The sequence below is a fragment of the Propithecus coquereli genome, unplaced genomic scaffold (genome assembly GCF_000956105.1).
Source record: "Propithecus coquereli isolate 6110/MARCELLA unplaced genomic scaffold, Pcoq_1.0 Scaffold131, whole genome shotgun sequence".
Classification (NCBI taxonomy): Eukaryota; Metazoa; Chordata; class Mammalia; order Primates; family Indriidae; genus Propithecus; species Propithecus coquereli.
In genome coordinates this window covers 939905-1011279 of record NW_012137303.1, presented here as the reverse complement: position 1 = coordinate 1011279, position 71375 = coordinate 939905, and the positions used below count along the sequence as shown (strand labels likewise).

Genomic DNA, 71375 nt, shown 5'->3' with positions numbered 1-71375 from the left:
TCGCCTGGCCTAATAAATTGGGTTTTAAATGTCATGATCTACCATGTAAACAATTCTCAATGATTTATAGTACAGCTATGCCCCAAGAGTTGCCCAACTCCAGTAAAATAGTTGTATTCTTAATGTTTTGCTCAAATAATTCTTTTTTCTGTATTATAAAATTTTAAAAATTAAATTATATAAAATACATAAATTTAAAAAATGAAAATGTTCTCTAGCATTCATAAAAACATTATCAACATATTGGCTTAATATCCTCCTAGAATATTTTTCTATGCATATACAAACATACAATTTTTTACCACAAGGTACTAATAATGTACATACAATTTTGTAACAGTACTGTTATATGCAATATCTTATATATTACAATGAATACATTTGGGCATTTTATCAAATGGATTCACCCTAGTTTATTTAGTTTCTTTAACTTGGCATTTAAATCATTTCCAGTTTTTTGCTATATCACAAGCTGGTTACAAGAAATATCCATGTAAGTATATAGATTTGTGTGAGTATATTTATAGAAACATTCTTAGAGTGAAATTACCAGATTAAAGAATATACACTTTAAATGTGAAAGCTACTGCTCTCCTATTTTCAAACCATTTCATGCATAAACTTTGTCTCTCCAACAATATTAAATATAAAATATTTACACTCTTACTAATATAGTAAGTCCTCACTTAATGCTGTCAATAGGTTCTTGGAAACAGTGACTTTAGTGAAATAACATATAACAAAACCAATTTTTTTTTTTCTCACCAACGAAAAGATGTCATTTGAGGACCTGTAGTGTATAAAAGCGTCTATTCTTCCAAACTGTCACCAACATGGCTATTATAATTTATTAAATCTTTGCTAATATAAAGCCTTTCCAAAATAGTTTGATTATGCAAAATAATCAAAATATTTTGCATTACTCTGAATACTAATGTGATTGAGTCTCTTCTCAAGTGTATATTGGCCAGATATATTTCCTCAGTGAACTCTCCATTCACACCTTTTCCCATTCTCTTTTAATTATTGAGTTGTAGAAGCTCTTTTATATCATGATTAGGAACTCTTATCTATATCGTATGACAAGTACACCTCTTTATTTGGTTTATGGTGTCATTAGATAACAGAAATTTTTAGTTTTTATATTTCAAGTCTGATAAATCTTGATTTTATAATTTCTAACATTGGTATCATGTGAAGAAAAGTCTTCACAACTAAGGATTATTATTTGTTTAATTATCCTAAGTTTTCTTCTACCACAGCCATGATCTTACATTTTAAGATCACATTAAGAAAACATTTAACTCTTTTAGTTTCTGTTTTTAGATTTGGTATGGTAGGTATTTAATGCTATCTCCCCTACCCTTACTGNTTTTTTTTTTTTTTTTTTTTTTTGAGACAGAGTCTTACTCTGTTGCCCTGGCTAGAGTGCCGTGGCGTCATCCTCGCTCACAGCAACCTCAAACTCCTGGGCTCAAGCGATCCTCCTGCCTCAGCCTCCCGAGTAGCTGGGACTACAGGCATGCGCCATCATGCCCAGCTAATTTTTTCTACATATTTTTAGTTGTCCAATTAATTTTTTTCTATTTTTGGTAGAGACGGGGTCTCGCTCTTGCTCAGGCTGGTTTCGAACATTCTGAGCTCAAACGATCCGCCCGCCTCAGCCTCCCAGAGAGCTAGGATTACAGGCGTGAGCCACCGCGCCCGGCCTTACCCTTACTGTTTTAAGAGGGTTTTCAAGTTAATAATCCTTTCTTCAACATTTAAATACTAATTTAAAGATAAATAAATCCCAATATAAATCAATGATCTGTGTCTTGACTTTCTATTTTGTTCTATCTACAGCCTTTAGAGTAAAATTAACCCTTGATTTTTTTTTATAAGCAAATGAACTTTATAATAACAAATTATAGCCCTAATCTCAATCCCTGTGAAGCCTGGGCTCTGATAACCTAGGATGGACATTATCTAAGTCTGGAAGGTGCCTCCTATCAGTTTGGGGACCCCATGACATTCCCCAGCATATCCTGGCCCCTGAAGAGGTCACATGCATTTGTGGCAGATACTGTATTACAACAAAGAAGTTTACTCCCAAATCAGCAAATACATGTACCTAGAACTCATCCCAATTCTAGGTTGCTCATCAACCAGGTTACATGATGTGCTCAGTTACCATGACAGAAAAGTTACATTTCTGGAAAAAAGAGAAAAAGAAAAACAGCTCTCCTTTGATCTGGACTGCAGAGGTCCCACAATTCATATACCACATCTGTTGACGCCCAGATGATGTCCTCTGGGCTTTCTCAATCTTATTCAAAGTAGTTACATCCACAAGTTGATTGGTGTTTGGGTTCTTGCTTTGGCAGCTGTAGCCGAGTAGCGTCTTCTCACTTGCAGGACTCTATCTAACCTCAAGTGTCCTCATGAGTCCCCAAATTCCAGGAAGCATAAAAAAATAGCAAAGCACAAGGGTATACTTCCAAACTTTAAAAGTACCATAATATCACAGTAACGAATATGACCATGTAGCAGCTTACATTCTAGGCCGTATTACTTTATGTAAGAGCATTTAATTAAAACCTGTCATTGCCCAACTGAATGCACCTATTAATCAACGCATCTGACTATCTAAGAATAAGTCATGCACCAGGATGGTACTGGAAATTTACTACTTAATGTGAAAATACAGACAGAAAAATAGGGGAAACAAAACGAAAGACACTCTTGGTTTCAGCCTGTCCAAGCAGCCAGGCCTCCTCATTAGCCGAACCGAGTCTGCCAGTCAGCAACCTGAAGTACATGTGGGGGAAATTTATCATCACAACATAAATTCTGAGTCTAAGATTCTCATATTCTCATCCGCTCGTGCACAATGCTACCCCCTGCGGTAAGGTCATCTGAAGTGCCCCGATCTCTTAACAATATTCACACGTTTCTAATATGTACTTCTGTTTCACACTTTATCCCTTCCCCTAGTGAACGAGCAGGTCTACACCCTGCCAATACTTTATTATGAGTGGTCTTTACTTTTCCCAACAACATAAATTATTTTCTTCTTGGCTTGGCCGAGTTCTGCGCTTCCTTCTGCCCAGATCTCCCCCCGCACGCTCAGCGCTGATGCCTTCTGCTCTCAGCCATCAAGCCCCGGGGAGGCCAGCGGGCTCCCGCGCTCTCAGTAACACTCGCAGCCGTCGATCTGCCGGTGCAGCTCCACGATCCTCCTGCCCATGCGCGCCGCCTCCATGGCTTTCTTCTCCACCTTGGCGCACAGCTTCACCACTCTCCTCCGCCCGCGCAGCGCGCGCGGGATGCACAGCGCTTTCCTCCGAGGCCTCCACCTCGCCCTTGATCTCGTCCTGCAGGCTCTCGATCTCCATCAGCTTCCTGCGGGCCCTGCTGCGCGCCCGCATGTGCTCGCGCTCGAGGGCGGCGAAGTTTTCGCCGCCCTCGCCGAGCGTGGGGCTCAGGAGACCTCAGGTCCTCCTCGGGCTGCCGCGCCTCGCCCGCGTCCACGGGCCGCATCGCGCCGGCCCTCCTGCCCTGGGTGCCCGCGTCGGGGCGGCGACCAGCAGCGCGTACCTGGGCGGGCCTGAGCTCGGCAGCGACCTGGCTGCCACTAGCGACACTACCATCAACAGGTCCCTCGAACTTTTCGCAGCGAAGACGGTATCCAAAATCAACCCTTGATTTCTTATTCAGTATGGCAGTGAAATTTTTCCAAATGGAGAGAGAAGCAAGTTAGAAACCTATATGGGGCAGGCCCAAATGCTTGTTTCTTTAGCCACATAGATCTCTTTCAAGATTAATTTTTGTTACATACAGTAGGATATTGCTTCTTTACCTGCTCTCTAATTCTTGTAGAAGCTTAAGATTTACATCTAAAGACGCAAGCTCCCATCAGCTTTAACACTGAAGCTCATCTATACCCCCCAGGAGGGAGGCAAGTAACAAGATACAAGGGAGCCCTCCCCACCACCACACTACCAGTGACTTGGTCCTTTTATGACTTCTGAAGCACAAGTTCATGGACATGCAAATAACCTCTAAGTGGGCACCAAGTTCCATGTGCTGCCTCTGTCTGATACTCAGTGAAACCTGTCAGAATCCAGCCTGGGAACACAGCAGAGTGAAATGAGCGTGCTGACTCCACCACATGGCCCTTGAAACTGTAACCTAGAGTTTTAGTTTCCTCACCATCTGTGAAATGGGGATAACAATTTTCACCCTTCCTGAAGCCACATAACTCCTGAGAATATTAAATATTATAAAACAGCCCTAGGAGATGTAACACATGATATAAGTATAAGGAATCACTGTATGAAAGTTGGTTATACAAATTGGATCTTTCTTGTCATACCCAACTGAGTCTAGAAACCAGGGGAAAAAACACTCGGGGCACGTAACACTGTTCCAAATATATAATTCTCTGTGAGCTTGGCTACTGAAACTGCTGCTTGTAACCTGAGACCAGTTTTATCTATAGCTGCTGATAAATAATTTAATAACTTGCTACAATTTTAGGAGTAATTTTGCGCATGCCCATCACCTACCAATTAGAACTTGCCAGCTCCCCAAACATTTACTGGTGCCAATGAACTTTCTCAGAGAGCAATATGTAACGTTTCTCCTTTTTATAAAACCTCTAATCTTTTCTTTACCACCTAGTCTGTGTGTATGGCCCAAATTGCAATTCTTTCTTCCTAAATAAAACATTAGAGATTTGTCTCTACATTTCTATTTTGACTTCAACAACTGCAAAATACTAACCATAGGCTCTTAATACTTGGTATAGCCTTAAATACTATATAGCAGTGCTGTTCAACAGAAATATAATGCAAGCCATGTATGTATTTTTACATTTTTCAGTAGCCACATGAAACAAAAAGAGGTGAAATTTGGGTAATATATTTTATTTAACACAATATATCCAAAATATTATCATTGCAACATGCAATCAATATAAAATATTGAGATACATTATATTCTGTTTCTGTACTAAGCCTTCCAAATTCAGTGTGTATTTTATGGGTACAACACATCTCAATTTGGACTAAAATTTCACATGCTCAATAGCCACACGTGGCTAGTTGACACTTTAATAGTCAGTGCAAATATGTAGTTTTAATGCTTATTTTATAGAGTAGAAAATTGAAGTCCAGAGATGTTATGGGACTTTCTTCAAGGTCATCTGGCCTTATTATGGTGGAGCTGGGTTTAGTGTTCCAATCTTTCAATCTATCTATATTTTATTTTTGCATTTAGTGTGGTAGAGATTTAACATTCTCCCCCATCCCCGTAAACTTTTACCCTACTAATTTAATACCATTTACTGAGTGAATCATCCTTTCTGCACTGATTTAAAATAACATCTTTTAAATATAGCAAATTCCTGTATAAAATGCCGATCAGCCTCTGGACTTTTTATCCTGTTCTGTCTACTATCTTTGGAGAAAAAATAACCTTGATTTCCTGGTTGTATGGCTGTGAACACTTTTCAGTGCTTTTACATTTAACTTAATATTGTTAGACCAAAAAGTAGATTTGTGTGTGTGGTGGAGGCGAGGGGGGTGTTAACAATATACCTGAAGAAAATTTTACAACTACAGCCCAAAGAGTCAGATCCCAAGCAGGGCATAGTGGTCCCACTGAACTGAGATGGCAGAGATGATGGTTTGAAGTGGCAGTGCCAGTTGTAATCAGTGGGGCAAAGCATTAGAAAGGAGTGATCTGCACAGAGAGGGTCCCCAGATGTCTGTGTGTAAGTGTTCCCCACATCTCCTTGGCTGAGGGCTGGGCTCCTCATGAATAAGTGACTGCTATGATGTTGAAAGAAGATCAGAAATACTAGAGGTCAAAAAGTATCCAGAGATGTTGGAGATCATGTCCAACCATAATGGAGAAACCTTTTTATATTCTGTGCATCTAGCCAATACAAAAGAAAGGCTAAACATTGGAAGTAATGATCACTACTCAGAGTAAGCCCTTCTTGAGATCTGCTTTAACACACCCTAAAAAAAAAAAAATCCACAGAAGACACAGAGTTTGGAGGTTGAATTCTACCAAGTAAAAGGAGTGGGCTTTTCTTCAGATCCTCCCTAACAGAGAGTAAAACTAAGCTTACATCAATTCCAGGTGATAGTCAGTAACTAAATTGCTAAAATAAAAATAGGAAAATTAAAAAACCCAGTGTCTTTATGACATATTGCTCAACAAAGTCCAGTATAAAATCTTGTGCACTTGACACACAAAGGGATCTGATTCATTATCAAGGGGGAAAAAGCAATCAATAGAAACAGCCTCAAGATGCCAAAGAGATTGGAACTAGAGGACAGAAACTTAAAGGTAGTTATTATAACTATGTTCAATGACAAAGTAAAATGGTTTTAATAAGTAGACAGGAATCTCATCAGAGAAGCAAAAAAATTTTAAAACAAGACAAATTGAGATTCCAGATCTGAAAATAATTAAAAATTTAAAAGTTAATAATGTGCTTAACAGAAGATTAAAGATGGCAGAGGAAAAGATAAGTAAACTTTGAAGATAGATCAATAGGAAATAATCAGAAAGACAGAAAAAAAGAAATTGAAGTAAAAAATTACAGAACTTCAGATATATGTAGGACAATATCAAATGCTTTAATTTATGTGTAATTGGAGTCCCAGAAGGAGAAGAGAGAGATAATTTGGCAGAAAAATATTTGAAGAAATAGTGGCTGCATGTTTCCAAATTTGATAAAGAACAGTGCTTTACAAATCCAAGAAATCCAGCAAATTCTAATCAAGATAAATATAAAGAAAACTACAGCTAGGCACACATCATGAAAAACTAGTGAAAACCAAAGTTAAAGAGGAAATTTTGAAAGCAAAAGTGACGAGAAAAAAATTACACTAAATACACAGGAAACAATGATAGGACTGATGGCTGACTTCTTGTTCGAAACAATGGAAACAAGAATACAACGCAACAACATCTTTGAAACAGTGAAAGAAAAAGCTGTCAATCTAGCAAAAAATATTCAAAATGAGGGTGAAATAAAGATGTTTTGAGATAATTAAAAGCTGAGATAACTCACTGCCAGTACATGGCACAAAAACAAATGCAAAAAGATATTTGTTAGGCTGAAGAGAAATGATACTAGATGAAAATTCAGGTCTACAGAAAGGAATGAAGAGTTGGGCAATGATAAATAAATTGATAACATAAAATATTTTGTTATTATCCCTTTCATTTTTCTTAAAAAGCACTTGACTTTACAGAAAAAAATAATATTGTAAAATAAGTTTATAAAATTGGGGGTGAAAGGACAACAGTAGTACAAAGAAAAGAGGGAGCAGATGGAATTACATACTTGCAATGTATTACATGTATGAAGTGGGAATGTGAAATGTGAAAGGTGGTATAATACTATCTCTGTGTATACTTTGAAGATGCGTATTGTCAGCCTTAGAGTAATCACTAAAGAATAATTAAAATAGGTATGGCTAGAATAGAGGAAAAAAGCATAATTTTTTTTTATTAATGCAAAAGATAGCAGGGAAGAAGGAAAAACTGGAGAAAAAACCAGAAGGAACATATGAAAAACAAATATGATGGTAAACCTATTTATTTATTTATTTTTATTTATTTATTTTTTTGAGACAGAGTCTCACTGCGTTGCCCGGGCTAGAGTGCTGTGGCATCAGCCTAGCTCACAGCAACCTCAAACTCCTTGGCTCAAGCAATCCTTCCGCCTGAGCCTCCCAAGTAGCTGGGACTACAGGCATGTGCCACCATGCCCGGCTAGTTTTTTCTATATATTTTTAGTTGTCTGATTAATTTCTTTCTATTTTTAGTAGAGACGGGGTCTCGCTCTTGCTCAGGCTGGTTTCGAACTCCTGAGCTCAAACGATCCACCCGCCTGGCCTCCCAGAGTGCTAGGATTACAGGCGTGAGCCACCACGCCCGGCCTAACCTAGTTATTTAAATAATTGCATTAAATGTAAATTACCTATACACTCCAAATAGAAGGCAGAGATTGTCAATGGATAATCAGTGTTGCTGCTAAAGAATGAGAAAGAAGATAGGGTTTTAAAGAGAAGGTAAAAGGAAGGGGATTCATGATAAAGCCACGGGAATACACTAGGCTTCAGGTAATTAAAAATCCCAACTCAACTGATAGAACAGTAAGAAAATGTATTAGTTCACAAAACCAGAATCCCCAAAGTAGGACAGATTTCAGGTTTGGATGATTCAGCAGCCCAGTGATGTTATCAAGACTTATGGTTCCTTGGATCACTCTGCTCTGCCATCCTTAGTGAATCGGCTTTGGCCTAAAGCTGGCCCCAGATCTAAACATCACATCCAAACACAGCGACATTCAGTAGCCAAAGGAAAATAAAAAGAAGAATGCTCTATAAGAACTAAACACAACTCCCATCCCCCAGATACTCTGTCAAACTTCCTGATTAGGATTATAGCCAATGTCCACTCCTAAACAAAATAAATGACAAAATAATGGGGTTGTCAGATTGCATAGGCTAGTCACAGAGAGTGGAATAGACATTGTGAAGTTGATATGCATGATAACCAAACACAGACACAGAGGAAAAGTATCTTAAATAAATGTTGGTAAACAGGGAGTAATTCCATCAGGCTTGTGGGTAGATGACAGTGAAGTCAGTCCGGCCCAAAAGAAAAGGGAATTGGGTCCATTTCTAGGTAGAAAGACAAAATGAGAAAATAACTTTTACGGAACATCTAGGCATAGAACCATGATGTGATGAGTTGAATGGTGACCTTAAGAAAGCTATGTCCAAGTCCTAACTGCTAGAACCTGTGACTGTGACCTTATTTGGAAAGGGGTCTTTGCAGATGTAATTAAGTGAAGGATCTCAAGATGAGATCATCCTGGATTAACACAGGGTGGGACGTGAATCCAATGACAAAGTGTCCCTATGAGAAGAGGAGAAGTGGGCACAAAATAGGTTATGTGAAGACAGAAGCAGAGACTGGGGTTATGCTGCCACAAGCCAGGGAATACCAGAAACCACCAGAATCTGAAAGAAACAAGAAAGGATTTTTCCCTAGTTTTCATTGGGAACATTACCCTGCTGACACCTTGATTTTAGACTTCTTGCCTCCAGAACTGTTAATTTTATGTTGTTTTAAGCCACCAAGTTGTGGTAATTTGTGATGGCAGTCAGAGGAAACTAATACATATTGATGACTCTGCAAAATACTCCTGTGCTACCAGTGTAGCAATAAAACTGGAAATAGCTGCCATGTTCAAGTTCCCAGAGCTTTGTGACAAACACCTTACCCTCAGACAAATCAAAATCACCCATGTCCTATACTCAGAGACCATGTTAGCTATCCCTATTGTCAGTGTCAAAGAAGGATTTTACTCAATCAGCAGCAGAACCCAAATAACTCAGAAAGGGACATCTTATGTCTGGAGACTTTGCCAAGTACCTATGTGACTTGACTGATACATGTCCCACACCCATCCCCCTCTTCCCCCCCTCCCCCCCACAACACCCCTGAACACTTATGAGTCCAGGAAATGGAGAGTGTCTTAGTCTGTTTGTGTTGCTATAAAGGAATATATGAGGAAGAGCAATTTATAAAGATAAGAGGTTTATTTGGCTCACAGTTCTGCAGGCTGTGCAAGAAGCATGATACTCACATCTTCTCAGCTTCTGGTGAGGTCCTCAGGCTGCTTCCACTCATAGTGAAAGGCAAAGGGGAGCTGGTGTGTGTAACCATCACATGGCAAGAGAAAGGAAGTGAGGTGGGGGTGGGGGTATGGGGGGGAAGATGCCAGGCTCTTTTTAACAACCAGCTCTTTCTGGCACTTTTGGGAGAACTAATAAAGTGAGAACTCACTCATTACTTTGAGGACAGCACCAAGAGATTCATGAGGGATCCACCTCTATGACCCAAACACCTCCCATTAGGCTCCACATCCAACACTGGGGACAAAATTTCATCATGAGGTCTAGAAGATAAAATATCCAAACTATAGCAGGGTAAAGAAGCACCTGTACCTGTTGTAGGATGGTAAGGGGAGTGGAAATGAACTGAACCAACCCAGTACAAAATGAGAGGAGCTAGAAAGACAATGAAGAGACAGGGAATGAAATGGATAGTAGAATTCCCACTTCCCTTTTCCTAAAAGAACACTGATTTTGTTTAGGTATTCATGCTTTCCCCACAGAGCGCATATGTCCCAAAGAGAGCTTAATTTACCCACAGCACCAGTGGTCAGCCTTATTTGTCTAAGAATAATTTTGTTTGCATGGATAATAATTAGTGCATGAACACAGCTCTAAACAGATCAGCCCATGGCATTCTCTAGTCCATAGAGATTGGATCAATAATGAACTTGAAACCCAGGGGGACGGCTTCTAGGAATTTTTCTTGCTCTTTTAGAAATGGCTATGTCTAAAAAATAAAAGTGAACCACTGCAGAAAAACACATGAATGAATACAACCAAAGTGTAGGGAAAGCCTTTCTAATAATGTCTTAAAATCTAGATGCAATAAAAGGAAAGATTAACATTATCAACTATATTTTTTTATAAAAACATTTTGCATAGTGACACATACTACAAGCAAAGAACACTGAGAGAACACACAGTCAGCCTTCCATATCCATGGGCTCCATATCCATGGATACAACCAAACGTAGATTTGAAAATATTTTTTTAGAAAAAAAAATATATATATGCACTTACATTTAACCCACATCTAGGAATTTACCCTTAAGTTATATCCCTACAAACATGGAAAAAAGTTCACTGTGACATTATTGTTAATAGCCACATTATTGTTAAATGCCCATCCACAAGAGATTAGTTGAATAAATCTTGAGGCAGTCAAACAATAGATTATACAATAATTTTAAAAAATGAGGACATTCTCTATGAACTAATATTAAGAGACTTCCAGGATATATAAAATGAAGAAAGGAAAGTACAGACAAGTATATGTAGTGTGCACCCTGTAAGAAAAGGAGTAGGATGAATGTATACGTACACACATACACCAAATTGCATATGCATATTAATACATACGTGCATGTATTTGCCTATATTTGCAAAAACAAATGAAGGATGTACCTACCACCTTTGGGGATGGTAGGAATAGGGTGGATGAGACAGGGATGGGATGAAATTTCTTTGAGTAAAACTTTTTCTATTGCTTCGGCTTTTGAATCATGAAAATATTTTATATATTCACAAAAAGAGTAAAAAAACCAAATCTTTATATTTAATAAAATGAAACAAAGGAACTTAACCGCGTATCAAAGCAATAATAAACAGAAAAAAGAATTGATTCAGGTAGCTTTTGAACACAGTACTCTGGCTCTATTCCTGTATTGGGATATAGTCTAAGGACCAAAAGAATTATAAAGAAATCTTAATTTTACTTAATACATTGATTGTTGATTTTTTGGTATAGTAATTCTGAAACTATTTTATTGTAACATTAATATATTAACGTTGTTGTGAATCAGGTCCTTACTATGGAGAAGGAAGATACAAACATGGAAAAGAGGAAAGTGAGGGAGAACTCTGAGAGGTTGGATTCAAATGAGATTATCTGTTGAACTCACAAAAAGTGTCTAGAAATGATGTCTCCCAGTAATGCTGAGTAAACCCAGCAGCCAGATTTTGGTTTCTAAGTACTATTTCCCACTAAAAGGAACCAGGGATACTTGGAGAAATGGCTAATTGCAAGGCTGGAGCAGGGAAAGTACAAGTGAACTTGGAATATTATGTTGTGTTAGAAAGCAAAAAAGTGCTCAATGCTTTGTAGGGACACATCATGACAACACAGGAGCTGGCTTGAAAAAATTTCTACTGGTCATATTTGGCATAATTTTAACATCAAGAATAATGATGGTAATGGACTATAACACATCAAAATAAAAATCCATAAATCCATCGTGATACTCAAATCAAAATAGGGAGGGGTTACAAAGAATCTCCTTTTAAAGAAGACTATCTAATAAATATAGAAGAAAGTATAGAAATGGGAAATACCCATTTTGTAACTACCAAAATAATAATAAATTCAGGCAAGGATCATCATGGATGTTAAAGCCATACACATGTTCTTAAAGTATCATACCACATCTCACTTATTAATTACAAAAGGGACAAGGTATCTTTACCATGGAAATATCTGGTATATTCCCCTTAATCAAGTGCTTAAACTTAGCATTATCAATAATGGGATAGACATCATTTGCCTCTTGATATGAACCAAAGTGCACATTACCTACCTCAGAGGTAGTAATGTGCAACAAACGTCCCAGTTCTTGGGAGATACATGTTGAAACATTTATAAGTGAAGGGTCATGATCACTGCAAATTACTTTTTGTTTTATGTTTTTGAGGCAGGGTCTCGCTCTGTCGCCCAGGCTGGAGTGTAGTGGTGCAATCCTAGCTCACTACAACCTCGACCTCCTCGGCTCAACCCTCCAGGCTCAGCCTCCGGAGTAGCTGGGACTACAGGTGTGTGCTACCATGGCCGGTTGATTTTTAAAAATTTTCTGTAGAGACGAGGTCTTACTATGTTGCCCAGGCTGGTCTCGAACTTCTGGCCTCAAGTGATCCCCTGCCTTGGCATCTCAAAGTGCTGGGATTACAGGAGTGAGCCACTGAACTCAGACTTTTTTTTTTTTTAATACAGGGAATGAAAGGGCATCTATACTTTTGTGAAGACAGGAAAAATCCCAGCGAAGGAAATGAATGACAAAATCAACAGAAGAGATAAAAGAAGGTTCCAAAGGTTATTGACGAGAATGTGACTGGAAGAAAGGCAGAAAGTTTTGGCATGTTAATGGAGTCAAGACACTTATTCCCTTGGGAAAAGGCATGCTGGATAAAGAGATTCGTTTTGAAGTGGTCAGAAGGGCTCTGACTGCCAGAGATCTTTCTTGGTGGAGTAGATGACCCTATTGGGGGTGGGGGGCTTACAGAGGGTTGGAGAATGAGGGCTGAGTGTGGGCTTAAGACATCAGCAGAAGAGATAAGAGAGAGACCAGGTTACTGCACCAGTGGCTGTTCTATACAACTCTCTTATCAGTCTCCTGCCCAGTTAGAAATAACTGGTGTGATTTAAACTGCCCAATGGTAAACCATGAGAAAGCCTTACTGCCCTTGAACTGACTGCCCCCATCTCTCTCCAAAGCTGCTCCAACTTCGTAATTTATAAAGAAAAGAGGTGATTCACAGTTCAGGCTGTGCAATAAGCATGGCCTCAGGCTGCTTCCACTCATGGTAGAAGGAGAAGAGGAGTCAGGGTGTGCAGAGATCACGTGGTGAGAGAGGAAGGGGGGTGAGGTGCCAGGCCCTTTTTAACAGCCATCTTTTGAGGAAACTCACTCACTCACCAAGGGAGGTCACTAATCTATTTATGAGGGATCTGCCCCCATGACCCAAACACATCCCACTAGGCGTCACCTCCAACTTTGAGAATCAAATTTCGACATGAGGTTTGAAAGGGATAAATACTCAAACTATAGCAGGGTCCAATTAGAATTTCATACAAAGGGCTTCTCCTCATTTTTAGTTACATAACACAACTTTCCCAGACAGGCAATTAAGACTAAGAGTACTGAGAATAAGAGGGTTGCAGAGAATTTGAAATAGGTACTCTAGGAGTTCACTGTTTACCCCATTAGGCTCTAATTATCAATTACTTGATGCTATCAGTCATTACCAGGGGACCTCCGTATCACTACATTTTAAGTTTCCTTTGCTAGATGGAAATGAGATTCCCTCTGCAAGGCTTAACTGCTTTCAGCCTCTCTTGTCCATTCAAAATCCAAATCCTTCCCTGGGTAAAATGCTGACACAAGCTAAAGTTTCAGGGACACAGAAGCTTTAATTGCACTATGAGTTTGTTTTTTTTTCTCTAAAAGCAATGTAAATTTAGAGAACCACTTCTGTGTACTGGATAGCACTTTTCCCTTTCTACTTCTCCAGAGACACTGGGGCATCATTTCTCTTTCAGTTACTTCTAGGGGACATGACTAGTATTTTTCCCAGAAATATTTCTCGCCCAGTCCACTTCAATGTTGGGAGGCAGCATCACTGTAAGTTAGGGGAAAAACAGCAAGAAGGCAGCAGGCCTTGTTCTTTCCACACCACTGTACATGAACAACAGGAGGAAAAACCAAACTTGTAGCTGTACCATTTTTCCTTCTCCTTTTCATCCATCCATCATATCTCTTTCTTATCCTTTTTCACAATGAAAGTCACTTAAAACCCTGGGACCTATTCTGCTGGCAGGGCAAACGGATATAAACTGGGGCAAACTTTAGAATGGGAGGTAAATCAGTGCAACCATTTTTACACTACTTCCCTTACCCCACCCTAATTCAACAAATGATAGGGAGGGAAGAACTGTAACCCGAAATATGGATTCTACTGCGAATTGCAAATTCAAAATTTTCCTTAATTTTGAGAGTGTCAGTTACTCAAAAAAAAAAAAAAAAAAAACATAGATGGTTTTGTTGCTACTGAATTTGAGCAGGGCCCCAAATATAGTCAGTTCAAACGATTACCCCTCCCCCCTGTGCTATTTACGTAATGCAGTGAGGTGGCTCCAAAAGGATCCAATGTCCACAGCAGAGCATAAATGATATTCTTTCGAGGTTCCCATTTCCCTCTGCCTCAGCATCAAAAATTCCTAGATTTCTAGAGATGGTCCAGTGGTTTTCTCTACCACCAGGCCTAACTGTCACATGAATATCCACTTTATTCTAATGCAAGTGTAGGGGAAATGCTGTTTCTCTTAGTACAGTGGAGACAAAAATGGAGTTTTTCAGAATAAATGTTTATTTAAGAATTAAGGGCAAACAAAAACATTAAAGTACAGGAATACATCAACTGAATACAAGTTGTCTCGTTTGGTCTGAAATCTTGAAAAAGTTAACTCTAACTACTTACCTGAGGTAGATTTAGGTTGGCACTGCTTAAAGGGAACCTCCATCCATCCCAGAAGTTACCTTCTAGTTTTGGTTACAGGCTCCCAAGTGGTCCTCTCCAACCTCAGGTCATGCTATATGAATAATACCAACACCTTTTTCTCCCATGGTTAAAAGCTCTCAGACCTATTTTATACCCCCAAAGTTCTGTTTGAGGGATGGTCCTTCATTAATTTACTTAAAGACTAGAAACAATTACCAATAAGATTAGTTGAAAGAAGGGGCAAGTCATTGCCCTGCTAATGATACCAACTTTGTCCCCTTCTCCAAGTTTTCTCTAATGATTAACAAGTAGTCACAGGACTAATTTTCATCACCACCATGCCTTACACCCCATACTATTTTAAGTATTAAAACTGTCAAACATATACTAGTGATAGGCATGATTCTCACCAAAGAGAAAAAAATACATCTTGTGTGTTTTATCATACTGGGCAACTTTTCATGGTACAAGAGCTATTTATAAAAATTACTGAAACATATCAGATCAAATAAACTTCCAGGATCTGTTTTCTAAAGGAAAAAAGAAAAAAATATCCTACAATCAGATTCCTTATTATCACTATGAGCTAACAGTCACAGGCCCTAAGATTATCATGATCATTAATGAGTTATTAGGATCAAAGCTTAGAGACATACACAAGGTAGCAGTGTAGCAGCTGGCCAACTCCATGAATCCAAATGCCAATACTCTCTGGAGTTTAGGGATCTGCTAGAATAAATGAAACCCAAACCAGAGAACTCACACTAGCAACAAAATATTTATTCACCAGTCTACAGAGTTCCAAATACTGGAGGAATCTAAAGTATCTGTAGCAAATGTCTTTTAATCTGAGGGAAGAAAAAAAACTGAGAAGTGACCACTGACAGATCTCTGGATTAATTATAATATTTCTAGAGAATGTTAAAGACAATCATAATTATGCTGTTAAACTGGAGACAAGTGCTTATCTAAACTTCTGATGACTCTGCCAACTACTTTTCCCTTCTAGCATTTAGAGTCCTGCATTCCAAGCCAAATATATACCTTATATTGTGGTGATGGCAATCCTTTCCCTGTGATTAAAAGGTATTCTCTCTTTCCTTGGCAGAACTGAAATAAATGAAAGATGTATCATTATGGGGCTTGAACTGCTATAAATAGCAGGATAATGGAGTGAAAAGAACACCAGGTTTGAAGTTACTCAAAATAAAAAAAAAAGTCTTGTTCCTCTATTAATAGTGCATCATTACGTGTTTTTTTTTACAGTGCCCACTCAGGCTTAAACTTTCTTTCAGTCTTTCCCTAGCCATTCTGCTAGGAGCTGACTATGGGTGTCTATCATTGAAAAGGATGGTAAGTGAAGTCACAAAAATATGGATACTGACAACATTATAAATACCATTATCCTGGAATTTGCATTTTGAGTTGAAAAAAATCTCTAAAATAGAAATTTCAAATATCAGTGACAACCTGAAAGATACTTTAGGGAAAAGGAAACGTTTGAGGGTATGCCTCAACTCACACTAAGTAAAAAGCTGAGTATTCTGCCTTTTTATGTGGTTGGTCCTGCAAAGGCAAACTATTGGGAAAGTTTTGATCTAGCATAACTACCCTCGCTTCTTAGTTCTTTTCACTGCCAGCAAGATTCCCATGTTACTATCGACATACTAGTACCATTCTAGCAAAGGATAAAAAAATCAACACAGGCAATATACTCCTTTCCCCCAACAGTACACATGTCACACCTTCTACCACAAGGTTACAGTCCTTTCCTTTATTGGATTTCTGAATTTAAAATAGTAAAAGTAAAGCAATCACTAAGTGGTTCAGATAAAAGAAAAGCATCTTTACCTGAGTTACCCATCAGGTCTACTCTGACCTGCCTTAGCTCCTCCCAGAACAAGCTTCTGGGTATCTACAAAAACTATTTCCATACTGATTCCATTTAAAGTCATCTCTACTATATGGGTCAACTATGAGAACAGTTCTCATACATATTATACGTACACAGATTCTCACCCACAACTGAATCTCTCACTGGAGCAAAATCTCAGCAGAACGGGTTCTTTGGGGCCCAGTAAGATAGGAGCTTCTAGCAAAGTTTTTTTCAGACTCAAGGTATTTAGGGGGTTTTTCACTTATGTGAGTTCCCTGATGTACCACAAGAGCTGATCATTGACAAGTTTTTCTCATTTAGACACTTGTTGAAAGTCTTTTCTCATATTTTGTGGTTCTTTTTCTTTGAGGGGGTACAAATGCAAGTAAGGCTCTCCAACTAATGCTTTTGTCACACTTGAGACAAATATACAATTTTTTACCAGTATGGCTTCTCTGATGGGTAGGAAGTCAGAGTTCTGTTAGAAGCCTTTTTCACACTTGCTGGGGTTTTTCCCCAAGGTGGGTTTTCTTAAAGTCCAACGAGATGTGCATACTGTCTGAAGCACTGTTGACACTGAAGGCATTTTAAAAGTTGTTCTCCGGTGTGAATTCTCTTACAACGAGGAGGGCTGAGCTTTGCTAGAAAACTCTCTCATACTCACTGCATTTGTAAGGTTTCTGACCTGTATGAATCCTCTTATGAGTGATAAAATTTGAGCTCAGACTGAAGGTTTTCCAAAACTCCAGGTATCTGTAGAGTTTCTCATTGGAGTGACTGATAAGGTATTCTGTTAGGGCAGCTCTCTGGGCAAAGCATTTCTCATATTTCCTACAATTGCAGGCTTTCTGGTCCTCACTGAATTCTGAGCTCTGGAAAGTCTGAGATTTGCCTAGGGTTCTTCACCTTAATGAGTTCTCTGACACGTAAATACATTTTTATGGTATTATAACTTGTCTGGTTAAGACATCTGTGAGGCTTCTGATGCATGGGGAGGACTGAGCTCAAGACCTTTCTCACCCATATTACAGATATATGGTTTTTCACCAATGTGTACCGTCTGATGTTGAAGAAGGGCTGATCTCTGGTGGAAGCTCTTATCACATACACTGTATTTATAATGTAGCTCTTCTGTCTGAGTTCTCATTTTCTGTTGTGCAACAAAGTCCATACCTAGGAGGAAGCCACTCTCACATGTAGACCATTGGTGTGGCTTCTCTTCCATGTGAATTCTCTGATGCACTATAAGGTCTGAGCTACAGTTGAAACTTTTCTCATATTCAAGGCATTTAAAAGTGTGAGTGTGAGTTGCCTGATGCCTAATTAGGTTGGCGCTCCGAGTAAAACTTCTCATACATTCCAAGCATTTATACGGCTTCTCACCTGTGTGCACTCTCTGGTGTACAATAAGGTCTGATTTCTGGCCAAAGCATTTCTCACAGGCACCACATTTATAGGGCTTCTCCCCAGTATGAACTCTTTTATGTACAATGAAGGCTGAACGGTGTCGGTAACTTTTCTCACACTTATTACATTTGTAGGGCCTTTCACCAGTGTGAGTTCTCTGGTGGCTAATAAGATCTGATTTCCCACTAAAAGCTTTTTCACACTCCAGACACTTGAATGGTTTCTCACCTGTGTGAGTTCTTCTGTGCCTTATGAGGTTTGTACTTCTACTAAAGCATTTATCACACTCACTACATAGATACGGTTTCTCGCCTGTATGGCTTCGCTGGTGGACAAGCAGATCAGAACTCTGACCGAAATTCTTGCCACAAACGTCACATGTATAGAATTTTTTACCTGCATGTGTTCTCTGGTGTCCTGAAAGGGCTAAGTGGTGCCAAAAGCTCTTCTCACACTTGCTACATTTATAAGGTTTCTCATAATTGTGGATCCTCTGGTGTGAAATAAGATCTGAGCTTTGGACAAAGGTTTTCTCACACATATCACATCTATAAGGTTTCTCCCCAGTGTGGGTTCTCTCACACATAATAAGAGCTAAGTTTTCACAGAAGTTTTGCTCGCATTCAAGGCACTGGTATATATGATCATCTATTTGAGTAATCTCATGCACACGAATAAAAATCTTTTTACCCTTCTGAGGGCATACATGATATAGTTTCCTTTTTTGAGTTCTCTGATTACATCTCTCTTCTGAAGTGTACATTTTCTATGGCTCTCTCCTAAGGAGTTTTCCACTGGTCTTCTTGATCCATTATTGCTTTCATAGTCATTTTCTTGATAAGAACTTAGAAGATACATCTGTTTCAGGCCTTTCAGTCATGAGCCTCTGTATGTTTCCAGCATCACATACACTAATTCCTTACTTGGTATTTCCAACCCTGTGAGACAAAGTAGAAATATTATTTATATTCCTACAACTAAGAAAAATCCTCAAAATTAAAATCACTGCAGAAAAGACAGAAATTCTATATCAGAGTCCGTCTTCTAGGTTTTGACATGGATTGAAATCAGCCATTTAGTTTTCCCCTTTAATAATATAAAGCTGATCAGCAATACCTATGGGAAACTACCAGTAAGAATTTTTTCTTTAATGAACCTGGATAATCTCAAAACCAGGTCTCTTCTTGTTCCTCTTGCTTTAGTTGAGAAATCAAGACAGGTCTAATAATTAGTATGCCTGCTCATACTAATGAAGAAAGCAAACCAAAAGGGACTGTAAATGACTATCTCTGTAGTGCTTTCTGTAGATAGGTTTGGAAGGAAGTGGTTAATGACCATTAGCATTCCCAGTGCCCAGAGAAGTAAGGTTCCTATGACTCTATCTTCCCAGCTGGGTGATATTAGACAAGTTTCTTAACCACTCTGTGCCTAGTTTCCTCATCTGTAAAATGGGTTGAGTTAAATAATAAATCTCTGTTAAATAATAAATCCTCATGGTAAGCACTCTGCGTTAGCTCTTATTATCACTATTATTATGATAAAGGGGCCTAAGGTTCCGCTTTGATATAATCATAAAAACACAAACTTTGCTCAAAAAGGAAAATCCTGACTGATTACAGATAAAAGCCTAGGTTTAGGACACAGCTTTTATACCAGGCTTTTCTGTATATAGTGAAGAGTTGTGAAAAAATGTTATTTTCTTCATTCTGAGGTTCAGAAGAATGCACATTTATAGAAATGCCTAAGGATTGAGCATCTTAAAAAAAAAAGAAATCCTTACACACAGAAAGACCACAGTGATATAATCCTTTTATAACATTAAGAGAAAGGGCCCTCTGCTCAGACTTCAAATGCTCTTACTCCTCCTGAGTAAGGGATGCAGCCACATCTTCAAATGACTAGGAGATTAAAATAGAGAGAGAGATTGAAATCTTTCTACTCAAAAGCTGGGCTACAACGCTACATGAGTTAAAGATATCTTGGCCAACAGGAAATACAGAAATGTAGATTAATGCTAATAAAAAAAGTTGGGTTGATTCAAGAGAGAAGTTCAGAGGGAGTAAAGAGTCACTATATTTATCAACTGCAAACTATACACTAAAGAAGAAACATGAGAAACAAAAGGAGAGGAAAGGCTATTTTCCACATCCTTCACACTTACTCTGCTCAGCAGTCTTTTCATATGTTTGATCCTCTCCTCATACATTCAGCACCCCCATCCTTCACCTAAGAATATAAGCTGACAATTTTTTTTTTTTTTTTTTTTTTTGAGACAGAGTCTCGCTTTTGTTGCCCGGGCTAGAGTGAGTGCCGTGGCGTCAGCCTAGCTCACAGCAACCTCAAACTCCTGAGCTCAAGCGATCCTCCTGCCTCAGCCTCCCAAGTAGCTGGGACTACAGGCATGCGCCACCATGCCCGGCTAATTTTTCTACATATTTTTAATTGTCTGATTAATTTCTTTCTATTTTTAGTAGAGACGGGGTCTCGCTCTTGCTCAGGCTGGTCTCGAACTCCTGAGCTCAAACAATCCGCCCGCCTTGGCCTCCCAAAGAGCTAGGATTACAGGCGTGAGCCACCGCGCCCAGCCCATAAGCTGACAATTTTGCTTCCTATATTACTAAGAAAACGGAAGCAAGCAAGCAAAACAACAACAAAACACAAACACAAAAACAAAAAACAAACTAAAAAACCCTTCTACATGCTCCCACCACCACGTCAACCAACCTCTTGCAAGTGTGGTCAAGCACTCCATCTTTCCATCTGGTACCATGGATGACAAACTGCCCCTCCCTGCTCAATCTGAGGACAGTCTTTCCATCTGTATACTGGATTTTACCTGCTTTCTTCACAAGGACACCACTCCAGCAATTCTACCCATCCTCTCCTACATTATCAATTTATCCCTTTCTACTGGATCATTCTAATTAGTACACTGGCTATTACCTCTTCAAAAAACAAAAGCACAGCCAACAAGAAAACTTCTCTTAGCCACCCCAACCTTGAACTACCATCTCATTTCACAGCAAAACTCCTCAAAATAAACCAATCTGTTAATTGTCTCCAATTCTTGTTTTCTAAGGTTTCTGGAACATACTCCAATTAGACATCCACCCTCACTAGTCCACCAAAACTGTTCCTGTTAGAAACCTACAAGCTTCTATGAAATCTGATTCCTAGTTATCACTCTGACTGATTTCTCTGCTCTTCCGCCACTTACTTAACTGTCATTCCTGTCAACCTGGGTCTTTGCCGTTGCTCAAACAAGCGAGACCCACTCTGATTTCAGGGTCTCTGTCCTTGCTACCTCTCCATGGCTGAAGGGCTCGTCTTCCAGGTATCTTCAAGGTTCCCTTCCTCACCTCACTGAAATTTTTGCTCAACTGTCATATTCTCAGTGAGGCCATTTCCAACCATCTTATTCTAAATTATAACACATCTGCATTATAGCTGACTCATACAAACAACACTCCTCTCCTTTCCTGTTTTGTTTTTCTCCATAGAATGTAAGCTTGTAAAGGACAGGAGTTTCTGGTCGTTTCATTCACTGCTATTTCTCTAGCACCTAAAAAAGTACCTGACACATAGTCAGTGTTCAAACCTAGAATAGAAGTTCTTATTTGGCATCCATGGACTCCCAAGATAACCTATGAAGCCTCTGAAACTGACTAAAAAATATTGTTCAGTGTATATGCACTTTTCTGGGGAGAAAGTCCACAGTTCATTAAATTCTCAAAAAGGTCCAATATCCAATGTGTGAAGCCTACATTCATTTGTAAAGGAAACGATATTAACACATTGACTACCACACAAAAAACCCAGAAACTTTTCCTTGGGGCCACAGTGTTTTATTATGAAAATAGAATAAAAACTTTGATTGTAATTTAAAGGTAAACATAAATAGAAAAATGAAATTTATTGACTTCTATTCATTTAATCCACGTTTTTAGAATTAAATTGCCAATATTAATTGTAACAATAAGAACATCAACAAGATGTTCTATATGGTTTCCATGGTCCTGGAGTCAAAACTAGGGTGAGTTAAATACAACTCTCGTGGCAGTTAATGTGTTAAAACTCACTGAATACAGTATACTAGTAAGTATAATGAACTAGAACTCAAATGAACACCTGCACACACAGAAAACAGTGAGTCAAAATGATACTGCGGACTCTGAGGGTTGATTGTGGCAGTGACAAAGTATATACTCTGGTCTTACAGTCCAAGGAGTTTTTCTATGTACTAGAAGATATGGTACTAACATGATTATCTCCATGAAGTGAGATGACAGATGACTTTCTATTTCATCAATTTGCTAACCACAGTTTTCTAATTTCCATTCAGCAATTTGTATACTTTCCTTGTGAAAGGCCCAGAGACTGCTCGTGTAATAAGCAGAAGTTATTTATAAATATAAAAATATATAGCAAGGATTCAAATGTCAATTCAGAAATGTAGTTTTAGGGGATAAGAAAAAGAACTGAATGGGGTGGAAGGAGTACAATTTCTTCAGAGTCAAGACATAGATCCAATGCAGCACTGTGACCACAGAGGTACAGAATGGGGAGAAAAGGTGCTGCAAGGCCAATAACTGGGAAGTTAAACAGTCTTTGAGAAAATAAAGTAGATAAGCTTAATAAAATAGACACATGTATGTGAAATACCATGACTATAATCTTACATTTCAAATATTATATATGTCCATGATCTATGAACTGTCCTAGAAATCACATTTTTTTGGTTCAAATTACATCTTTCACATGATTCTCACAGCATCACAGAAGAACTCCTTAGACTGTAAGACCAGAGTATACTTTGTCCCTGCCACAATCAACCCTCAAAGCCTGAAGTATCATAAAGAGTGTTGCTATTTTCTTTTATTAAAATGCATTTATAAAGCTAAATGCCAAGTATTTTTGCCTTACCAGTCAAAGGAAGTGAGCAAAGGACCTACACTGGGGCTGAACTCCAGATCTACTCCACCCATCACCTGCCTCATTTCCATTATGGCAAATTCACCCTTTATTTCCTAAGGCTAAAACTTTGGAGTCACCCTGCATTCTTCTCTTTCACACTGCACAATCAAGCAGTTAAAAATTTGTTGGCTCCATTTCAGATCGCATCCAGAATCTAACTTCTCACCAGGTTCTGCTATTACCGTCCTAGTCCAAATTACTCTTATTACTTCTCACTTTCACAATGGCCCAAGAAGCCCCACTTGAGTTGCCCCACCAGCCCCTGTCACTGCCTCTATGACCTCCTTTCTTATTATTCTTCTCTTTGCATAGTCCAATCCAGCCACAATGGCTTCCACAATATGTCCTCATCCATAGCTTTATAAAGCTTTATAAAGCTTTTTGCATATTCCTCTTAAGGTCTATGCCCTTCCTTTCTTCTGCCTGCAAACTTTTCCTTCCAGATGTGCATGGCTCTCTCTTAATTCCCTCGATGACTATTTTTTCAGATGTCACTTCTCAGGGAAGCCTTTCCTGACCACCCTATTTAAAAAGGTGTGAATTGCCCCCATGTCCCAGCATTCCCTATCCCCTTTTTCTGCTTTTCTCCACTGCACTTATCGCCTTCTAACATACTATGTAATTCACTTATTAGTTTATTATCCATTGTTAAAATAAAGCAAGGATGTCTAATTTGTTTGACGTTCTTTTCCTAGTATATAGAATAGTGCCAGGCACAAAGTTGGTGCTTAATAAGCACCTGCTGAGTGCATAAATGAATTATTGAATTTCTACTTTTCTCCTTATCCAATAAAAGAAAAGGACTGACCACCACAGAGGATGGGAGCTACTCTGATGAGAAGCAGTATGGAAAAGAGAAGGAAACTGAAGTAACTGTAGCTTACCTAGAATCCAAATGGAAGAAAACATTCACTTCCTGGTTGTGAGAATTTGATTTCTCAAGAAGAATAGCGTTCTGTAAAACATAAGGATAAAAAGCCATAAATGTGAGATTTAGCATTAGATCATTTGCACTCAAAGGACGCAACAATGTCTAAACTAAATTTAAAAAGAACAGATGGGTTTTCTTAGGTAATTCCTTAAGTTCAATTCTGTAGAGACTAGCTATAGTCCCAAATCATCCAATATTGACTCTTTGGAGAAAAGGACAATAAAGAATCTATAATCGATCTGCACAATCTATAGCTTCCTTTGGGATTATAACAACATTGAAGGAAAGGGCCTTTAAACACTCAATTTCAGTGTACCCTAAAAACACTAAGGCATCATCTTCCCCACAGAAACTCAGATTGTTCTGATCTAAAGTACAATAGGGACTACAAAGTATAATTGGGACTACAACAAAACCACCACCTAACTATCACCGAAACTAAAATCATCACAATTTTAGTTTTTCAAAATTTACAACAGCCTAAGTTGATTTATATTTCAGACATAAACAACTCAGGAGGCAGTCAATAATGGGTGAAAAAAGAAGTCAGAGAGCACAGACTTAACCACTGGCATCTTTCTTTCCTCAGAAGCTTTAATTTGCCTTATTTTCAGTTACTGAGACTTTCAGTTCCCTAAACAACCTTTCTGCAACTAAGGATTAGAAGGAAAAACAAAATTACCTAGACTCAGACAACATATGGGGACATGACACTTAGCCCATAGCTGCCAGTATTAAGATGACTGTTCTAGTACCAGGTAAAACAGAGTAAACACATGCCACCCTGATTCTTCCCACTGTATACAACTATGAAATCTGGACAGAATATACGACCTAGCTATCTGAGAACTCTGAAAAGTAAACAGCAAGCAGATCAGGGAAGACCAGAATTTAAAACACCATCCAACCAGCGGTGACTTTACTTTTTTTTTTTTTTTTTTGGTCACCTTCAGTATCCTCTTGTCTGAACTCAAACGAAGATGTGAGGGAAACCATAAAACATAATTGTGAACTGAGACTTTTTAGAAAACCTATGAACTTCCACACCAATTTTTAAAAACTGACTTCCCATACAAATCGATGGACAGAAAACTGACTTAAATATGGAAAAGAAGAAACAAAATATTTCTGGAGGAAATACAAAGAACATGGTAAGAAAACAAAGTCAGAGGGGATGATGGTGGCTGCAAAAATCTAAATCTTTCAACACATCCTTTAAAAGCAATAAGAACAATAAGAAGAAGAGATATACTACACAGAGCTCACATTGTCCCCCAATCCCAGCTATCACATTCTAGCCACAAGCTATCAATGACAGCAAGGACAATCTGGGAATTAGAGGTAAAGAAATAAGGAGAGCTAGCAGTGGACAAGACTGACCTAAAATTTACTATCAGAAAGAAGAACCCACTTGAAGTACAAAAAAATGAAAAAGAGTTCTGATCAGAGCAGGACACAGGGAAGAGATTTACAGTACACACAGGACTTGAAGAGGCAGTCCTAGAAAGGCAATTCTTTAGGCAACAGAAGAATAAAAAGGAAGGGAGGGAACTCTTTGGAAACTGCACAGTGAAGGAGGGGAAACTTGAGGTCCTTTAAGATGAAGGAAAATTAAAAAAAAAAGTATCCTCTTTTCCCTGACTATGCTCTAAAAATACTATCAAAGTAAAAAAAAAAAAGCAACTTAACAAGGATGACAAAAGAGGGAACTACTGAATTAGTAACCTTATGACACATTTTATAATGTGTAATAACTCACAAAAAATTAGGAGAAGAAAGAGGGAAAGAACTAAGTAAAATAACTCCATTAATTACAATAATTCCCCCTTATTTGCTGTTTCACTTTCCACAATTTCAGTTACCAATGGTCAACTAAGGTCGAAAATATCAAATGGAAAATTCCAGAAACAAACAATTTATAAGTTTTAAATTGCATACTGTTATGAGTGACATAATGAAATCTGTCACAATCCCACTCTGTCCTACCTGGTACGTGAATCATCCCTTTGTCCAGCATATCCACCCTGTACGGATAGTCCTGTTTTAACGATGGTTTGCCTTAAAATTTTTCATCTTTACAACGGTGTGAAAGTGATACCCATTCAGTAGAAACTGTAGTTTCAGTATCCATACAACCTTTCTGCTTTTCACTTTCAGTACAGTATTTAAGAAATTACATGACATATTCAACACTTCATATAAATTAGGCTTTGTGTTAGATGATTTTGTCCAGCTGTAGGCTAACACAAGTATTCTGAGCACGTTTAAGGTAGGCTACGTTATGCTAAGATGTTCAGTAGGTTAGGTGCATTTTCAACTTAAGATATTTCAACTTGATGAGTTTTGAGTTTACCAGGATGCACCCCCATTAAGGAGCATCTGTATATGCTAACCACCTGTTAGTCACTTAATAGCTGTCTTGGTTATCAGATGACTGCCATGGTATCACAGTGCTTGTGTTCAAGTTACCCTTATTTTACTTAATAATGACCCCAAAGTACAAGAGTAGTGATGCTGGCATATTGTTATAATTGTTCTATTTTAATATTAGTTATTGTTAATCTCTTATTGTGCCTAATTTATAATGTAAACTGTATTACAAATATGTATGTATAGGAAAAAAAACCATAGTCTATATAAGGTTAAGTATCATCCACAGTTTCAGGGTGTCCACTGGGGGTCTTGGAATATATCGCCTGTGAATAAGAGGGGACTACTTACTGTATTTATATTAATGGCAGGTGAGAGTTAAAGGATACTACTAAAAACTAAAAAGAAACCCAGATAATTAAAGGTTAAATACAAAATTGGAACTAAAGGCATTACAAAAGATCTAAGTACAAATGTAGCCAATATAGCAAATAACAAACATTCAAAAAAAAGTCATGAAAGAGCAATGAAAACATACCACATAGGAAAAAAAAACCTGGACAAATATAACATGATGCAATTATAAGTATTATGACAGTGTTAAGATGAAACATCAATCATTTCAATGAATATGGATGAGTCTGACACACCTACTAAAATAAAGAGATTGTCACCTTGGTTCACAAAGCAAGAACTATATAATAAATACAAGAGACACCTAAAGCAAAGTGATTCAGAAACGCTAAAAATAAAGAGATGGGAAAAGGAACACAAGGAAATAAAAAACAATAAAAGCAGGGCTTGCAATCCCCATATCAGGCAAAATAGTGCTCAAGCCAAAAAGCATTAAACATGATAAAAAACACTTTAAATTGCAGTAAAGCTTGTAACTGTCATAATTATCCACGTACCACATTACACAGCAGCCACATTTACAAAGCCAAAACTGTAAGAGATACAAAGAAAGATAGATAAAAATATTTACAATAGGAAAGCTTAACATACTACTCTCAGTAAAAGACAAAGTGGGCCAAAAATAAGTAATGATGCAGAAGGCCTAAATAATCTAATTAAAAAGTTCAATATATATTGAACCTTACACCCTAAAAACAATGAGTACACCTTCTTCTCAAGCACACATGAATCATTCAAAAAAATCTGTCATATATTAGATCATATAGAAGGCATCAAGTTCCACAAACTGGCATATTATAAGAAACGCTTTTACAGTAAAACTAGAAATTTATTAAAATATCACATAAAATGGCCCCCAAATATGAAAAAAATAAACTATTAACTCTTCAGTAAAAGGGGAAATGGAACATTTAAAAAAACAAATTTCTAAATATTGATAATTGAAAATACTACATATTAGAAACTAAGGAATATACTTAAAGCAGTGATCAAAATAATATTCATAGCCTTAAACATTTTTTTTTTTTTTTTAAAGAAACAGGCTCTTGCTCTTTGTCCAGGCTGGAGTGAGCACGGTGGCCCAATCATAGCTCACTGTAGCTATGCTCCTGGGCTTAGGAGATCCTCCTGCCTCAACCTCCCAAGTAGCTGGGACCACAGGCACACATCACTGTGTCATGCTATTTTTTTTTTTTTTTTTTTTTGAGACAGAGTCTCACTCTGTTGCCCTGGGTAGAGTGTCGTGGCATCATCATAGCTCACTGTAACCTCAAACTCCTGGGCTCAAGTGATCCTCCTGCCTCGGCCTCCTGAGTAGCTGGGACTATAGCCGCATGCCACTGTGCCCGGCTAATTTTTTCTATTTTTTTGTAGAGACAAGGTCTCACTCTTGCTCAGGCTGGTCTCGAACTCCTGAGCTCAAGCAATCCTCCCACATTGGCCTTCAAGAGTGTTAGGATTACAGGCATGAGCCATCATGACTGGCCAATTTTTTTTTTTTTTTTAAAGAGATGGGGGTCTCACTATGTTGTCCAAGCTGGTCTTGAACTCCTGGCCTCAAGCAATCCTCCCACCTCAGCCTCCTGAGTAGCTGGGATTACAAGTACCAGCCACCATACCTGGCTCTTAAGTACTTTTTTAATCAATAAAATTAAATCCACTTTAACCAGGGTACAAAAACGTTTTCTGTCCATGACATAAGGTTAGTCATTTTACTAAAAATAAACACATTTTGTATGTAAAAGAAATTAAAGTCAAAAGCCAGTGGACAAACTTAGAGAAAATAGTATAACAATATTTGAGATAAAGGGATAATATACCTAGCATATAAAGATCTCTTAAAATTTGAAGGAAAGCAACAAAAACCTGATAGAAAACCAGGCAAAAGACAATTCTAACACACACAAAAACATAAAAATGTTGTTTAAACATATGAAAAGATGTTCAATCTCACTCATAATCAGAGAAATGCAAATTAAAAGAACATAAAATAAATAGGAATAGAGAGGAACTTCCTCAAGTTGACAAAGAACATCTACAAGAGAACTATAGCTAACATCATACTTAATGGTGAGAAACTAGAAGCTTTCTAACTAAGATTAGCAACAAGGCGAGGATGTCCCCTCTTAACACTACTTTCCAACATCATACTGGAAATCCTAGATAATGCAATGAGACAAGAGGAAGAAATAAAAGGTATACAGATTGGAAAAAAGAAATAAAATTGTCTTTGTTTAAAGATGACATGACTGTCTAGGTAAAAATCTGAATGAATGAATAAAAAACCTGTTGGAGCTAGTAAGTGCTTACAGTAAGGTTGCAGGATGCAAGGTTAATACAGAAGTCAATTGCTATCCTCTATACTAGCACTGAACAAATGAAATGTGAAATTAAAAACACAATACTATTTCATTAGCACCCCCCAAAATGAAATACATCAATGATCCTTGCTTTACAAAAAAAAAAAAAAGAAGAAGAAAATGAAATACAGCCAGTCCCCAAGTTATGGACCACTTGACTTACGGCATTGCATACCTATGAACGGGCTTCCAAGGCTCCCCATAAGGATAATAAATAATTAAATCTGCGTATGTAAACAAATCCACCTGGTGTAAGCAGTTTGTTGGCATAGCATCTTTACTCTAGTGGCTAGTCTCATAGATACAGAAGCAGCCAAAACACAAGAATACGAAGAATCAGAAGATCCAGAGCTAAGAAAGTTTACAACAAAAGAAGCTGAAGGCTTTCGTCTCATTGAAGCAGGATTTGCTAAGCTTCAGGAGCAATTTTCTAACATTGGGTCGTTTACAGAGGTTTACCATTTGGTTGGTGAGAACATCAGTTGCTACAAGGCCACTTGTGATGAAAGAAAGGAATAGGCTGTGCAAACAACCCTAGATACCTTTTTCATGAAACCGACTTCAGTGGTAACATCCCCTCCTCCAGCAACGGAATCAAATCCTGATTCTCCAGCATCCACATCATCCTCTCCAGCCATTTCCTCATCACCATCTTCTGATTGTTAGCCTACCTTCTGCATCAAAAATGCCCCTTCCAGTAAGCAAGACACTGATGCAACATTAGGTGAGTGTTAGTCTTTAATATTCTTTTTTTGAAACTTCTCCTATCTAAACTTTTTGTGTGAGTTTGTTTTTATGTTCTCTTTGGACTAAAAGAAAGAGCACAATAGTTTCTGTAACTTATTATTAGAGTACAGGGGTATTATCATTGTTACAGTATTATTCTCTATTATTATTACCACAGATGAACCACTGTAGTATTGTTGTTCCTCTTATTATTACCATGTATATGCTGTTCATCAAGGATCCGAGTTACATTCAAATCGACCCAAACATGTTTCAGGAATGCATCTTGTCTGTAACACAGTGACTGCCTGTACTTAGGTATAAATCTAACCAAATATGTCCATAATTTATATAAGGATACTACAAAATTCTGATAAAAGCAATCAAAAAGAACTAAAGAAATGGAGAGATATTCCACATTCATGGATAGGAAGACTCAATACTATCAAGAAGTGAGTTCTTCCCAACTTGATCTACAGATTCAGCACAATCCCAATCAAAATTCCAGCAATTTATTTTGTGGATATTGACATACTGATACTAATATGGAGAGGCAAAAGACCCAGAACATCCAACACAATATTGAAGGAGAAGAACAAATTTGGAGGATTAATGCTACTTAGCTTCAAGACTTACTATAGTTGAAGCTATATGGTCAAAGCTACAGTAATCGAGAAAAGTGTAGTATTGTGAAAGAACAGACAAATAAATCAATGGAACAGAATAGAGAGCCCAAAAATACACTCAAATGAATACAGTTACCTGATCTTTGACAAAAGAATAAAGGCGGTATAAAGCAGAAAAGATAGTCTTTTCAATAAATGGTGCTGGAGTAACTGGACATCCACATGTGAAAAAAATGAATCTAGACACAGAACTTACACTCTTCACAAAAATCAACTCCAATTGCATCATATAATGGAAGAATGAATAAACAAAATGTGGTGTATATATATATATACAACGGAATACTATTCAAACTTAAAAAAGAAGGAAATCTTGTCATTTGCATCAACATGGATGAACCTGGAGGACACTATGTTAAGTGAAATAAGACAAGCACAAAAAGAAATACTGCATGATCTCTGGAGGTGGGGAACTTGTGGCCTTGGAACCACATGTGGCTTTCTGGATTCCTGAGTGTGGCCTTTTGACTGAATCCAAATTTTACACAACAGATCCTTTTAATAAAGGGATCTGTTCTTGTGAAGTTTGGATTCGGTTGAGGAGTTGCACTTGGGGATCTGGAGGGCCACATGTCTTGAGGCTGCAGGTTCCCCACCCCTGCGAGAGGATGAGATGTTGGTCAAAGGACACGATTTCAGCTAAACAGGAAGAATAAGTTCAAGAGATCTATTATACATCACAGTGACTAGTTAATTAACGATATAGTGTTTATTTGAAAACTGCTAAGAGAGTAGATTTTAAGTGTGTTCTAACCATCAAAAAAATGACGTGGGCCAGGCGTGGTGGCTCCCGCCTGTAATCCTTGCACTCTGGAAGGCCGAGGCGGGCGGATCGTTTGAGCTCAGGAGTTCGAAACCAGCCTGAGCAAGAAGCGAGACCCCATCTCTACTAAAAATAGAAAGAAATTAATCGGACAGCTAAAAATATATAGAAAAAATTAGCCGGGCATGGTGGCCCATGCCTGTAGTCCCAGCTACTCGGGAGGCTGAGGCAGGAGGATCGCTTGAGCCCAGGAGTGTGAGGCTGCTGTGAGCTAGGCTGACGCCACAGCACTCACTCTACCCCGGACAAAAGAGTGAGACTCTGTCTCAAAAAAAAAAAATGACATGAGGTAATTTGTGTTAAACAGCTTGATTTAGCCATTCCACAATGTATACATATATCAAAACATCATGTTTTATGCTATAAATATATACAAATTTTACTTTTCAATTAAAATACATTTAAAAAACCAAAACAGATCATAGACCTAAATGTAAAATATAAAACTGTAAACCTCCCAGAAGATAACATAGGAAAAAATCTAGATGATCTTGGGTATGGTGATGACTTTTCAGATACAACATTCAAAGGCACAATCCATGGAAGAAAATGATGGTAAGCTAGACTTTACTGAAATTAAAAACTTCTGCTCTGCAAAAGACACTGTCAAGAGAATAAGACGACAAGAGACAGACTAGGAGAAAATATTTGCAGAAACGTATCTGACAAAAGACTGTTACTCTAAATGTATAAAATATCCCAAATATACTACATATGTGTGTGTTGTGTGTATATATTTATATTCATATATATTCTTAAAACTCAACAAGAAAACAAACTGGATTAAAAAAATGGGCAAGTCATGAAAGACACCTCACCAAAAAAGATATACAGATGGCAAATAAGCATATGAAAAGATGCTCAATATCATATGTCATTAGGGAAATGCAAATTAAAACAATGAGATACTACTACACATTCATCAAAATGGACAAAATCCAAACACTGATAACATCAAATGCTGGCAAGGATGTCAGGCAACAGGAATGCTCATTCAATGCTGGTGGAAATGCAAAATGGTACAGCCACTTTGGAGAAGCCTGGCAGTTTCTTATAAAACTAAACGTGCTCTTACCATATAATCCAGCAATCACACTCCTTGGTATTTACCCAAATGAGGTGAAAACTCATGCTCACATACAAACCTGCACACAAATGTTTATAGTAGCTTTATTCATTATTGCCCAAACTTAGAAGCAACCAAGATGTCCTTCAACAGGTGAATGAATAAACTGTGGTACATCCAGACGATAGATTATTCAGAATGAAAAAGAAATGAGCTATCAAGCCATGAAAAGACACAGAAGAACTTTAAATACGTATTACAAAGTGAAAGATGCCAACCTGAAAAAGCTACATACTGTATCATTCAAACTATGATATTCTAGAAAAGGCAAAACTATGGAATCAGTAAAAAACATCAATGGTTGTCAGGGGTTAGTGAGGAGGAAGGAATAAATAGGTGGAGCACGAAGGACTTTTAGGGCAGTGAAACTACATTGTACATTATAAATGGGAGATAAATGTCATTATACATTTGTCAAAACCCATAGACTGCACAGCATAAAGAGTGAACCCTAACATAAACTATGTAGTTTGGGTGATAATGATGTGTCAACCTACGTTCATCTATTGTAAGAAATGTACCAATCTGGTGCAAGATGTTGACAGTGGGGGATGCTGCTCATGCCGGAGGGGAAAGGGGATGGTAGGAGATATAGGGAACTCTCTGTACTCTTTGCTCAATTTTGCTGTGAACCTAAAAGTATTCTAAAGAATAGTCTATTAAAAAATGAAATCATTTTTAGTAAGTACACAAAATACCATTTCTCACCAAACTGGCATACATTAAAATGTATGACAACGTGTTGCCACCATAGGGAAACAGATACATTTATATATTGCTGGAGGGAATGCAAATTGGTACAACCTCTCTGGGGGGGAATGTGGAAATATGTAACAAAACTAGATACGCATTTACTTTTTTTTGACTTAGCACTCCCATTTCTAGAAATGGACTCTAAAGATACATCTCCAATAATATGAAAATACACATACATAAAATTATTCATTGTAGCAATGTTTGTAATGGGAAAATATTTAAAACAACTTAAATGCCAATCAATATGTAGGAGAGTGTTGAATAGACTATGGTATATCCACATATGATGGAGTACTATGTAGCTATAAAAGAGAATGAGGAAAATCTTTATGAACTGATGGGGAGTGATTTCTAGGAGAAATTATAAATTTTTAATTTTTTTTTTGAGACAGAGTCTCACTATGTTACCCGGGCTAGAGTGCAGTGGTGTCATCATAGCTCACTGCAACCTCAAACTCCTGGGCTCAAGTGATCCTCCTGTCTCAGCCTCCCAAGTAACTGGGACTACAGGAGTATGCCACCAAGTCTGGCTAATCTTTGTATTTTTTTGTAGAGATGGGGTCTCACTATATTGCTCAGGCTGGTCTCAAACTCCTAGCCTCAAGCAATCCTTCCCCTCTGGCCTCCCAAAGTGTTAGGATTACAGGTGTGAGCAATCACACCTAGCCAGAGAAACTGTAAATTTTAAAAAGTGTAAAAAAAGTCACATTTTTTTGTAAGAAAGAAGTAAAAAATAATACATATATTTATCCATTTGGCAAAAAAAATTATGAAAAGATAAACAAGAACTAATGAGTTTGGTTATCATCACGAAATAGAAGAAAATGGGGTGCAAAGGACAAGAAAATGGAATTGGTGTAAAAGCGTGCAGGAGGAAGACTCACATTTCTCTAAGAATATGTTTTTGTACAAACACACACGTGCATTTTTACTTTTAGAACTATGTTACGTTTACATATTCAATATTAAATAATAAACTAAACTGAACAGATAAGATGGGGGAGAAAAGCATAAAATGCAATACAAACAAAAACAAATGAGTTTGTGTTTCCAATGAATAACCACCACCCAGAAGAGAAAAAAAAATAACTCTTTAACGGTGCTGGGAATACATAAATTCAAGCTAAACATAAAAAGAATTCTAATTAGTAGAAGTTTTTTTCCCCATAGTGGTAAGGGTACACTACTTGGGATTAAACAAATAAGTAAATATACTACAGATAACAGCACTTAGATTTCCCACTGTCAGAGAAGGAAGCTACAAATACAGGAAAGAGAAAGGCTAGAATGAGATCTGTAGTGTTTAAGTGAAATCAGAGGCATCAGTATGAGGTCAAGGTTTTAAGGTATATATAGAAAAAACAGAAATATGTGTATATGTAAAATTGTGTACTTTTTTTTTTTCTAATAATGTCCGCTGAGAAGTCATAGAAACAATGAAATCCTAGTAGTAATGAGCATACCAAGCACCCAGATCTTGGTTTCTAAATACCATTCTCCATTGAAATGAATCAGGACTCCTTGGAGAAATGGCTGCTTCTAGGGTTTGGAAAGTACAGGATAAGCCTGGAACATCCAGTTGTGTCAGAAAGTGAAGAAGTGCTCAACATCTGGTGCAATATGGCAATACGCCAAAAGGACCCAGGAGCCAAGATGGAGGGGCTGCCACTGTACAAATCTGGAACAGAGCATCAAAATAAATAATGATAGTAATAAATTAGTAACACAGTAAGAATTCATGAATTTCTACTCCTAAGAAAATAAGTGAATAAAAGAGGAGAAGGGATTTTTTTTTTTTACAGTAGAAAAGCCAACAATTAAATTTAGAAGAAATGATGGAATTTAAAAAATCAACATGCTCAATCAAAAGAATACTGTTTTAGGCAAATATGTAGTGAGTAAGAAGTTTTATAAGAATCAAGATATTTACACAATTTGAAAATGCCTCTCTACTAGATATTTAATAATTACACAGACAAAAAGAGTAATTTCATAGTATAGAAACTTGGAAGATACCACTGTAATCAAGCAACCAAAGTTAATATCACTCATCTTGAGATAAAGCAACAAACATCAAGTGCCTCCTGATATGATGCAAAGTCAAGAACATAACATTGCTTCTGTGGTATCTCGCCAAAAATGTATAATCTGAATCTAATCATGAGGAAATATCAGACAAACCCAAATTGAGGGAAACTCTACCAAATAAATGGCCTAAACTCTTCAAAAAATATCAAGGTTATGAAAAACAAAATCTGAGAATATGTCCAACAATACAGATGACATTATAATGAGTGATGCTGGATTGGATCTTGGACCACAAAAAATCTTTTATCCCCCCCTTTTGCTATAAAGGACGTTAGTGGAGCAATTGGCTAAATTTGAGCAAGTTCTGGAGATTAGATAATACTACCATATGAATGTTAACTTCCTGACTCTGATACCTGTAATAGTAATTTAAGAAAATATCCTTGTTTTTAGGAAATAAACAATTGAGTATTTAGGACAGGATTTTTCAACTAGGGTTCTGGGTAAGAAGTCCTACAGAAAATGTATTTGGATAACTGTTTTCTCAATTCTCCCAAGAATGGTATATAGCTAGAAGTACTGTACCTGCACAGGAGAGAAATTCATTCGTTAAATAACTTGGGACTTTAGGGTTTAATTCTCTCACAGTTTGACAAGAGGCTTATGTCTACAACTTACTCTCAAATGGTTCAGAAAAAAAGGTACATGAGCATATGTGTGTGTTATTTGAATGTGTCCTCCACAGTTCATGTGTTGGAAACTTGATCCCCAATGCAGTGATGTTGGGAAGTGGAGCCTCATAGGAGGTGTTTGGGTCATGGGGCACTGCCCTCATGGATTTATGCCTTTATTGCAAGAGTAGGTTCGTTATCGTGGGAGTGGGCTCCTCAAAAAAGGATGAGTCCAGTCCCTTATTGCATTCTTTTGTTCGCTCTTGCCTTCTTTTTGCTCTTCTGCCATGGACGACACAGCAAGAAAGCCCTCAGCAGGTGTCAGCCCCTCAATCTTGGACTTCCCAGCCTCCAGAATCATAAGCCAATAAATTTCTGTTCATTATAAATTACAAAGTCTGGTATCCTGTTACAGTAACACAAAATAGACTAATACATGTGTATACACAGAGAGACAGAATCATAAAGCAAACATGGTAAAATGTTAATATTTAGGGACTATACGTAAAGGGCTTATGGGAGTTCTTTGTTACCATTTAGTAATTTTTTGTATGTATGAAATTATTTCAAAATTAAAAGGTATTTTATTTTGTTTTTTAAAAACCTGGCCACTAAACATAGGTATATTTTGATAGCTAAAACTGTAAGTTTAAGCTCTGCAATCAGATTTTGCTTCAAAATCCCACTCAGCTCCTTTGTAGCTGTGAGAATTTGGGTAAGTTACTTAACTTCCCTCAACTTCAATTCCCCCTTTGATAAAATAGGTAAGACATTACATGCCTCACAGAGTTGCTGTGAGAAGTGAGACTGTCAGTAAAGGACTAAGCTCAACGCCTGGGTCTCAGTAGATGCTCAATAAATGGTAGGTTCCACTATTTTCTTAATTCCACCTTCACATGCACAAAAATACTAACATTTATTGAACCTATCCTCTGTGCTTGATTCTTGTTCAAAATTCACTTAAAATAACTAAATAATTCAGCCAGTTAATGATTAATATGAAGATCAAGCAAAAAATATATGGAGCAATATTAAAAGGAAAAGGAAGAATTCCAGCTCAGAATCACAACTAAGATATGCAGGCAAACAGACAAACAGCTAGTATAAGATGGAGGGTTTGTGGGAGTTTTGTCTTTCAAAATGTATATTACCATTAAGCTCAATAGGAGAGTAGAATGGAAATAAAGGACCCTGAGCTTTGTCATAGCCTGGTAAATCAATCAGATTATTCCCTGAAGTGATCAGTGCAAGGTATCATATTTGCCCTAACCAGCCAATAAAGCATGGAGCACCAAAAAGAAAAAATAAGGAAATAATTTTCCCATTTATATCTAAGTCTTTTAGACGTCAGTACCTAGAAAATAAAAAATAGTATGGCTGGGCCGGGCGCGGTGGCTCACGCCTGTAATCCTAGCTCTCTGAGAGGCCGAGGCGGGCGGATTGTTTGAGCTCAGGAGTTCGAAACCAGCCTGAGCAAGAGCGAGACCCCGTCTCTACTAAAAATAGAAAGAAATTAATCGGACAACTAAAAATATATAGGAAAAAAAAAAAAAAACTAGCCGGGCATGGTGGCGCATGCCTGTAGTCCCAGCTACTCGGGAGGCTGAGGCAGGAGGATCGCTTGAGCCCAGGAGTTTGAGGTTGCTGTGAGCTAAGATGACGCCACAGCACTCTAGCCCAGGCAACACAGTGAGACTCTGTCTCAAAAAAAAAATAGTATGGCTGTCAAACCTCAAAGTACACCATGACACTTTCCTAGTTTAAAATACTGTTTTCTATCACACTCAGAATAAAAGCTGAAGTTTTTACTGCTCTACATAATGTGGCACCTCTGCCTATCTTCAGCCTGACAGGCCATCGCAGAGCTTTTGCACTTGTACCTTCTGTCCAAAATATTCTTCCCCCATACATCTTGCTCCTTTGATTCAAGTTCTGCTTGAAAATGACTTCCTCAAAAAGAAGCACACCCTGGCCTTATTTAAAATAGCCCACGTCCCCTTACCCCAATTTATTTCTCTCCATGGCAGTTATCATCATCCAACTTTTTGGTATATATTTTATATATGTTCATTTGTTTGCCTTTTGAATATAACTTCAATTAGGGTTGAGACTTAGTCTTTTGTTAACTACAATATCCCTAGCATCTAGACTACTTTTGTTGAATGAATGACAAGAATGAACAAACAAACACCAGAACCAAAAGGCCATCATCATCCTTGGAGCCCAAGTAACAATACAACAGGCAAGGCCAGTGGCCCTGGCTGGTCCATCTGGCAAACCCAAATACATCTTTCAAGTCTTAGCTACAGGGTACCTTTCTCTAGAATGCTTTCCTTATCCCATCCAACGAAAAGACTGGTACTCTTTTCCATGCCTAGGATCAGAGTACAGGGAATAAGCAGGCAGGCAACAAAAGTCCAAGCAGACATGTTAAGTCACAGAACTTGAGAGCTCCAGGTTATCTTCACAGTTAAAAGATGTACGGGGCAATGAGACAAAGCTAGTAGAGTGTTATCTAAAAAATAGATAATGCTTACTGTATAGGCCTTAGGCTTGGGATTGATTACGTCATTTAGTTTTCATTGATTACATGAATTATATCATTTACTCCTTCGAAGAACTCTATAAAATAGGTATTAATACCAATGTCTGCACCTTACAGATAGAAAAACTGATATTTAGGACAGTTAGATAATCACCCCAGAACTCACAACTAGTAAGTAGCAGAACCACAATTTAAATATCCATCTTCTGACTCCAGAACCTGCCTAAGCATTGGGCACACTGCCTTTTTTGTGCTGCAAATCAATCAAGAAGCAATTACTGCAAATCTATTGTGAATATGCATGCATGTTGGAAAGAAGTACAAAATACACTTAAATTGTTAGGTTAGGCCCCAGTTTATCACTCTGCTATCTTAGGAGCTAAGAAAGGGCCAGTTTCTTTTTCCATGTATCTTCTCCCATTCCTTTCTGCCCTCCACTCTCCATCCTCACATTTATGTAGAAACATATACCACTTACCATAACAAGAAAGACTCAAGACTGCCTTCCTTTTGGCTCCAAAAGGTGTCTAGTCGAGAACTATTCACAATATTCAATTCTTCCCTTTCCTAGCAGAAAAATAAATAATGTAGAAGATAATTTTCTAGAGCTGGCCATCTCAATATTGGTCCCACTTCCTCTCCAGTCTAGACAGCATCCTTTAACCATATCTTACCTCAACTTGCCTTTGCTTAAACTGTCTCTCCTGCAAGTAGTACCTGCCACTGGTCGCAATCAGCTTAAAATATCAAGAATCTTCCTGGATAATGACTGAGTTTAACTTCATAGCAAAACCCTAATCCCTGTTTTTCTTGTTTAATTTTTCTCCTTCTCCTAATTGTTTTTGTTTGTATTATCTCAATTTCTAACGTCAAGGACCCATTCATCTACCACTACGAACCTCAAGGTGCATGTGATAAGTGTATATAATACAAAGTTACATATGGTTCAGTTTTCTAAAAGGAAATGGTTATGAAATGATTAAACAAATCAGATTCTTCTGCATATAGAACGAACTACAACATAACCTCTGCACTGAAGATGGAAGGGAAACTCAGTTAAACATTCTTGGTCTTTTTCCCCCGATACACATGAAAGATATACATTGCTTAGAAAACTGCCTGGCAATGTTTACTATAATTATCACCAGGAACGACGGTACTAAGCTTCTCTTCTTTCAACTTTTCATTGATCGCCTTTCAGTCCTCCGCCCCCCGTCAGTGGGGCTCAGACCACACTCGGTGTAGAGGAACAGGGGCTGCTCCCACTCGACGGGAGCCGGGGAGTCTCCGGTCCCGCCGCGCCCCCGCCCCCATCCCTGGGCACCGCAGGCCGCGCCCCTCCCAGGCCCCGCGGGCCGCACTTACCCCGACAGCCGCCGGCGCCGCCCCTAGGCCTGGGAACAGCACTTCCGGTTACTTTCCGGACACTCGAATCCGGCAGTCGCAGACTCAGCGGTGGTGGACGTAAAGGCCCAGCTTCGGGAAGGGAAGGAAGGCGAACCTGGGGAACCGACGAGAGCCAGGAGCAACTCCTTTTGCGCGGCTTGGCGAGGGAAGTTGTGGCCAGGCCGCTCACTGGGCGCTGTAAGGGACAACAAGGCCGGCTACGCAAATCCTTTCAGCCGCGTTGGGAAGAAGCCGACGCAGCCCCACCCCCGCAAGTCACATGATCGCCCCTCTCCGACGACTAGGGCGCTCCACCCCCGGCCTCTGGACCAATGGGGGCCGAACCTTCGAAAAGAGGCGGGGTCCGGGGGCGCCTGCGCGCAGTGGACCCTTGACGGTTTGGGGTGGAGGGGGCTGTACAGACTCAGTGGAAGACTGGGGTTGAAGGGCGGCCTTCGCTGCTACTTTGTTTAAGAAGAAACAATGCCAGCAGTTTTGCAGTTTATATTACAGTTCCTCCAAGGCTTTTCAAAGAGAACTCAAGTCAGGAGTAGCGTGACAGAGATAGATGCCGCTGACCCTGAGAAAAGCACCTGGAAAGTCTGGAAGTGATGGAGAATTCCGAAGAAGCACAGCTTAGAAGCGCTGTCACCCACGAAGATGGGGCCAGCAAGACGGATGAAATGCTGTGAAAGGGGGGTAATGATGGCCTTGTGTGGGTGGAGAAAACAGCAACGGGAGAAAATACCGTTGGAGGTTCCCCAGTCCTTTCTGATTACGTTTCTTGGCTGGAATCAGCCAAGACTAATGATCTATGTGTGGGCTAAAATAGAACTGAGATGTCCCTCAGAGTACACGGGTGTATGTTCTCCCAGATCAATTGTTCAATGAAAAAAAGTTTTAAAAAGCCCTCAGCTATCAAAGGGGTAGAATGAGTACTAGGAATATAGAAACCTCAGCAGCATGGCCAAGGACTTGAAACTGTGAGCCTAGTGCTGGGGTTAGAGAGCATTGAGAGCATCATCAGGGTTACATGTTCAAGATTAATCGTGTTCCTACTTCCAGAATTTTTCCGCAGAGTAGCTGCAGCATATTCTAGTTTCGTGGGGGTTTTTTTAATGCAACTTTTAAATAAGGCCAAAATATTCCATCCAGGGTGGTCTTAATATTTAAAATAACTTTTAATAACTTCTTTCGAGTGTATGGTATGTACAAAACACTGTTCTAATCACTTTACATGTACTTATTCAGTTGTAACACAGATTTTATAAGATGTGTTTTAATGTCTTAGGAGGAAAGTGGTGCAGAGAGAGATTAAGTAACTTGCCCAAGATTACATATTTAGTAACTGGTGAAGCTAAAATATGAACAGTCTGATATCAGAGCCTATGCTTGCAACCACTATACTTATGGCTACCTCAATAGTGGTGAGCGTATTGTGGAAAAGTATTGGAATAAAAAGCAAACTGGATTCTGATCTCTGTACTGCATATAAAAAAGGTCTGAATAAGTGTTAAATTGAACTCTTCAGGCTTTTCTTTCAAGAGACACTGGCCCAAGCAACGTCTCTTTTTATTCACTTAAACATTTATTGAGCACCTCCAATTCTTCTGACACTATGCTGGATATTAGGAATTTAAAGGCAGGTAAGACTCAGTACCATTCTTTTAATGATTCTCAGTCTAGTATGGAGAGTACAGGTGTCATAAGGTGAGGTAGAGGTAGAAATTGCATAAAGTAATCTGGGAGCATAGAGATGATGCACTTAATTAAGACGTTGTTTGAGAAAGGGTTAGAAAAGACTGTAGAAGATGAGGCATGAAGTGAGGCTTGAAGGAATAGAGTTGGCTGAATACAAGACCAGAATGGAAGACAGGAGAGAAGTCACAGAGATATATATGTGATTTCAATTAGTGTACTTTATCTTGTAAGAAATGGGAAGCTGTTCCAGGAATTGTAAGCATGGAAATAGTACAATTATTCCCAAATTTAAAATATTTAGAAAGACTATTTTATTTTAATTTTAAATATGGAAGCAAGGATAAAGAATAAGAAGGAGCAGCTAGCAAATTATGAGGAAAACAAAAACAGATCATGTCATTCAAGGTAGGAGAGTTTCAATTAAGAGGTTGTTGTCAGCAGTGCCACTGTTGTGAAGCAGTGCCCTGGCTTCTGAGTCTGTGCTTGTTACCAGTATCCTATACTGACTCTATGAAGAGTATCTGTGAAATTTAGGAATCAAGAAGTTGTTTTCATCTTTAGTGGGGGCAGCTTCTATGGAATGTGGGGGAAAGAGAAAAGGGGAACACAAGCAGTATTTTGTTCTTTACGGAGGCTTGGCTATGAAGATGAGCAAAGAAAATCTATCTCTACCATAGGATATGGGTTGTATACAGGTAAAAGGGCCTAGGGCTTCAGGGTAGAAGGAATTTGGGGAAAAGCATAAAGGGAAAATGTCAATAGAGAAAGAGGATGAAGATTCAGAAAAGGGGCATTTAATATGGAGAGGCCCCTCAGGAGATAGGAGAAACTTGGGTCTGCAGTAGTGGAGAGGAATTAGCCTTGAACAGGAGAATGAATCTGAGATCAGAGGGAGGGAAATGGATCTGTATTGCTTTGGTCTTGTTCAGAAATCTTTTTTGTACAAATTTGGAGGAAGGAACCTACAGGTGTCATATTCATCAGGTTTCCAATTTGTTCTATTAGTCATTCAACAGAACCTGATTCAGAGGAATTACATTCTCATAAAACTGTGCTCTGATTTGATCCAAAGACAATAACCAATAGTATATTTTAAAAAATAAATCACTGTGTTAATGGTTCAACAATTCCAATAGGGTAGCATTGTTGTTCTTCACTTCCTGATTTCCCAGGGCATCTCAGATTTTCTCACTGAAGTACACCCAAATAAAAGGAGAATGAACAAGTATTGAATTAATTTGGTGTAATATTAATTTGGTGATCTCATTGTGTCTTTAAAATTCATGCAGTTTGCATTCTGTCTTATAATCTAGTTGGGCAATGGAAATGGAAAATAAAAAAAGTTGGTTCCTGTCCTTTAGGAATCATAATTGAAAATGAAATAGATATATGCCTAGTTCAGAGGTGGCAAATCTATGGGTAAAATTACTAATCTCCTCCCCATATCCCTGGCCAATACCTATCAGTAGTGATTTTCTTTTCCACTCAACAGAAACTTAGGCTCAGGTTCCTTTTCAATACAATATCTGCTGTCAGTCAATCGGAATGGGCTCTGATTTGCTATCCCTGTGCATAAGAGAGATGACTAGAGAAGAGATCTATGCAAAGTATAGTAAGCACTTTGAAAGAATTGGGTTCTTCTGTCTGGAGGTTAGGGGATCAGAGGAGACTTTACAAAAAGAGATAGGCATTTCATGGCTGTTAGGATAGCTTTGTGGGGGTCTGGGATGCAGGAGGGAGAATAGGGAGGGGACACATAAAATGGTTGTGTTGTCAAGTAAGTGTAGGAAATATTGGATAAAATCAAGTTAAATGGTCTATTTTTATTTTCTACAGGACTCTTGTAGCTATCACCGCTCCCCCCAACATAATACACATATTCATATTTTTCCATAGGAATAGAACACCAAATATTTTGGAAATTATGTGGAAACAGAATAAAAATTAACTCTCTTGTAGCTAGGGAGGATGATGAGACAGTGATATCCACTGAATAAGAGGGATCAGAGAGGTTAGAAAACCTGGAGAGCATTACCTTCTTGGCTGTAAAGGAAGAAAAGAAAAAGGAAAAAAAAAAAAAAGAAAACCTGGAGAGCATCAGCTTTAAAAAGTAGTGAGAAATGAAGTTGGTAGTATGGAGGGCCCAGTAAGTAGAGAAGGAGTAGACAGAATGGAGAGGGCCAAACCTCCTTTGGGAACTGGAGATTTCCATGTCTGAAGTCTCTTTTCAAAAGAGCTCAAGTGGAGGGAACTAGCTCAAATCTGGTGGGGAGAAATAGCAGAGGGATATTGCTAAGTATATGTTGTCCTATCCCATTAATGGCTCAGTTTCTTCCTCAGCAGAACATGCCTCTATCCCAAGGAGAACTCAAGGATCTAGAGCAAATTTCTGTCTTGGCCTTTGATATAGTTTGGATTTTTGTCCTCTCTGAATCTCATGTAGAAATTTGATCCCCAGTGTTGGAACTGGGCCCAGTGGGAGGTGTTTGGTTACAAAGAGGAAGATCCCTCATGAATGGCTTGGTGCAGTCCTTCCTGTAATGAGTGAGTTCTCACTCTATTAGTTCCCACAAGAACTGATTGTTAAAAAGAGCCTGATACCTCCTCTTTCTTCTCTCTCTCTCTCTCTCTCTCCCCCTACACACACACTCCTCCTCTCTCCCTCCCTTCCCCCACTCTCACCCCTCTTTTTCCTCTCTCCCCACTCTCTCTCTCCATCATATGATCTCTACATACCAGCTACCCTTCCATCATGAGTGGAAGCTTCCTGAGGCCCTCACCAGAAGCAGATACTGGTGCCATGCTTCTTGTACAGCAGGTGGAACCATAAGCCAAATAAACTTCTTTATAAATCACCCAGCCTCGTGTATTCCTTTATAGCAACACTAAATGGACTATTTCAGCCTCCTGCTGAAATAGACATATCTCACCTTACTGGGTACAAATCAGATTCCTAGACAAGCTGACATTTAGCAGTATCTGGGACATTTGTTCTGGAAATAATCTTTGGCTTTCTCCTGGTGCAAAGAGTAAGCAGGACCCTGTGGAAGCTAAAGAGAATAATTATTTTGTTACCGGCTAGGTCTCTTGTTAGGTGGTTGTTACCAACCCAAGCCTTATAATGTGGTGGTTGGAATACTCTAAGAAATGCTGGCCTCTGTGTAGACTTATGTGCTAGCAGTCAAAGAGGCTGGTGTGTGCAGAGAATACATGGTGAGAGAGGAGGTGGGCTGAGGAAGTGCCAGGCTTTTTTTTAACAACCAGCTTTTGAGGGAACTAATAGAGTGAGAATTCATTCACCATCCTCCTCCCCAAGGAGGGTATTAATCTATTCATGAGGGATCTGCCCCCATGATCTAAACACCTTCAACTAGGTCCCACCTCTGACATTGGGGATCAAATTTCAACGTAGGATTTAGAAGGGACAACTATTCAAACCACAGCAGTGCATAACATAAAGAAGCCATTTGACATTTCCAATTTTTTGGCATGGGTATAAATGATTTAATTTCTATTTAGAAATGGCAAATAAAATAAAAAGTATTCTATGAATAAGCCATGAATTGCATGTGTCCCAATTACTCTGACATTCAGAATAATATCTTGTTCCAGCCTGTAGCTCCTACTTACCTGCCTTAAATAAACCACAGCATAAGGACTTTTAAAGCCAGAGCAGAAAGCAGATAATCACTGCTCAATTGTTATCAGTTTCCTATTTGCCCTTGTGGTATGTATTTTGAGATACAAATATGTATTTTTTTCTCATTTTAGGTCCCTATCCAAGCTTTAACAGAGGTATAGAGCAATGTAGAAAGTAGTTGTAGCAAAAAATATGCCCCTCCCCCAAAGATCTAAGTCAAGAACTGAGAAATATCTGAAGAAGATGTAGCATGGAGGAGAGGTTTTATAAGAGAAACATATTGGCTTGGAATTTGACTACAGAGGGAAGGGACTTCCCTAAATTAAGAAAAAAAAATGATTCGCCCGAATAAGAAGGAAGAGAAGAACATCTCAAGTGTCTATGGGCATTTTGATGTGCAGACCCCTTACTGACATTGGCCAAGACAAATGATAAGAGTCCATCGAGAAGAGAATTCATTAGGAAAGATACTCCTAACATTAGGAAGACACCAGAGTGTATAGCATTAATCACCTGTGGCATGGATGCTACAGAGCTTCCAGCCGAAAAAACCAGGCAGATAGAAATAGGAACAAGTTTAGCATTACATGCCTCTCTCCTTTTCCTGGAACCTGCATTGGATCCCACAAGCTGGGCATGAACCTGAGTGAATAAAAAGATAGCAAATGACTGACATTTACCACTGCCTTCAGAATCGGGACTCAGAGTCAGGAACTTCTTTAGATATTAAGGTTGGGACAAAAGTAATTGCAGTTTCGTACCATGAATTCTAAATCATTATAATTAAGCTCGAACATGTCTTTATTAATCAAAATAGGAACCATTACAATCAACACATTTTTTCCAGTGAGAAATAAGTTTGTTTATTCCTGCAGCATAAAAATCCATGCTTCGGGATTTGAGGAACTCTTGGAAAGCATTTTCTGCACCCTGCTGGTTGTGGAAGCGTTTTCCCTGCAAAAAGTTGTCAAGATGCTTGAAGAAGTGGTGGTCGGTTGGCGAGAGGTCAGGTGAACATGGCAGATGAAGCAAAACTTCATAGCCCAATTTGTTCAACTTTTGAAGCATTGGTTGTGTGACATGCGGTTGGGCATTGTCGTGGAGAAGCATTGGGCCCTTTCTGTTGACCAACGTCAGCTGCAAGTGTTGTAGTTTTTGGTGTATCTCATCGGTTTGCTGAGCATGCTTCTCAGACATAATGGTTTTGCCGGGATTCAGAAAGCTGTAGTGGATCAGACTGGCAGCAGACCACCAAACAGTGACCATGACATTTTTTGGTGCAAGTTTGGCTTTGGGAAGTGCTTTGGAGCTTCTTCTTAGTGCTACGACTGAGCTGGTCATTGCTGATTATTGCATACAATCCACTTTTCGTTGCCCGTCACAATCCAATAGAGAAATGGTTCGTTGTTTCGTACAATAAGAGAAGATGACACTTGAAAATGACAATTTTTTTGATTTTCAGTCAGCTCATGAGACACCCACTTATCAAGCTTTTTCACCTTTCCAATTTACTTCAAATGCAGAATGACAGTAGAATGGTCGACTGTTGAGTTCTTCAGCAACTTTTCGTGTAGTTGTAAGATCAGCTTGGATGATTGCTCTCAGTTGGTCATTGTCAACTTTGGATGGCCACTGCTGCACTCCTCATCTTCCAAGTTTTTGTCTCCTTTGCAAAACTTCTTGAACCACCACTGCACTGTACGTTAGTTAGCAGTTCCTGGGCCAAATGCATTGTTGATGTTGCGAGTGTCTCTGCTGCTTTATGACCCATTGTGAACTCAAATAAGAAAATTGCTTGAATTTACTTTTTGTTTAACATCATTTTCATAGTCTAAAGTAAATATAAAATAAGCAGCAAGTTATAAGTCACTAGCAAAAAAACATAAAGCAGGAAATGTGCATTAAAATGATGTATAACATAACCACATTTATTTAAGAATATATTCCAGTATCAAACAGCAAATTTCAACAATGCTAAAACCTCAATTACTTTTGCACCAACCTAATAATATAAATAATCTATGCATATGTGAGGTTTTGGATTGTAGTTCCTACTGGTTACACTTTCTTATGGATACAGTAACTACTATATAGAGGGTATTAATGAAAGATGTTACACATCAATACCGAATGCCATAATGACAAAAATCATTAGTTATTGACAATTAGTCATGCAGTTCAGAGAGAAAAATCCCCCAAGATTATATAAGAATGAAAGGATAAATAATGGGCTTTAAAGAATGGAGGTCAGTAGAAATCATGGGTGAATGGACCAGGCATGGCGGTGGGAATTCCTAGATAAGGAAAGGTAGATGGCCTGTTTAATAAGGGGGCTTTAAAATACTCATGAAATCAAGTAGTGCTTTCCAGTAGCAAAACCTACTGGAAATCTAGAGGTGAAAATGTAAACAGTTCTGAGCATGCTATAGCTGAATTATGCCCTGTCCCCAGCCTCCACCAAATCCATACATTGAAATCCTAACCTCCAATACCTCAGAATGTAACTGTATTTGGAGACAGGGCCTTTAAAGAGATGATTAAATTAAAACAATACTGTTAAAGAAGACCCTAATCCAATCTGACTGGTGTCCTTATAAGAAGAGATGGGGGGTAGGAGGATAAGAGAGAGAGAGAAAGAGAGAGATGTGCATGCATACAGGAAAAAACATGTGAGGACACAGCAAAAAGGTGGCCATCTGCAGGTCAAGGAGAAAGGCCTCAGGAGAAACCAAATCTGCTGACACCTTGATCTTGGACTTCCAGCCCCCAGAACTGAGAAAAATTTCTAAGTCACTCCATCTGTGATATTTTGTTATGGTAGCCCTAGCAAACTAATACAGAGAAGAAGAGTTACATTATAAAAATGAAATATTTAGAGGGATGTATTTAGCTGTAAGAATCAGGAAGTTTGAGAGTATGGGAACTGGGCCTTTGTTTATCCTGTTAGCTCCTGAGGTCAGGGATTGCTCAATTCCCCTTGAATCCTCAAAGCCTAGTATAGTACCTGAAACAAAACGTCTCCTCAATAATTATGAGTAGAATGAATGATGTAATGAAAAAGAAGAGAGAGAGATTCAAGCAAGGTTATGCAGAAATAATCTATAGTCGCTCTCCTCATGCTTTCTGATGTAAGGACTCTTTATAGTCTTAAAAATTATCGTGAAACTCGAAGATACTTGTGGATTATATCTATCAGTATTTATCACATTAAAAATTAAAACTGAAAAGTGAAAAATGTTAATTTCTTCTAAAATAACAATGATCAAACTACTGTGCGTTGAAAAATAACTATCTGAAAACATTTATGAAAAACAACTGTATATTTTAACTCTCTCTAATGACTAGCTTACTAGAATAAATAGTATATAAAATGTGAATATAAATATAAATTTTTATATTTGCTTCCACATTCAAACTGTTAAGATATAAAATTTTGGTTTAAGCGTATGAAGAAAGCCTGGCTTCATGCAGATATGCAGTTAGAAAAAAATAGTCATATTTTAATAGCCTTTTCAGGTAATTGTGGATATTCTTTGATTTACATCCAAACTTGACAGCTGGAACTTTCTTTAGGGTTGGTTGCAATGTGGAATCTAAAGCCACATCACTAACTTTAAATGTATCTTTTACCCCTGTGTGATTTTTTGACATATTGTAATATTGATCCACTGAGATATTTAGCTTTTCTAAATATTGAAACATTTCAGCATATAGTGTCAAATAAACTGAAAAGAACATTCATTAAAACCCTCCAATCTCATCAGAAAAGCCTCTAATGCTTGGAATGCTGCCAGCTCATGAAGTTTTCTAAATGCTAATTTTCACTTGCAAGCTAGTATTTTTTCATTGCAAACAAATACTGTCAATTTTCTTTGAAGTGACAGTCTCTTTTCTTTGGTTTTTGAGAAAATTTCTGCAAATAACCAAAGTCTAAATATAAAATAGAGTTATATTTAGTGTTGACTGTTACTTGTTCCTCCAAATAAAAGTGGTGCTCCATGAAAAAAAAAAAGAAAGAAAGAAAAAGCAGCTCACGACTCAAAAATCACCTGAGTACTTTTCCTAGAAATAATCACCTTATTTTGATTCACAGCTGAAATGCTTTATCTGCACTTCCCATTTATTCACATAGAATATTAAAAAGACGTGTACTTAAGGGTTGAGATTTAATAACAACTATTTTTTACTGCTTCATCAATGATATTTTTAAGTAATTAACACTCCCCCACTCCTTGTGTGTAGCAGTTATGGACACAGTGACTACTAGTACCTCAAAATGTCACTGCCTTGATCCAATAGTTTTACTCACTGTTGTTTTTTCACTACCAGCTTTTTTCATTGCAAATAAAGTCTCAATATTATTATGAAAATATTTTTGGTCTCACGGACACCCTGAAAGCATCTGAGAACCTCCATGGCTCTGGGCACCATGCTTTGAATACTGATGATTTAAGGTTTTTTGTGGAAATTTGAAGGAAGGACAAAGGATCAAGGATGCCTTGGCAGTTTTGAACACAAGTGCCAGGCATATGGCAGGTTGTGAATTAACATTTGTTGGGTGGACTAAAGAATCCGAAATTCTATAAATATTCGCTTAACAAATGAGTGTGATTATGTGGAGAAGAATTGTGGAGACAACATGATCTGGAGCGGAGAAACAGCACACTTTTGGAAAAGCAAAATCTGCTTTCAATATCTAGCTTTGCCACTTATCAGCTGTATTTAGTTTTGCTGAGCCTCAGTTTCACCAGTAAGATGAGGATAATGATACATGGGTTTATGGCAAAAAGTTAAATTAGACTAAATGAAATGATGTCAATAAAATATTCAACAGAGTTTTTGGGGACTTGGGGTGAAGAAAACACAAGGACTCATCATAAAATCAGTTTGTGATATTTTGAGGGGAATATCTCAGGTGACACAGGTGGAAATGCAGATTTAAATTAAGACAGGTAAATGTAGACTGCGGGCATGTTTGGAAGCTATTTATTAATTCAACAACTATTTAGTGAGAACCTACTATTCCAACAGAGGAGACAATGGACAGTAAAATATCTATTAACGTATCTGAGGGAACGGAGATCCAGATCAATAGAAAATGAGATCAGGCACAATTGTTCAGTGGGCACACCATGGTTTCCCGTGTGAGGTTCTGTTCAGCAGGGCTAAGAGGGCTGTGAGGGGCTTAGTTACCTTTGAGAGCTAATGACCCTGAGCTAAGAAAACTGGAAATGCAGGAAGTAGCCCATCTGGACAAAGAAGTTAGATGGTCACTGTAGAACTTGAATGTGTACAGCTTTTGGTCTCCCTCTTGGTACATTGGACAGCACCTTAATCTCATAATCTGAAGGTCTTGAGTGTGAGCCTCAGAGAGGGTGGTGTCTGTAAAGAAAGTTTATTCTCCTTGTACTTGTCTTAAGTGTAGACTAGTGGTTCCCAACTTTTTTGGCACCAGGGGTGGATTTCATGGAAGATAATTTTTCTCTGGGTGTGGAGATAGTTTCAGGATGGTTCAAACACATTACATTTATTGTACAGTCAAACCTCTCTGCTACTCATGATGTGCATTTGCAGTTGCTCCCCAGCACTAGCATCACCCCTCAGTTCCACCTCAGATCATCAGGCATTAGATTATCATAAGGAACCTGCAACCTAGATCCCTCCCATGTGCAGTTTACAGTAGGGTTCCCGCTTCTGTGAGAATCTAACACAGCTGCTGTCTTGGCCCATTTCTAGAGACGAGGAATGAATACAGAGACAAAGAGACACAGACACACACAAAGACGGTTCAAGACTGTAGCATCTTTCTGTCGCAGTTTCTTTATTTATAACACAGCCTGTTTGGCAACTGTCCTACCTCAATTTCTTTGTTCCCACACTATCCCGACTCAACACGTCCCGTTCCTTGTTGTTTCATCTCTGGCGAGCAGATGTTTGCATTTGAACTCTCTAGTCCCTCCTGTTTGCAGGGTTAGGGTGCCCTGGCTCGTGTGCAAGCCCACAGGCATGTTCTGAGAAAAACAACAAGGAACCGTTCCCAGACAAAATGTCCTCTACAGCTGCTGCTCTGACAGGAGGTGAAGCTTATGCGGTGATGCGAGTGATGGGGAGCGGCTGCAAATACAGATGAAGCTTTGCTCCCTAGCCCGCTGCTCACCTCCTGCTGTGCAACCCAGTTCCTAACAGGCCACAGACCAGTACCAGTCTACAGCCCGGGGGTTGGGAACTGCAGGTGCAGACGATAACCACACTTCCTTTAGAGAGAATATCAGAGCACCCTGGGGTAGCTGCAGTTATTTGCAGTTGAGACTTAATTTCTTCTTTTCAAATATAGCAAGAGAGTGGAATTGCGTCAGGGCCAGAGCTTTCCCACAGTAACTTCCTCCTGGTCCTCATTTGACATGAGCACCAGGGCCCCGCAGTACCTGTTTCTTAAGAGGGACTCTCCACCTTCAGTCCGGTGCTGGCTCCACCTGGGTGCTAGTGGAGCTCCAGAATGCTGAATGGCCCTGAAAAATCAGCTGGGACATAAAATGTCTAGTCCCGAAATAACAACGTGCCACAAATAGTTAACAGCGAGAGGACGGGGATGGTTGTTGGGGGAATGCTAACTCGCTGTCTCTGCTGTCTCGGCAGGCAGGAGCCGGCAGGGTACACATCCCTATTCTCCCTCTTTGCTCCTTCCTTCTCTCTGGGTGGGTAACCGCTGCTTCCCAGCTGACCACCTCAGAGTTGTACAGATGGATGCAGATGTTGAAAACATTGACCTTCTTTAATTGATCTTTATCTTTTAATTTCATGGCACACAGAGGACACAGGGAAACACTGGACGCCTTTGAAGTGTAATAAATCGGATCTGTTCACCCCCCCAGTGGTTCCCATGACAGGGCTAGCAATATTTTGACCAACACTCCAACAGACTGTATATAGGCAATGAAGGGAAATCAAGGAAGAGAGAAGGGGAGGAATCTCTGAGTGGACAGAGATGCTCAAAGAGGAAGAAGGTCTGGGCGGGAATGGTCATTTTCTTCTCATTGACGTAGAGTTCTATACGGCGGCTGGGAGGAGGCGTCCCACTCCCTGTTAAAGGAGCTGAGAGAAGTTCATTTTAACGACAGGAAGACCTCTCCACTACTTGGAACTGGATTTATGTGGGCATTTAACCTGAGAAACAAGAAAAGCCAATGATGGGAACCTAGAGAAGTTAGAGTACAAGAGAGTATGCGGGCTGAGGTCTGGTAATAGGCCCAGGCAGATTCATAGTTCCCAGTGGGCTCTAATGGCCTGAGGGCAAGGTGGTGGAATCTGAAGTACTTCACCAAATGCGTACAAGTTCTGGAGTAAAGGAGTTCAGGCCACAGAAACTTCAAACCTAGCATTCCCTGCCCTCCCAACCTACAGCTCAAGCCCGTTGTGAGGAAAGATCAGTGTCTGCTGGGGTGCAGAGACTTAAAGAAGATGGCAGAAGTCAGTCAATATGACATCCTCTGCAGACCCTGAGCTGTAATTTGGAGGAGCTCTGGCTCTGCCAATTTGCCTGCAGTTCCATAAAGACCAACTGTTAATCTTCACACCTGCCACTCACTCTACAGATGATACCCTCACATCTTCTCCCAGTCTCATCTCTTGAACGAGAGACACCCTACAGATCTATCAGTCCCTAGATCAAGTTTCTGTCAGAATGTCTCAGTCACCAAAGCTCAGTTAACCACTCTTTTATCCGAGTCATCTAAGTAGCTTATTATTTATTCCTTCAGTTAATATGGAATTTCTGAGACAAGATCCCTAAAGTTGCTAGGAGCACCAGTGAAAATGAGATTCCTTTGTGGATGAAACTAAAAAATGGAATCCATCACAATGCTCTGAAAACTAAGTTGAAGGAGGTTTGTGCAGCACTCCAGATTTCAAGGGAAAGCCCACTACTGCTGATCTAGGGAGCTAATGGCCTATTGATGGAGGAGGTGGACTAGGGCAAGTGCGGAGCACAATGGACCAACGGTATTGTTGGAGGGGAATAGATTAGGAAACAGAAGCCTAAACAACACTCTCCAGACACTGCATGGACACTGTTTCCAAATGGATCTTGTAGCATCAAAAATGAAAGCTGAACGTTGATTTCTTTCTAACAATTATCTTATTTAGCAACCTAAAAACAAACAAAAATTATTTCATTCCTTTTCATGTCTAAAGGATGGAATATTTAATTGGAATTTTAAACTTAAAAAAGTGCTTATCTTGGATCACATATAAATAAACTATTTTCTCTATATACATGGTTTTTCCACTTATACATGTCTAGGTGCTCTAGGAATGGTGGTACAAAGATGGAGCCTGGATTGTCAACCCCAAAGCCACCTCCTAGACCCTGGATAATTATAACTTTTTAAAGATATAAGAGCAGAGTATTCTGGGATATCTGTGCTAATTAATCTGGCAGTTGCCACCGTGGCCTCCCCCAGATGTGGCATGCTCCCTTCCATGAAATTAGAAACTATAAATTGTAATGGAAACAACAAAGCAAAATATATTAATATCCTGGTGAGACGGGGGCGCGGGATGAAAAATTACCTATCGGGTGCAATGTACACTATTTGTGTGATGGGTGCACTAAAAGCCTAGACTTTACCACTACGCAATGTGTTCACACAACAAAACTGCACTTGTACCCCTTAAATCTATAAAGTAAGATACTTTCTGGAGGTGGCAATATTTGTGAAGAAGATTGAGTAGGGAGAGATCCTATGGGCATCACTTCAGCTGTGCTTGCCTAAAGACAGGAAATCTGTGTTGAGATCTGATTACTTAGGAGGACCAAACCTGGGGCAAGAGTAGAAAGGAAAGGAGGCTGGAAGTAGAGGTAACAGATGTCTTTGTGGGGAGCAGTAATAGGGGTACTAGAGAGGTGTCATTTTTTCCGGGGTAATAAGCTCTGAGGTTGTCAACCGGAGAAAGAAGTGAATAAACAAAGAAGGTTAACAAGCTACCTCTCACATGCTAAGTGAGTGCTCTACCACTTGAGCTAACTCCCCACCATGAGATTGTAGGAAAATATGCCACACTCCACCTACTTTTCAGGTTATTGGGGGCTGCCTTGAATTTCGGGAGGGCCAGCCCCAAGCAGTAGAAGATTGAGGGTGGTACTTGTCACATGTCCCCTTGGGCAAAGCTTTGTGAGCCTGGACTGTGAATAGGGATCTCCAAAGAAGGGCACAGAGGAAGACCTCTCTCCCAACTTCCCAATTTCACTTTTGTGATCTCCTGGAAGTAAAGAGAGCATATTCCAGATATAGCAGCACTACCCAGACACGCCTGGCATGCTGGCAGCTATTCATAGCTATTCCAGCCTGCTCCAGAGTTATGAAGATCACTTACTCCTTGCAGGCACAGTCACCCAGAAGTGGTGGGGCAGCTTCTCCAAGCTACAGAGCCTCAAGGCAACCACGCCACACCCTTGGGCCAGGCCTCAGGCAAACCTGTTCCTGCCTCTCCCTTCCAGAGAAGTCCTGATATCCTGAAAACCAAATTCTCCTTAACTTCTCAAAGGTGCAAACCGGTGGCCCAGGGTAAGGAGAAGAGGAGAGGCTGGGAGAGAATTTTAGAGGCTATTGGGCCTAAGTGAAAATAAGGGCTTTGCCTCAGTTGGACTGAAGAATAGTTGTGAGGAAAGGTAGAGAATGCAAACACTGGTGTCAATCCCTGCCCAGTCCTGAGTATCTGTTGGGTTATTGAGTCTGAAATGGTAACTTCCCTTTGTCCTGAAAGAATGGTCAAAATTTTAACTCTTTCTCCTTTCTGAGTTTAATAGGCAAGAGCTATTTTCTATATTCCTTTCCAATTGTGCATATGGAATCAACACATTTGACCTTAATATTTTGTCTAACACAGGCATTTAGCTCTGATCCAAGTATCCCATTTAATGATCTTGACGTTCTTGCCTCCCTCTCATCTTTGATTTAAACCTCAGTGTGCTCCCCAGATATACTTGTCCATAGGGGAGAATTCTTGGCTTTCCCAGAGACCACACAGTTCCTGAGGCCACACATAGTACTTTTTGCCTCCTGTAGGACTCAGGGAATGGTGAAGAACCTTGGAGGGCTGAGGAAGAGAAAGCTTGAGAATTTTAATCTCAATCTGTAGATTCATTGCTGAAGTACTTATTGAGTATTAGGCACAGGGGAGGCCAACAGTTCTGTTATAGAAACTGCAACGACAGCAGCAAGTAATACTACTTAACAATTGTTATGGTCTAGGCATTATTTTAGATATTCTTTATGTATTAACACAAGTAAAATGCCTAGAAATAGTCTATAGTCTTCATTTTTCATGTGGAAAACTTACAGAAATTTATCACTACAGACCTCAAGGATCTCCCAGACAAAAGGGAAAACAGTTGGAGGCTATACAACATCTGATCTTTTGGCACTTCTCTTGCCATCCCTCCCATCCCCCATTTCTCTTAGTCCATTGGGCACCACACTCTCCTTGGTCATTTTTATGCCTGTCCACTTCTTTAATTTCCCAGGCCAACAGAAGAGGGCTTTTCCTTGTTATCCTAGTAGAGGCTACATTAGCTCAATTATCTCACTGTTGTAGTAGATTCCAGATCTGTTTCTCATCGAAGCAGAATTTTCATTTAAGATAGAAACAGGTCATTTTCTCTGAGTATAACTAGCATCAAGTAGGGATTTTGCTTAATTAACATTTGTTGAATGAAGACATGCTATACAGGTAATTTAGAAGCCTCAAAGGAGAGAGTTTTCAGATCAGTAAAGACTAGACAAAGGATGAGAAGCTTGAGCCAGGGTCTAACAAACCCATAGGAATTTCTTTGTTTGAGAACGATCGGAAAGAATGAGAAGGCATTATTCTCAGAGTGACTGGTGGGTGCAGGCATTAGCCAATGGCCTTTATGGAACTGCCAGTGGTTCAGAGCAGCTTCAGGGCCCTCCTTCATGGTCTCAGTTTATGAGGAGTACACATCCTAATGATGGGAGAGGCTGCTCATGTGGGACACAAATTTGACAACACGCTTTATTATTTATACCATTTTTTGGGTTCATTTACAAATAAGGAGATAAAATAGAAAAGCACATTTAATCAATAAAATTGTTTTTGCATTATGATTAACATAGAACAATGCTGAGAGGAATCAAATGGTGTCAAACAGAGATTTGAGTGATGGAAAAGGGAGAAGGATGGGAAAAGGGGCAGACCCTGATGGCAGCCCTAGGTACCCATAGGAAGCCAGCCTTCCTGAAGCCAGCCTATCTATACAGAGATCAAATGCTCTTTTCAGCATTTTGAGCTCTGTTCTGGCTAGCTGAGCTAAATGTCACATGATGTATGGTTCATACAGAACCTCATTTAGTTTCTTTGAGCAGGGGGTAGTGTTGCAGTTTCAAAAATACATTTTTTATGTGGTTTATCTTGGAAGTTGGAGGAAAATCTACGTCCCAATTTATTTTGAGCACATTTTTGTCAGAATGATCTCTGCAGAGAGGTAAATTATAGGATTAAATGTCACCTTCCTTAGTGAGAGTTAAATGTTAGTTCCTACCTTCACCAATCCTCCTTCCATATCTCTCTGTCCTGTTTTGCCTTTCTTCTTAATACCTAGCCAACTCTCAGATAATCTGATAGAAGACAAATATTCATCCTTTACCTGACCACGGTTTGTCAATATGAATAAAAGTAAAAGGTCAACACATTTTCAGGTAAATGTGCTTGTGCCTCCTGAGAAAATTCCCTGGCTGTTTTTCACACTTTGTACCCAAAACTATGGTTTTTCCAACAAAAACATTTTTTATTAACTTCAGGCAGAAGCCCGAAACCATATTTGTAAAAGTCATTTCTGACAATCTTTTCCTTTTCTGTTTTTGTATGTAATACTGTATATCATTTTTCTTTAACGTATCACAGAAGTACAGAACAGGGTGCTATTGAGCTAAATAAAGAAAAGTGAATCCAGTAGAAGTATTTAACAGAAACCATTTGTAGCCCAGGCTTTGGGGGAAGAAGGGAACAAAAGTTGGAGCAGATGGCGATCCCATTACCCCTCACATGCTAAGTGAGCACTCTACCCCTTGGGCTAATTCCCGTTTGTGTGCCTGCTTTTCCAATCTATTTTTTATAACTGGAACACAAATATCGTTCCATGTCCCACTTCAGTTTTCAGACTTCTCAAAGATCTCCAGGAACTTCTGTACCATGGCAAAGCCAGGATTGGGGCTTCTCAGAGATAGCCTCATACCTGGAAGGCAGTGAACATCTTCTTCTCTGAGTGGGAGCGTGGGGAAAAGGGAAACCGAGAAAAGATCACACTAGGAAAGCTCTAATTCTAATTTGATTTCGCTCTCCCAATTAGATGAAAGAGAAGGAAGTACAGTCCCTAGTTAGCAGTTACCCCAATGCTCTGTTGAATGTATCACCTTTTAATAACACCTCTCCAATCCATGCTGCAAATCTGAATATAAGCCCAAGTATGTTTTCATTTATTGTTCCTTCAAATAACTTACCTTTTATCAAGTATCTGTGTTGCTAATTGTTTCTCCATTTAGGAGAATTTAGATCTGCTGTTACCTGTTTCCTCCTTGAGCCTGGAGTATAGTGCTTCTCTAGTGAATTTCAGATTATTGAATTTAGAAATTCTTTTTGTTTTTTCCAGAAGTACTAGACTGAGGAACTCGTTTACATTAATTTATTTTACACTGCCCAGTATCGTGATGCCTATTTTTGCTAAACAACTTTATTTAAATATTTCCATTCTATTAATTTCCTGGGCTGGCATAACGAAATCCAAAACTGGGTGGCTTAAAACAACAAACATTTATTTTTTCAGTTTTGGAGGCTAGAAGTCAGAAATCAAGGTTTCAGTAGGACCATGCTCTCTCTGGTGGCTCTAAGGGAGAATCCTCTTCTGTGTTTTCCAGCAATTCTTGGAGTTCCTCTGTTTGTGGATGCATCACTGTGGTCAAAGGCCATCTTCTCCCTCAGTGTCTTCACCTTGTCTCTCTTCTTGACCTTGTGTAGCTCTGTGTCCAAATTTCCCCTTTTTTAAAGACACCAGTCATATTGGATTAGTGACCTCATTTTAACTTGATTACCTTTGTAAAGAACTTATTTCCAAATAATGTCACATTCTGTGGTACTGGAGGTTAGGACTTCAACATATCTTTTTTGGGGGACACAATTCAACCCAAAACATCCCTCATCTCAAATAGTTCCCACAGGGCCCTTTGCTATTCTCCCTCACACACCTCTACCACAGTTTCATGCAACCACTAAACTGATTTCTGTCAATGAGTTTTGTCTGTTCTTATCTTCTATTTTTAGTTTTTTTAAAATTTGAAAATATTAGGGGGGTACACATGTTTTTGTTACATGGATAGCTTTTGTAATGCTTGAATCAGGGCTATAAGTGTGCCTGTCACCCGAATAGTGTTCACTGTCACCGTTAGGTAGGTTTTTGCCCCTCCCTTCCTCCCCCCTTCCCCCTGCTTGATTTCCAATGACTTTTACTTCCCTCTGTGCACATGTGCACCCATTGGTTAGTTCCAATTTATTAGAGAGTACATGTGGTGTTTGTTTTTCAATTCCTGAGATACTTCAGTTAGGATAATGGTCCTCAATTCCTTCCAAATTGCTGCAAAAGACATGAACACATCCTTTTTATGGCTGAGTAGTATTCCATGGTATACACATACCACATTTTCTTACTCCACTCACAAACTGACAGACACCTGTATTGATTCTACATCTTTGCAATTGTGAGTTGCACTGCAATAAACATTCAAGTGCAGGTGTTTTTTTGATAAAATGACTTTTTTTTCCTTTGGGTAGGTCCCCAGAGATTGATGGATCGAATAGTAGGTCTACTTCTAGTTCTTTGAGAAATCTCCATACTGTTTTCCACCGAGGTTGTACTAATTTGGAGTCCCACCAACAATGTATAATCATTCTTTTCTCTCTGCATCCACGCTAGCATCTGTCGTTTTTGGACTTTCTAATAAAAGCCATTGTAACCGGAGTAAGGTTATATCTCATTGTGGTTTTAATTTGCATTTCCCTGACAATTAGTGATGTTGAGCATTTTTTCATATGTTTCTTGGCCATTCGTCTATCTTCTTTGAAAAACCTCTGTTTTGCCCCCTTTTTAATGGGGATGTTTGTTTTCTTCTTGCTGATTTGTTTGAATTATTTGTAGATTCTGGACATTAGCCCTTTATTGGATATATAGTTTGCGAATATTTTCTCCCATTCTGTAGGTTGTCTATTTGCTCCTGATTATCGCCTTAGTTGTGCAGAAGCTTTTTAATTTAATCAATTTCCATTTATTTATTTTTGTTGTTGCTGAAATTGTCATTGGGGTCTTAGTCATAAATTCTTTCCCTAGGCTTATATCTAGAAGAGTTTCCCCTACATTTTCTTCTAGAATTTTTATGGTTCCTGCCTTACATTTAAGTCTTTTATCCATCTTGAATTAATTTTTGTGAGTGATGAGAGATAGGGGTCCTGTTTCATTCTTCTGCATGTAGCTATCCAATTTTCCCTGCATCATTTATTGAATGGGACTTCTTTTCTCCAGGGTGCATTGTTGTCTGCTTTGTCAAAGATCAGTTGGCTGTAGAGTTTTGTCTGTTTTTGAATGTCATGCAGTTTGTACTAGTTAGTGTCTGTTTTTTTCACTCAACATATGTTGAAGATTTATTCATGTTGTTGCATGTATTAGTTGTTCATTTGTTTTATTGCTGACTACTATTCCCTTATATGAGTATGCCAGAAAATTTATTGCTCATTTACCTGCTGATAGACATTTGGCTAGTATTAATAAAGCTGGTATGAAAATTCATGTAGAAGGTTTTAGTGAGCATATGATTTTATTTCACTTGGGTGAAAAGGAGAATTGCTAAGTCATATATTAAGCATATGTTAACCTTTATAATAAACTGCCAAATATTTTTCCAAACTGGTTTCTCAAATTTACATGACCACTATTAACATGTGAGAGTTCCAGTTTCTCCATATGCTGTCAGCACTTGATATTGTCAGTCATTTTAACGTTAGCCATTCCAGTTCATGTGTAATATTAATTTGCGCTTAGATTGAATTTGCATTTTTGTACTGATTAATGTTGGTGAACATCTCTTAATGTATCTTTTAGTCATGTATGCTCTTATTTTGTAAAATGTATGCTCAAGTTTTTTTCCTCGGTATCCTTATGACTGTATCACTGAGTTGTAGGAATATGTTTCATATTCTCAATACAAGTCCTTAGTTATATGTCTGTATATAATAAATATGTGTGCATATAAAATATAAGAAAATTTTTTCAAGTCTATTTCTTATCTTTTCATTTCCTTAATATTGTCTTTCAGAGAACACACATTTTAAAATTTTATAAAGTCCAATGTATCTTTTTAAATTTAAGGGCTATGCTTTTTGAGTCTCTTCTAGGAAAGCTTTGCCTATATGAAATATGTACACATTATTTTCTTGTTGTCTTATGCAGATTTGATAATTTTCGTGTTAAGCTTTATGTATATAAGCCATTTTGATTTGATTTTTGTATAGGATTTGAGATAAGGGTAGAGAATCATTTTTTCCATATTTAGTTGCTTGAGACCATTTGTTAAATAAACTTTCCTTTTTCCCATTAAATTACCTTTTACATTTGTCACAAGTCAATTGACCAGATATGTAGTTCTATTTCTGGACTCTCTATTATATTCCATTAATGTATATAAGCATCCTTGAGATAATACCACACAATTTTGATTACTGTAGCTTTATAATAAGTCTTGAAATTATGTGGTGTAAATCCTCTAATTTTGTTTTTATTTTTCCTAATTATTCTGGTTATTCTAGGTGCTTTAGAATAAAATTGTCAGTTTCTAAAAAACCTATTGCTATGATTTGATTGGCATTTCATTGAATCTATAGATCAATTCAGAGAAAAAACTGACATCTTAATAATATTGAATATTTCAATCTGTAAATATGGCAAAACACATCAGTTGTTTGGGCTTTCTTTAGTTTCAGCAATCTCTTGTAGATGTCTATGTACAAATTTTGTGCACATTGTCAAGTTTATCCCCAAGTATTTTATTTATTTTAACTCTATTAAAAATGGTAATTTAATTTTTCATGTTTTGTTGCTAGTATATAGAAATACAATTAATTTTTGTATATTGTTGTAACTTATGACATAACTAAATTTACTTGTAGATATAATGCTTATGTTTGTAAATTAATTAGAATTTTCTGTGTACCTGATTATGTTGTTTGCAAAAAAAATACAATTTTCTTATTCTAAAATGGGTATGTCATTCATTCAATCATTTATGCATTCATCACGTTTTTTTTGCACTAGATAGGGTTTCCAGTAAAATGTGGAATAGAAGTGGTAAGAATGGACATTTTGCATTTTTCCAAATCTTAAAAAGCATGTACTTATTTTTTTTTACCATTACCTACATTGTTAGTTGTAGAAATTTCTTAAATGTTCATTACTCATGGGAGGAAGTTTTCTTGTATTCATCATTTACTGAGAATTTTAAATAAATCATGAATGGGTGGTGAATTGGTTCAAATATCTTTTTGTGCATCTAATGAGATTATTATTATATACTTTTTATCATATTGATGTGGCATATTACATGTGATTGGCTTTCCAATAATAACTTAATTTTTCATTCCTGAGGCAACCTTTCCTAATTCATGGTGCATTATATAAGTAATACTGAATTCAATTTGTTAACATTTTAAAATATTTTTTGCCTTCATGTTCATAAGGGATATCAGCCTATAGCTTTCTTTTCTTGTAATAACTTTATCTCCTTTTGTTATCAGGGGAAATAGGTAAATCTCTTAGTATAATTCATGACACACAAGATTGTAAAAACACACACACACACAAAAACACGAGTACTATTAAAAGTTCTTTTTGTGGTTTTGTTTTTGTTTTTGTTTTTTTTTGTAGGTGCAAATGGAGATAGAAAGTAAGACAGAGTAGTATGGACAAAAGACATATTGAAGGACTATTTCTTGGCTCATTCATTCACGCGGTTGGTCAGTCCAGTGAACTGTTGTTAAGTGAGCAACTTCTATGTTTGTTTTCAGCAAAGGAGACCATTGAAGGTGGAAGTAACAGTGACTAAGAGAGAGAGAAAAGCAGGATCACTGGGCCACACAAGAAAAGAGCAGCAGTATGATTGTCCGTGGTCCCCCAGCCCGGACGGTCCTATTGTTAGGTGAATCCTGGACAGGCGTGGACTCCACTAGTCCTGGGTGTGGAGTCGCTCAGGTGTAGCTATGGCTGATAACGTATTTCCAAGTGGCATTACTTACATTCTGGGAGGACTAGGAAGTGAAAAAGCAGCCATGCTAGAGAAGAAGCGTTGATATACATATATTGTCAAGGAGGGTGACACCGTCGCCCTCCTAGGGCAGCTGGCAGCTGGCAGCGCATCAGTCTCATAATCTGAAGGTCTTGAGTTTGAACCGCAGAGGGCACAGGCTTTTAGAGGCTCTCTCCCCGCCAGAGACAAATCAAAAGTCCCCTAGACCAAATCACGGAACACAAAAAGGCTATGTTTTACCTGACGATACAAAAATCACTTCCTTCTCGCGGTTCTTTCCAGCCTCCCGGTGGAAATGGGCAGTGGAGACATTTAGATTACACCACAAACTGCCAGCTGTCTGAGGGAATTAGTCCTCTCGCACAGGAGACAGGGGAAATTTCTATTTCAACCTCATGCTCCGAAGGGCAGCCAGCCAAAATTAGGGATGGACAAAGTCCTTCATTCTCTTAATCATATAACCAGTATTTCTAGAGTACTAATCTTCTTAGGAAACTGTTTGGGCAGCGATTCAAGAGGGAATAAAACGCAAGTATTCCCACCTCGTCAAATTGCATCCCGCTTGGGAGGAGTGGGGAGAAACAGGAAGCAAACAAGAAAAATACATAAGAAGCTATGTGACCAAGTCTATTGTGAGGGAATCATTAGGCAATAAAGGTGTCGGCAGTGTCAAGCTGACACATTCAGCTTTCAAGGGAAAGTCAGGGAGGTGGTCACCTGGGAGACATCATTTAGCCTCCTCTTCCTCCACTCGTCTTGCTGGGCCACTTGTGTCCAAAGTTTTCTGTTAGAACACTGTCATGAAAGTAACTTTTACCTGTCAAAGCAACTGGGGGCTATGAGACCTTTTTGCATGTGAGGCTACTTGACTTGGTTGGATAAATGATGGTACACGAGGACTGGGATGGTAAATCTTTCATGTTTCTTCTTCACACGGAAAATGAGGACCGTGGGATTCCCTGGGTGGATGCACAGCACCTCGAGATGAGTCCGAGCAGTTCCATTAGCTACTGCTTTGGCTGCCCTGTGGAATGCTGGCCACTCACACTAGGCATGTGTCACAGGTGCTCGCTAGGGGTTTGACTAGTGGATTTACTGATTGAAGTCAGAGCCCACCAGGGTTCTCTTTCTGCATAGTACAGACGTCCCTCTAAGGTTTCACGTAGCCTCTGTGTGAAGAAAAAGCCCTAAACGGGCTTGAAAAATTGAATTCTCTATGGGAAAACACGAAGCCCTGCCACAGAAGGGCATCATATCAGCATATAGTAGGGTCTCAGTACAGATATGTATTCTCAATAGGTCAAAAGCGTTAAGCAGCAAATATGACCAGAATATCTGTGGTGGAGAAAAACAATCTTGTTTTCATATCCAACTTTCAAAGTAGAATTCATCCACAGAAATCCATATGGCTTTCCATTTGAATGGCATACGGACCATAATTCTTGTCTATTGACATCCGGAAGGAAAGGAAGTAAAGATGCCTTTTGCTCCTTCGTCTTGTAGAAAAGCCCTTCCCCATTATACCTGACTCAAAAATTACATAGATGAGTAGGATGGAAAGGAATTCTGACTCCCAGAACATTAGTGTTTTTGTTGTTTAGCTTTCCCTCTTTCTTTAAATTAAACACTGAGTAAAAGCCCTGTTTTCCACAGTTTTCAATGGGCTCTTAAAATTCCCCCTTGTTCTCCCTCTACTTTATCCTGTCTCAGGATCCTAGTGTCTGCCTATGCCATCCTTGTCTTTCTCTGTGAGATAAGGGGAAGGATCAAGCCCTATTCAGCGAATGGGGCCATATTTGGAGGGGATCATGGTGCTGATGTGAGACCCTAGGAGGCTGCCCCACCTCTTCCACCTGTGTGGCCATAATTCCAAAATTAAGTAACAATCTCAGCCCCATTTTTAAAGCAAGATAACGTGACCTGAGGGAGAACCCCACAATTCCAAAGATGTACCCTACTACTCTACTAGGACCTTTCACTTCCCTTCTGGCAATTCAAGAAAGGGAAACTGTGCCAGAACTAGATTATTTCCATGGCAAAACACTATAGGTCTCCATTTCCCCTACATTTTCTGACAGAAACAGTAGCTTTTCATTGTGCTTTAGCCTGGGCTCATGTCGGAGACACTCTGTCCTCAGTCGAGTAAAGGACCCCACTATCACAGTACCTGTAATGACAGTCCAGATCAAAACCTTCAGAAATGGCTGCGCATTTATGAAAAAATCAAGTGGTTTTAAATTCCCACATGTGGAAACCAAGATAAATTGTTTTTCTCTTTTCAGAAACAACTGAAATTCTGTTACAATATGGAGAAAATCCCAGCAGTAATACTAGAACTGTATTCCATCCCATTTTTGATCAGAACCTGATGAGACCCAGAAATGTGAAGAGAAGAGAAGGAGGGTCATGATTCTGCTGTGCTGAGTAGTGAAGCGATACTTACATTTTGCCCTTTGCTGGCAACCTTTTCTCTCCTTCTGCTTGAGCCTCTTAGATGCCAAGAATCCTATGGGTGATGGTTTTAAGGACCCTGTGAATGGCTTGTCCTTCAGCAAACCCAACATTTGTTTAGGCTAGTGGTGTAGGGTCTTAAAATGGCATTAGAAAAATCTTGCATTTTGACTCTGTTGCTCTGTGGTAACGGGGCTTCTATGCAGGCCATCCACCAGGGCCCTTCCTTCAGCTGCCAGCTCCTAAAATCATCTCCTCTCCTCTTGCCTCAGACTTAGCAAGCTGCTAACTTCGTGGCCCTCAGTCCCCAAATCAAATGTCACTTCACTAGAGAGGATACCTCCCTAACTAAATCCACTTATTCATGATTTCTGCCCACCACATGAACTTATTCCACCTCCCTCATAAACACTGTGTGTTTTAGAAAGTGTCTTACGAAGTTTTTTGTTTCTAATTTTCCATCTCTCCTCTGGAATGTAAGCTTCTTTAGACTCAAATCACTGTTTGGCCTCACTTTATCCTCAGTGCCTAGAGTTAAGCCATGCAATATGATTACCACCTTGAAATGGAGATAATAGGTAAGGATAAGGAACAGGTAAGTCAAATTCAAATCAATAATTTAATAAATCATCCTGCCACATTTCCAAAATATTAATCTCTGCACCTGCTGATTCATTTTTCTCTTTTTGTGCTTTATCCAATAGTTTGAATTTTACCAATGACTGACAATTTATTTATAATCTATAATTTTTATTTTTCCCCAGAGTTTTTTAAATTAGTGAAAAAGAAATTAAGGCATAAGGGACCACAGATATTTAGGACTCACCTTTATAACCCAGTCACAGCTGTAATTTGAATGTTGACTGAAACTAGATCAGAACTAAAAGCCTAGTGCCTTTGCATGCATGTTCCTGTAACCATTGCCCTCTGCATGGTCCTTCATTTCCAATTTCCTTCTGTTCTCCACAAGTAAAGTCCTAAAATAATATCTCTATCTTCTGCTCCTTCTGGGGAGCACCAAGACGAAGAGGGCTTCAGGATTTGAGTAATGAACCTTGTGAGGATTCTTACACTAGGTAGACCACAAATCTTTAATGTTCTGTGAGCCTGAACACTGACAAACAACAATGTGAGGGAGGAAGAGGAGACAGTGGTCACACTCAGAATGCTGACAGCGTAAACAGCACAGTAGCCTTTTCAGGACAGTCAAGTATCCTTCAAAACACCTCCCTCTTTTGGGGGCAAGTGATAAAATGACATGATATCTGATTATAGGTTGTAGGAAATTACGTCCTCAATTTCCTTTTCTCTTAAAGGGTGTCAGGAAGATGATGTGCTCATTTCTCTTTTACATGTTATGAAAACAACTCCCGAGATGGATTTCTGAAGGTTAGCTTCTCAGAGCTTGCTGAATGGATAGTGCCATTGCTTCCCTTAAAGGCTGAATAAAAAGAGGCAACTTGCAGGCTGGGAGTTACTAGGAGATTCCCTCTCACCATTTCCTATCTCTCTGATGGGGGGAAGGATGACAACAATTAGGGACTTGAAATACAGACTAAGAAAGATTCAAGAGGAATAGAAAAGAATCAGGCACAAATCCTCTGCTAGATTCTTTTGTACACATCCATTTTGCCTGGAAAAATGTACCTTAATATGCATTCATATTCTATTTCTCCATCATCTATTTTGTTTTATTTTATGTTCATGTTCACAAGAAGCCTGTTGCTACCAAATAAATGAGAAAATCAGTTAATGGGAACAGAACTGTACTGAAATCTCTCATAAGATGTTGAGAGAAGTTTCCTTAAAAGTGAATAATGCTGTACATACAAGGACGTTTTCGGCACTAGGTGCTAGCAGTTGTAATGAATATTTTTTAATTTTTATGTAAGTTGGTTGATAGAGCTTTTCTGCTACCCTGAGTATCATCATCCCAATTTTACAGATGACAGTGAAGCTCTGAAGAGTTAAACTATTTTCCTCAGATCAGGCAGCTGTAAAGAGCAAAACCATATATGGAAAAAAAATTCTTTCCAAATTTAAAAAAAAAAAAAAAGAGCTTTTGCTTTAACCTAGCACACAGTCTCACCATCTGTTTTCTCCACACCCACTCATTCATTCATCCTTTCGTTCATGTAACAAATGCATGTCAATGAGTGGATTTATTCTTCCATTCATCAGACATTAATTCAGAATGTCTTCTGTGTCTGCTACCCCAGGCTCAAGACTTCCCAGTGCCTTTGTCTCTTTCTTCTCTTTCAAATCTGTACACCCAATGTCTTGACAAATAACTGTAGAGTCTTCCTGCACAATCTCTCCAAAATATTTTTCTTCCTATTCATTCATCTCTCTCTTCATCCATTCTCCCACGGTTTGGAGGATGTATTCTGCACCACCAAGTGTGACGGGGACTGGAGCTGCAGAAAGACTCGCCTCAGGAGCTGACAGAATGAATGTGGATAAACCTCAATCCTTCAAAATCTTTATAACTTCTTTCACTTGATCCCCTCTTCCAGTTTTCTCATTTCCAAGCTTTTTGACCTTCAAAACTAAAGACCTTTTTTTCACAATGTTACCGTGATTATTTAAGCCATTTGCCTGGGATTTTTTCAATGACACTTAAGCTTCTGTAATACTCTCCCCAACATATCTCTAAGTGTCTAGGCTTTTCAATCACTACTTCCCTTCATGTATATTTTACACACACACCCCTCACTTAAATTAAACAGGTATATTTCTTCACACAGGAATCCTACATCCATGCCAGTTTTCTTCACCCTGTGTTCAATCCTCAACAGCATCTCTCAATGGACATTTTTTGTTTCCTTTACTCTGGTATGATCTTGCCTCTTATTCTTTAGGGCCCCTCCTTCCCTTCCTTCTGTTCTCCAAGGTAGTATTGTTATGTAACTTCTACACGACACACCTTAGCAACAGTGGAACACACATCTCAGATGTAAGAAACAGAAGCACTCGCCCAGGAGTTTCCGTAGTGTAGTGGTCATCACGCTGGCCTTCTGCCCAAGAGGTCCTCATTCGAAAATAGCACGAGCTTTTTGCCTTCCAGAAACCACCCCTCTCTCGCACCCCCAGCCCCAGTTCCCACCTCCTCCTAGGTGGTCCCAGCTACGAGGAACAAGTGATAATCCCCACCCCCTTCTTTAAATAAAATCATTTAATCATCCTGCGATATCTGTACCACATTAGCTGGGCAGTTCCAGGTGGATCCTCCTAAGTTGGAACATCCTTTCTTATGTTGCGGAATATCCAAAACTTGAAAAGTTGGCGGCGCCAGAGTTTTCCCATTGCGATGTTCTCCTTGTTACCTCTTCTCCTCCTTTCCTCGCAGAGGACGGGTAGCCACCGCGCTCTGGCCCTGGGCAGTCAAGAAGAAGATCCGCTCTTAGTTGAGCCCTGGTTTCACGCTACAAATCTTAAAATATGCGATGGTTTTGGTGTCCCACGAGGGATAAAAAGAGTCGGAGTCAGCTGGGGAATTAGCTCAAGTGGTAGAGCGCTCGCTTAGCATGCGAGAGGTAGTGGGATCGATGCCCACATTCTCCAGCCAACTTTTTTTGCACTATTTGAATCTCGGCTCTCCAAGCGTCAGCGAGAACCCTTCGACCTCTCGGAAAAAACGAGAGAATACACACCGAACGCGGTGGTAATTTGGACGCTAATGGTTCGTGACGTATGGGCATAAACAGTACAGGGCTGCCGATGGCTCTACTGGCATTCGGCGTAGTATAGATCCACCAATTTATAATTTGTTTTCTCTTTCTTCCAGCACTAGTGATACCAAGCGACATATCCAGTTGCTCTTTCTCTCACTTTCCTCCTGCAGCTTCGTCCTGAAAGAGGCACGGTCCTGAAAATTACAGGGCATAGCTACCTGGGTAGACAAAGCCCCAGCTTTCTGGTCAGGGGAGTCCCAAGTCACCAGAACCTACCGAGAAAGACACTGTGGAAAGCAAACCCAGGAAGTTGTTTGTGAACTCCTGTGAAGAAGTGGCTCTGGTCCTAAACGACTTACCTAAAAAGAGCTTGAGACCTGAACTAAGTGGTAGCCCGCTCCCCAGTGCACACATTGGCCACATCCGGAGATCTCCAAACATTATAGCTTTGTAAAGGCTTTGAAAATGGTATCGACTTTGAAATCACAACCCACAGAAGGCTGGTCCCTACTTGGAACCAGTCAAGTGCCTACAAAAACAAAAACAGCAATATTATCCCTAAGATTTCAGCGAGACACAGAGTGTCATCACACAGTACAAAAATGTTCGGGTTACAATCCGAGATTATTCAGCACGTGAGGAACAAGTGAAATCTGAATTCATTCGGGAAAGAGAATCCACGGATAACAATACTGAGATGACACAGATGTTGGAATCACCTGACAAACACTTTAAAGCAGTTATTACAACAATGCTCCAGAAATTAGGGGCTAACACCCTTGAAGTGAATGGAAAGTTAGAATGTCTTAGCAAATAGCTGGAAGATATAAACAGGAATTTTAAACTTAAAAAATGCATTAACCGGAACTGTTAGGGGGGAAAAAACTTTATTGAATGGTCTCGCTTGCACAATGGAGATGAATGAGGAAAAAGTCAGTGAACTTGAAAATAAAACAATAATACCTAGATAATTTGAACGACAGAGAGAAAGGGTTATCTTTTCAAATGAACACAGCCTTAGGGACAAATAGAAAAATAACATTGTTTCTCCACCTTCTTTTTTCTTTTTGTCTCCATTCAAGGCTATGCCCACTATTAAGCTCTCAGGAGGAGGAGACCCATCTGCCTCACCCATGGCATTTTCCGCCTATGAAAAGCGCAGAAGAGGGGAGCAATATAGCGTGAAGGAGGATTAATAAGGGTTAATTTGCATAAAGGAGTCAGTGGATAGAATTTCAAAAGTGAGACGAAAAGTCAGGCCAGCCTCGTGAAAGATGGATATGAGAGACGTGAGAGTCTGGTTCAAAATCCGGAAGAAACAGAACGTTACCAAAATGGTCCAGGCAGACCATTTATTATTGACTATCTATAATAAATCAAGGCAGTGAGTTGAGACGTTTTTTATTTATTCAATTATTCCATATGTATCTACTGAGCTATTTATTATATTAGTCCCTGGGTACTGTGGGTGTTCCTAGGAATTCAGCCGCTTTGCGGACGCTGTTATCTTGCGGACCCCATTACCAGGGATCCAACGAACTTCCGAAAATGAATCTCGAGGAATGGCAATTTCTCTACTGGGGAAGTGGCCAGCAAGGCGGAAATAGGCAGAGAAATTAGTTCTCTTTGGAACAGAATACGTTAACCTCGTGAGACCCAGCTAATCTGTCTCTAAGGTATTAGTCGTGGCCTCAAAGTTGAGTATTTCTGTGCATAAAATGTCAATCGATTTAACACATTTCATAAAGAAGAACAAATGAAATGCTAGAGCAAAGACTGCAATGGAACGCATTTATCTAAAGTGTCTTTTTCAAATAGAAATATGGGAGCGCTTTCCTGAGTTTGGTAAAAATGGGGTTGGCGGAGGAATCAAATATTCACTTTGGGGGAAAAATGGCGAACACAGTGGGGACTGTGCTAGTGGGGACTGTGCTAGAAGCAGGAGCCTGGGTGGGCTACTTATATCTGCCTTGGCAGCCCACGGAGAGTAAGTGGTGGTAATTCCGTTTTCCGTCAATGTCTCTGAGGGTCGCTCAGTAGCTATGAAAGCAAAGTAGAAAGGAGGGATAAAGGCGGGCCAGAGGAGGTGTGGAGGGTGGTGGGGTTGTATTTTAAATAAGGTGGCCATGGAAACTCTGCGTCATGAAACATCGAAGCAGGTTGCATTTGGATTTTCCTTCCGCAGAATTTTATTTTTGCTAAAATTTTGAGCTAGAACAAAATCATCCAGAGTCATAAACAAGTTACTGAGGATCGTAGCTTCTTCCCAGCTCCAAGATAAACTTCAGAAAACTTTCCTTGGTGGCTGGAATAACTGTCTCTTTGAAATATCTAGTAAGAAATAGGGAATACTAATACCCATGCTGGCCGGTTAGCTTAGTTGGTTAGAGTGTGGTGCTGATAACGCCGAGGTCGCGGGTTCGATCCCCGTACAGGCCAAATATGGGTATCTTTCTAATGCATTTTCGACAGCTATTTATAACACAAGTGCTGTGACTGAAGAAAAAAAA

At 39.0% G+C, this 71375-nt stretch overlaps 1 protein-coding gene and 2 non-coding genes across 5 annotated transcripts; 2 read left to right on the top strand and 1 right to left on the bottom strand.

Annotated features, from left to right (window-relative positions):
• Positions 1-14813: 14813 nt before the first annotated feature.
• ZNF322 (zinc finger protein 322) lies at positions 14814-40313 on the bottom strand. Of its 3 annotated transcripts, XM_012638592.1 has the most exons (4): positions 40022-40313; positions 39135-39223; positions 24105-24175; positions 14814-19184 (listed from the first exon to the last, which is right to left on the bottom strand). In XM_012638592.1, the coding sequence occupies exon 4, from the start codon at positions 19007-19009 to the stop codon at positions 17801-17803; it is 1209 nt and encodes a 402-aa protein (XP_012494046.1). In that variant the 5' UTR covers positions 19010-19184; positions 24105-24175; positions 39135-39223; positions 40022-40313; the 3' UTR covers positions 14814-17800. The 3 variants fall into 3 exon arrangements, with proteins under 3 accessions (XP_012494046.1, XP_012494048.1, XP_012494047.1); XM_012638594.1 differs by lacking the exon at positions 24105-24175; XM_012638593.1 differs by lacking the exon at positions 39135-39223.
• A 28369-nt stretch (positions 40314-68682) lies between these two features.
• TRNAA-AGC lies at positions 68683-68755 on the top strand. Its single transcript has one exon. It is a non-coding gene; the product is annotated as a tRNA-Ala (tRNA).
• Positions 68756-71230: 2475 nt separating this feature from the next.
• On the top strand, positions 71231-71304 carry TRNAI-GAU. Its single transcript has one exon. It is a non-coding gene; the product is annotated as a tRNA-Ile (tRNA).
• The last annotated feature ends 71 nt before the right edge of the window (positions 71305-71375 follow it).

Bases quoted from the DNA above. Each gene is read 5' to 3' on its own strand.
- ZNF322 (XM_012638592.1), bottom strand. From the start codon at position 19,009: ATGTACACTTCAGAAGAGAGATGTAATCAGAGAACTCAAAAAAGGAAA.